The 71,764-nt window shown below is 43.0% G+C and overlaps 3 protein-coding genes across 5 annotated transcripts in view; 1 reads left to right on the top strand and 2 right to left on the bottom strand.

Moving 5' to 3' along the window:
* fgf13b (fibroblast growth factor 13b) overlaps positions 1–7,731 on the top strand; it is a 17,373-nt gene extending 9,642 nt beyond the window's left edge. For both annotated transcript variants that reach the window (XM_030100407.1, XM_030100406.1), the window contains exons 3-5: positions 1,815–1,918; positions 3,193–3,391; positions 6,874–7,731. In XM_030100407.1, coding sequence (XP_029956267.1) covers positions 1,815–1,918; positions 3,193–3,391; positions 6,874–7,013 — 443 coding nt within the window. In that variant the 3' untranslated portion in view covers positions 7,014–7,731. The remainder of the gene's footprint in view (positions 1–1,814; positions 1,919–3,192; positions 3,392–6,873) is intronic.
* A 1,805-nt stretch (positions 7,732–9,536) lies between these two features.
* On the bottom strand, positions 9,537–24,966 carry afap1l1b (actin filament associated protein 1-like 1b). The gene is made up of 19 exons (XM_030101575.1): positions 24,817–24,966; positions 18,387–18,515; positions 17,287–17,367; positions 17,107–17,192; positions 16,909–17,017; positions 16,178–16,267; positions 15,840–16,051; positions 15,456–15,635; positions 15,240–15,332; positions 14,619–14,721; positions 12,793–12,948; positions 12,349–12,563; positions 12,078–12,223; positions 11,880–11,961; positions 11,248–11,356; positions 10,936–11,091; positions 10,667–10,833; positions 9,824–9,949; positions 9,537–9,691 (listed from the first exon to the last, which is right to left on the bottom strand). Exons 1-19 carry the CDS (start codon positions 24,836–24,838, stop codon positions 9,665–9,667), a joined length of 2,289 nt encoding a protein of 762 aa, XP_029957435.1. The 5' UTR covers positions 24,839–24,966; the 3' UTR covers positions 9,537–9,664.
* Positions 24,967–27,166: 2,200 nt separating this feature from the next.
* On the bottom strand, positions 27,167–69,399 carry LOC115395482 (actin-binding LIM protein 3-like). 2 transcript variants are annotated; one of them, XM_030101050.1, is made up of 23 exons: positions 69,086–69,399; positions 65,863–66,027; positions 51,251–51,434; positions 50,489–50,601; positions 48,389–48,515; positions 48,080–48,173; positions 47,616–47,703; positions 43,607–43,665; positions 42,774–42,854; positions 42,503–42,664; positions 42,391–42,420; positions 41,709–41,820; positions 41,453–41,554; positions 39,414–39,464; positions 37,186–37,302; positions 36,951–37,015; positions 36,700–36,841; positions 31,983–32,012; positions 30,172–30,230; positions 28,994–29,063; positions 28,782–28,789; positions 27,791–27,871; positions 27,167–27,282 (listed from the first exon to the last, which is right to left on the bottom strand). In XM_030101050.1, the coding sequence occupies exons 1-23, from the start codon at positions 69,102–69,104 to the stop codon at positions 27,169–27,171; spliced, it is 2,073 nt and encodes a 690-aa protein (XP_029956910.1). In that variant the 5' UTR covers positions 69,105–69,399; the 3' UTR covers positions 27,167–27,168. The 2 variants fall into 2 exon arrangements, with proteins under 2 accessions (XP_029956910.1, XP_029956911.1); XM_030101051.1 differs by lacking the exon at positions 41,453–41,554 and having other exon boundaries at positions 37,186–37,323; positions 69,086–69,104.
* Between the last annotated feature and the right edge of the window lie 2,365 nt (positions 69,400–71,764).

Genomic DNA, 71,764 nt, shown 5'->3' with positions numbered 1-71,764 from the left:
GGAATTGTAATTCAGTCAGTCTCTTCACAACATGTCAAGTGTTCATTTAATTAGTAAGACTTTCCCTCCAAATGTCATCTGACAACATGGCAATCTATCTCATTTAAGGGCTCCCTTGTTAAAGAAATTGATGAAATACAACATGGATCCTCAGCAATCTTCACTTCCCAGAGAAAAAAGGAAAAGAAAAAAAAAAAGTAGACTGGGCTGAACCTGTGAGCAGATCCTTTTTCGCCCCCTCTATCTCGTCCTCGCTCTTTCTCACTCACAGCCTACAATGTGTGATTGATACCGCTAATTCAGCCGTGTTGTTGAGGTTCAGACCACAATCCCTCGCCTTCGGTGTCTCACATCCATCTCTGATACTTCGGAGGCCGCCGGAGTACGGAGAGGAGGACGGGACCACAAAGGCAGACTGTTCTTTAATTCGACGATTACGTGACGTATACATCATGTTTAACGCCTGCCCACATAAAATCAGCCAGGCATGACTGAGTTGGGACGGATAATCCATGTAATCCACATCTTCGTGTAACCGCAGTCATTATTAAGAACATGGTTGGTTAAATGATTATAATTAAACATGGGCTGGTCTCATCAAACTGCCAGGAGTAATTATGTCCCTGAATACAAGCAACTTGTACTGTAGAAACATATAAATAACGCTTCTGTCTGCCCACAGAAGAAAAACACAGGAGGAGAACAGTACAAAACATGAACAATTACATTTTAATCAAATTCCATTTTTAAATTCATGCTTTTTTTTTTGCCACTGTAGATTTTATGTTCTTTTAACATCGGAGAAAATTAGCATTGCTGCACAGATTTCTTAAAGGAATGAGTCGTATTGAAAAATCGTCAGAGGCACTTGAATCTTACAGTCCTGTGATGCTCGGCTCACTCTGCATGCTACAATAACTTTGCCATTAAAGTGTTCAGTGAATGATAAAATAGTCAGTTCAGGGACTGGTTTAGTGAAGTTTCAGTGAACTCTGTTTAAAATGATGAATTGAAATATCTGTGCCCAGTCAGGCGAGTTTTAAAATGATCTTGCAGGAAAGCGTCTTTGAATTAGTCAAGACATCTCATTTTCACATACGTTCAGTTTATTATCTGTTTGCAGTTTAAATTGATTGTGACATGAACCAAGTCCGAAAATGAATGAATGTGAGAATCAAGACGTTCTTCTCACTGTAGTTTGTAAAACTGTGAGATGATCTGCTTCCCTCTGATTTATGTGCTTGTAAAGTGAACATTTATGAGTTTTGAGCTTTAAAAAAATACCAAACAAAAAAAGCACTTGAAGGCATCATTTACTGTGTGGGAAATTGCAATCGGCACTTCTCGCCACCTTCTGACATTTTCCAGACAAAGTGATGGAGCAGGAAAACCAGCTGACATTTTAGTTGATACTGAATTTGCTCATTAATTGCGACTTCAATGGGAACATTTTCATTTGTGTCGTTGTGGCGGTGCCTGCAAACCCTGCTCAGTGTTCTTTTTTTTTTTCTCTTGAAACGTGTCCTTGCTCTACTACCAAATGTTTACCAAACCTTGCTTTGCTGCATGCTTTTTGATAATTCTTGCTCTTTTCATCCCACGCTTAATACTGGGAGCTAAATCGTCGGTGTAATTCAGCTTCCTCTGCGCCTGGCTGACCTTCTGAAATAGCTGCTCTGTGGCAAAATGGAGGTGTCACCGTGTCATTGATATTGATGAGGATTTTCTCTGTTTCTCGTTTTGCTCAGTGCGCTAATGTGTTTATTGTGTGTGTGTGTGTGTGTGTGTGTGTGTGTGTGTGTGTGTGCACGTAGCTGTGTTCAACCTGATCCCAGTGGGCCTCCGGGTGGTGGCCATCCAGGGCGTGCAGACCAAACTCTACCTGGCGATGAACAACGAAGGCTTTCTCTACACCTCTGTAAGCCATCATCACTGCCGCTATCATCATCCTCCTCATCCTCATCCTCATCATCATCACTAGAGGCTGAAACCTCGATGTGGGGTCAGGTTGAGTAATAAAGCAGAAGCTTTGAGTGTGAGCTTTCCTATTATCATCCTATCATCGCTTCAATACTTTAACCGTGGCGTTTCCTTGTGAGTCAGCAGCCACAGGCGGCGTGAGCCTCTCCTGTCCGTCTCCTGATATTGTGACTTTTCTCAGGATTGATTTCAGATCATCTCCCAGCCTCTTTTTCGTTTATCTCCTTTCAGTCACCCTTTGATTGGAAGATTGCTTGTCGTCCGCCCCCGAGGCGCAGCTCTTGGAAGTTGTTTTCGTGTCTTTTCAACCAGATGTAAACATATGTCCGTACCGCTGTGCGTTCATTTTCCTCAGCCGGGTCGGGAGGCAGCGCCGGCTGCGGCGTAGTGCATTAAGTGCATCACTTTAGCTCTTGAGCACCGGTGGTGGGTGGTGTAGAGGCAATAACAAAAAAAGAATCAACAAAAATACCACGCAATCTAAACAAAGCTGCGAGTCCACGAGATGAGAGCGGGCAGAGGAAATGGAAAGAAAAAAAAAAGCAAAAAAACGTTGCACACTTTGATGCAATAACGGCCATGCTGCTGCGCCGGTGCAGGCACGTATACCACGACAATATCTGGTCCATCATGTCCAGACCTGAATGCCGTGTGTTGTTATTCCGAGGTGGCTGGCTTCAGTCATAACACTGATATCGCTCCTTCCATCTCCCCTCTTGATATTAAATACAGAATATAATCAAAGTATTTATGAACACATACACAACAAAGCAGTCTGGTCCGGGTTTCCTGACTTTATCTATGCAACGATCAGGTCTCCTCAAACTTAGTCAAAACCCATACAAGGTTTATGGGCGACGGAGAGAAAAGAGCATCTTTTCTGTATCTTTCCGTCTCCCCCGGCAACCTGGGCACCATCTTTCTCTCAGTGGGCTGGTTGGTATTCAAGGGAGTAGCCGGTTGCTATGGAGATCCAGGAATAAGGAAATGCAAATGTCAGCTGTCCTAAGTTGGTGCAGTTTGTTCTGGGAGAGTACAGAAAGGCCGAGATAATGAATCAGAGAGCAGACCCCGCTGACGGGTGAACCCTCTGATATCAAGGGATGACGGAGGACTAGTTAACTTCAGTGACTCCGCGCCTCACCTCTCCGTCACCTCGCCATCAGCTTTCTTTTGTGGTTTGTTTGAATATTTCTCAACCCTCTCCTGCAGGAACATTTCACCCCGGAGTGTAAATTCAAGGAGTCGGTGTTTGAGAACTACTATGTCACCTACTCGTCCATGCTGTACCGGCAGCAGGCCTCGGGCCGGGCCTGGTACCTGGGACTCAACAAGGAGGGGGGGATCATGAAGGGGAACCACGTCAAGAAGAACAAGGCCGCCGCACACTTCATACCGAAACCACTCAAAGGTAGGAACTGCTCCATGTTCTGACATAGCTTTACGATAAACGCAGTGCAGTGACAGTATTGCAAGAAATGGAAATAAATCTCCTTCCAGTTTTGTTAGTTATGTGCATCACCTGTCATCAAGACATATGAGCTCTAAGTACGCACGGGCACGGTCCATTCCACTTGAATAATGTCCGCTCTCCTCAAGTAATTTAAAATCTCACAATAGCATCAGAAGGTACACATTGTCCTCTGCAGGATTGCACTGACACGTGTGGAGAAAGCTACTAAATGAGGCTCCCAAATCTGCTCTCGTAGTGGCGAGGAATACAATCCAAATTGTGCAGAATTCCTCCTGTTGGGTTCTCAGCTGATAGGTTGAGTTTTCATTCTTGTCCAGTCATCTAGAGTAGGTGGAATTGGACTTAACCATCTTTTTAAATGCCAATTACTTGCAGCAACTTTAACTTTAACTCCACAAGGCATTAAAATTAAAGCCCTTACTTTGGAGAAGGTTAACCATAAAAAAAAGTAAACAATAAATCATGGCAGTCTGCTGTTATTAATGCAACCTGATCCATGAAGGTCTCTGCGAGCTGCTTTGACTATTCACTGCCATTCTGGATTATTGCTTTTACAGCAAAACAAAGGTCAAAACTCTACGGTTGTGTTGAAACTGATTTCTGTGACTGTCAGGCTTCAAGCTGCCTGCAATAACAAATCAGCACAAAGGCAGGTGACATGGTCTGGAAGCACAGAACAAACAAACAGCATGAAAGCAGTTTCAGATGTGATCATGATGTGCTGAAGAGGCCTGAACATGCCACGTGGAATGATGCTGTTCAGCATGGCGATGGGAATATTTTTGATAAATACAAACACTTATGTGCACGGTGTTCATGTCTTTGTGCTTTGAGATTTGTTTTTTTTTTAGAAATAATGGCGCCCCGGCTCTTGACCCTAATTTACACCAGCTGTGACTGGACTCTTGTTTTTGTCTTTTTTTCCCCATGGCATGAATGTCTGCAGCTCACACCAGCAGTATTTTAGAGACAAATCAGTATTTTGACTTGTTCTTGTTGTTGTTGTTGTGCTTCTGATTTCCGTCCTGTAGCCACGAGGTTTGAAATAATTAGACCCTTAAATTTCATCAGTTTTTTCAAAATCAGTAAATCACACAATGTTTTGTGAACTGGTTATGATTAATCGGACTTCTCATTCATATTTGAAATTGTTTTATTTTAAATTTGCAGATAAAAGCACTAAATTAACTTCCGTGCAACAAATTCAGTTTTAAACATCGAACATTTCCCAGCATGCCATTTTTCAAGTGTTTTCTGAGAAGAAATTGTTTTTATTAAGGCGACTATATTATTTGTTTGAAATTCAGTGTGCAGTTTAGAACAGACTGTTCAAGTAATAATGCAATAATACATGTATTGTGGAGAAATTAGAAAACAGGCGAGTTAGTAAGATGTTGAGTGTAAACAAACATCGTCAGGATATCATGAAATTCAACATAACACTAAGCACACAAAGAAATCCTGATACAATAAGAGACTGTCAAACCCACTGACTCATGTGAATTACATGGAAATTTAGCATTTAGTTGAAAGCTATTGACAGCTTCAGTCACTGGATCAGTTTAACTGGATAATAGTTTGAAAACTGGCTCAGCACAATAAGTCAGAGATAAAAGCCAAAATAATTTCTGCTGTATTTTATGCAAGCAGTGACCTTGTGTCTCATTTGCCTCCGAGTGCACAAAGAAACCGTGAATAATGCTCAGTGTTATTTACATTTGCAAGTGGAAGCTAGTTAACCTGTACAGATATGTGATCGACCTTCATAAGACATTAATTTGTGATCTGTTCCAAGACACACAATGCATTTCTGTTTAAATAAATAAATAGAATACAGTTTTATCATTCAAGTTGATAAATGTGAATGAAATACTCATGAGGAAACGTTAAGATCATGTGTTTTATCAGTGAGTTTAAATGCTCTACAGCTGTATATAAATTGGTACATTTATGCATGCATTGTGGATATAACTGCAGGTATTTGTAAACATGTAAATGCATTTGAAATGAATCATATCATCGTTTTGGTTCGTGGAAGTTACCAAAGAAGAAAGATGACTGGACGAAGACATGAAACAAAAATTAGTTGGAAGAACAAATTAGTATTTCCCAGCATGACTTCTTCTGGCATTTCAAAGTGTTTTAAGCAAAAGTAAGATTGTATAGCCAGCAATGACAAATGCAAAGCAGTAAAAAAAATAAGTATCATAACTGTGGGCAATGAATAAGAAATAATGAAAAAAAAAGCTTCCATTTTGTGCATCACCAGTCATCAACAGTTTTTGTTTGGGACGCTCAATAAGTTCAATCAGTTTTGAAGCGCAGGAAGATCATTATTAAATCAAAAACTGCAGGTTTAAAATATAGCAGATCAGTCCAGATTGAGTTTCGTCCTTGGCGTGAGAGTTGGCAGCGCTGTGTGAAATGCTTCACTATTGCTCTTATCCATTATAGACCTTTGTGTCAACACGCTGAGCCAAACCCATAAATACTCCGATCAATTGTATCGTATTGGCCGTTTGTATTGAAGTAGATTGTAAAATAAACATGCAATAATGGCCCGCTGGAGAAGGCTTCAGGGATTCTGGTGCCTGCTTCGTCGTATATTTGAAGGAAAGAGGAAGAAACAAGAGAACAGTAATCAATATATCAAAATTAAGAATGGATTAAGTGACGACACGTATTGGAAAGCCACATTTTACCGTGGCTTTTCAGGGCAGTTTAACATCTGTCAGCTTGTCGCTTTTCTGTTTTTTTCAAACCTGCAGCTCGATCATTTGTTCGACTGGGAGGTGAGCACTCCTGCTCTTGTGGGGCCGCGGCCCTCTGTGGTTTTGATGTTTCCCCGCTTGAGCCCACCTGATTATAATGAGCGGCTCGTTATCGGGCTTTCTGCATGATGACACATTCATTAAATCCAAACGTGTTGAAGCAGGGAGATACTGCAGACATGCAGGACCGGGGTCCTCCAGGACCACAGTTGCACACCTCCCGAGTTTCACTCCTACTGATTTTCAATAAAAGAGCTCTGAAAAAAAAAGAAAAGAAAAAGCCCACCACACATCAGCCAGCCGGCTACAAACACAAAATAGGATAAAGAGCCAGATATTTCCCTCAGGGATCGGCGAAGAGCACAACAAAGCTGGGAGCAGAGTGAATATTGGACTTAAATTCATCAGATGGTCACAAACACAACTCCAAATAAATGCTAATGTCGCTCCGTTGTTTTCTCGGTGTGGAGTGGAGAAAGTTGCGAGTGCAGCAGCTGACTTTTGCTGCCAGTTGTTGCAGGTTTAAGGACAGAAATGCAAAAATGGATTCTGGATGAGATCATATTCTCTTTGTTCAGTCTTTATTTCATGGCTGCAGATGACTGTTCGCTGAGTCCTGACTTGTTGATGGGTGCGGTGTGTTTGCAGTGGCCATGTACAGGGAGCCTTCACTCCACGACTTGACAGAACTCTCACGTTCAGGCAGCGGCACGCCCACCAAGAGTCGCAGCGCGTCGGCCCTACTCAACGGCGGAGGGAAGTCACCCAGCAACAATGACTTATCCTAGCCCCCCGACCCCTCACACCACACACACACACACACACACACACACACACACACACAAGGGCGCACACGCACGCACACACTTACACACTCACACACACACACCCGCCCACACTCACAGATCTCAGGCCCACATGCCCACACTTCAGGCTGGTGAGGGGTTTGGACGAGGCGAGGATGTACCGGAGGAAGACGGGAGTGTGTTCTTCCACTTAACGGAGCCCACTGTGACTGACTGTGTATGTAAATAAATCAAGGACAATCAATCTGTCTGGCTCTGCTGCTCGGGTCTGCAGAGGGGACAGGACCTGTGAATCTCTTCCCTTGGCTACTCTTCCTGCTGTATCGTAACCAGACAGAACGAGCGAGGAAGGAGAGAGAAAAGAGAGAGAGAGAGAGAGAGAGAGAGAGAGAGAGAGAGAGATGGGGGTTGAATCAGGCAGTCAGTCACACAGTCAGATTTACAGACTGTTACAGAGAACCAAAGAGTCCAAGTGTTAAAAAAATGAGGTTGTTGCTACGGAGCGGGCGAGTGGCAGGAGTCACAGAGGGTCACAAAGGAAGGGAGCAAGTCTTTATCTACTCTACGATACGCTATGTTTACACAGAGCTCATGGGGTTAAGTCATATTTTTAAAAATGACGAACGTATTCCTTGTACACTTATGAGGACCGATCATTTGTTTGCATGCAGGTGCGCCTGTGTGTGCGTGCGTGCGTGCGTGCGTGTGTGTGTGTGTGTGTGTGTGTGTGTGTGTGTGTGTATGCGAGCAAGACTGAGAACATGCTGTGCTTGCTTGTCGGTTTGTGTGTGTGTGTGTGTGTGTGTGTGTGTGTGTGTGTGTGTGTGGGCAAGTGAGAGCAAGTGTGTGCGCACGCATGTGTCTGGGGGGGATTTTACCTTTTTAAGATCTGTTGTATATCAGACAAACCTCCTGAGGGCTTTAGCAGGTTAATATAAGGTTTACTGTATATGCTTCCATGCTTACTTCTTACAAGCAATGCTGTTGTTTATCTTTCTGTTTGTTGTTGTTGTCCCCTTGCTGTTTGTTTGTTTGTTGTTGCATGGAAGCTTGTGGACCTCTGCTCAGTAGCAGCATGCCGAAGGTCCTTTTTTTTCCCCCCGGTCTTACGTGTTCCTGACCTAAAGAGAACACTAGTGAGCCAATAGTGTCATACCAGAACACTAGTGAACCAATGTGAGGGTGTTTGAACACTACTGGACCAATAGTATTGCACCAGAACATGAGTGGACCAATGGTGTTGGGCCAGAACTTTGGTGAACCAATGGGAGCACAGATTAACTTAATATTTTGGTTCCTGCTGTGGACAAACTAGAAATGCACTAAATAAACTATTTCTAAAGAAACTAATTGGTTGGATTGTCTTTTTTTGTTTTAATTCAAACTTATTTGAAAACACTCACAGTCACACCGAGCAATTTAAAGAATTAACCTCAAACACATGTTTTCTGACTGTGTGGAAACTTCAACGCACATTTACATATGTGGCCGATAAATGAAGCGGAGGAGCAATTTATAGCTGGCAGAAATAACAGAACCACTCCAGAAATAACTCAGAAAGCCTAATAATAGCTAATAAAAGAGTGTAGAGGAAATGGATATTTGTTTGATGTTACCGTTTGTTTCCTGATTGGACAAAGCCCAGGGTTTGACAGAAGTGCCGTGTTTCAATTTCAACACTAGATGGAGCTTGATCTTCAGAGCGCTGATTCATCTCTTTGTTTGATGAGATTTGAGCCATAAACTAAAGATGCTAAAACTTAGTGAGATTAAAAACAATCCAGTACACAGAGTTCTTAACAACCATTTACTTCAATGTGTGTGTGTGTGTTTGTTCAAATCTGAAAAGTGGGGCAGGCAAACACAGTCAATTCTCTACAGATGGTTCTTTGAAGAAGGGTATTAAAGTTAGTTTACGAGACATTTCTGTAATAATAAAATACAACAATATAAAGTGCAAAAGTCAGATATGAAAAAATACCCATGTAAGGTTTAAACCAATCGTTTCACATTGTAACAATAAACATTGACTCATTGGTTTCAGGTACAGTGTCATACTCAATATGCGTTCCTCAACATTTAAATATACGGTACGAAACAGATTCCTCACTTATGATAATTTAGCGTTATAACAAGGATTTCGCTCCATTAGTTTCTCATTTTCCATTTCCAAGTTTTGCATTTAAAAAAAAAAAGCGATAAAACCGGTGGGTGTAGGTAGGACGGCTTGTCTGTAACTCTGAGCTGGCAGTGCTGCACTTCAATGAAGCAATGAGATTTTTCACTTCCTGCAGCCCTGTGCAAATGTAAACACACATAAAAACTCAATAAAACATGCATGGAACATGTTCATAGAGAGGCAAAGGAATACTGTGCTGGTATCAGTCCACCCTGTCATATTTACAGTGGTTCAGGCAGCATCCTGCAGCCTGTGCTCAGAAAAAAAATCAATTTTTGAAGAGGGGAGAATGTGTGAGTGTCCTCCTCCTCCTCCTCCTCCTCCTCCTCTTCTCCTCAGTGCCTGTTACTCTGCTCTTCTTACATTCTTCTTTTACACATCCTTCAGTCACAGCTAGGGTTCTTTTTTTTTTTTCCTCTTGGTGAATCCATCTGTCATTCTTCTCACGTTCAGTCTAGGTCCCCTTCTTTGACTCCCACTCCTGCCAACCGAGAGAAAGCGCAAAGTGAGAAAAAAACATTTCTCTGTCCGTGCATGCAAACAACACACGCCCAGCAGGTGAGAACTTCACACTTTTTAAGCTTCTCAAAATGTGCGGCGAAACACTTCTTACCTTTGCCTTCTGCATGACGTTCCCCTTGGAGGAGGCGTAAAGCGACGGGGGACGCTTACGGAGCTCGGCCGCTGAGTTAACAGGCAGGGTCTCGTTGTACACCTTTTCAACCTTGCTGCCTTGTGCCTGCAGTCACAGACACAAAAACACACACAAAATAAGAAATAAAAACACGGAGCAAAAAGTCAGATTTCACAGAAATATTCGCATCGCTGGATTATTTCCTGGACAGCGGCGAAGACTTCCTGGAAGCAGCTGCAGTGAAGCTGTTTGACAAACCAGATCTGACTCCTGGAGGTCAAAGCCCGAGGCGAGAAGCAGCTCTCAGCAACTCCAACAAGAGTGTCTCTCTCAACAAGCAATGAAACAGCTTTACAGAGATTACACACTGAAAACCAGTGAGGCAATTTTTATACTCTAATGCAAACAAACAGTGTGATATGTTTAATTATCTAAAGCTGTCGTCTTTCCAGTGTGAGTTCAGGATTCTCCCCTCTTCACGTGGATCAGGCTGAACAGAGCTGAGTAATGTGACATTTTACTGTAACTGTGCAGATAAGTTTTATTAATAGCATCTCCATCAGCTCGGCGTCGCTTCTCTCTGATGACCGATAATGGTGTGAAAGATGTTTAAAAAAAAATGTCTGAGGTCACTTTGTATCGAGCTTAATGCAATACTAAGAATAAAACCACATTGTATCTTAAACTGAACACTGAAGTCTAACAGAAGTTTACAGAAACTCCCAAAATGACTATCTGCTGCTGTGTTGGTATCTGGTCAGCAGTTACACACAGAGCAGCTTCCCTGCATTGCAGGTGTGTGTGTTTGCAGTGGCGTCCCACCTTGACGCTGATCTTGGTGTCAGTGGGAGGACCCAGCGCTCCTCGGGCCAGGGACTTCTTCAGGTTCTCCTTGACTTCTGTCAGTTTGAGCTCCAGCTCCACTCTCTCCTCCTCCTTCTGTTTACACAGCGACTCCAGCTCGGCGAGCCGCTTTTCCACCCCATGACCTGCACACACACACACACACACACACACACAATCAGAACAATTACAAAGCATAATTCCGTGCAGCGTTGTGTGTATGTGTGTGTGTGTCTGATGGGTCTGACCTGTGCTACTCTTCACCTCCTTCTTCTCCCTGCGGAGGGCGATCAGCTCATTCCTGAGTTCCTCCTTTTGCTTCTCCAGCTCCTCCTTCTGTCTCAGGTACCTCCTGGCGTCCTCCTCTGCACGCGTCTTTCCGTATCGGCCGTACTGATTCACATCTGAAAGAAGAGGAACCAGAAAACAACCGTGGCACGACGAACATCCACCTCCAACAACTCTGACCTCGAATCACAATCATGGACTGTAGTTAGAAATCCTCCCATGTAATTATAATGCAGCCAGAGTGATGAGAGTCTGAATGGAGGGAAACTCACTGGAGGCGTGTCTCTTGACGGCGGCCTGTTGCTCGGTTTTTTCAGAGTCCCTGCTGGAGAAGGAGGCGTGTCGCCTCACCTGTCCGGGTCTGCTCTCCATCTCACAATCCTGCAGCCGAGAAGCAGTTCAAATACATTTAATTTTTAATTTTGTGCAATTGTGCTGAGCGATTTCTAATATGTTTTTTCCCTCAAATAGATAAGAAAAGACGAAACTTACTTTCTGAGTATTGAGTTTAGCACACTGTTTTTCTATTTAATGTATTTTAATAATAATTGTGTTGTATTTTCCACTGGAAATAGGACTCACAGTGAGTAGTATCACAGTATCCACTATTTGAAGGTTTGATTTTTTGTTATAGGCCACAAACATGCCTGCAGACAAGTTTTAACAGAAATTGATCATTGATTGTAACATATTTTCTATCATTTTTCTACTTTGATACTTCCATGTATGTGTTTTATTACCCAAAGTCCAAGGGAAAAAAAACAAGGATGCTAAAAATAGAAAACTATAACAACCAATAAGTGAACTTCTTTTAGTTTTTCAAAGTGCAATTTGAATCCGTTGAGTGTTACAGGGAAAAAAGGGGTGATTGAATTCAAGACTTTCCATGTACTCATTCCCTCACCTCAATGCTTTCATAGACCTCATCATACATCCTGGAGTCTATTGAGGCGCTGCTGGAGGACGCCGCAGTGCTGGTCGCCCATCTGAGAGGAAACCAGAGGCAGATACAAAGAAAAGGAGAGTTATGTATATTTTAGGCCTAAAGTTGGGAAAAAGAGACGAGTGCATGCGCATGAGCGTCCCATGGGAAGTGACTCACATGAAGGAGTGTCTGGCGGCGTGCCGTATGTCGGTGAGGGTGTCCACGTCGATGTAGTCATAGTGCAGCTCTTCTGGGAGAGTGGCGCTGCCGGTCTCTGCAAACAAAACACCCAGCCAGCGGCCAAGATCCTCGGAGCAGCTGGCCTGATTGACACACACAAACAAACGCACACACATTTCAGCTTGATTTCGGAGAAGGGTGGCGTGACCTCGCCGCGCACTCTCTGCCAACGGAGTCATAAAAAATGAAAACGTGTAGTCTGCTGCACCTCTAAGGCTGCGAGTTCGCTGCTTCCCTGCAGGATGCGGAAGGAGAAGGGATGTTTGGGTCCGAGGCCTCCTGGCATCACCTCCGCCCCTTTGAGCGGCACCACAATGACTGGAGGACGCTGGTCCCCGGGGTCCTTCTGCAAATGCAGGCTTCCACCTCGAACCACGCACCAGCGCTCCTTCCAAGACCCGCTGAGACACACACTGAGGTATCCTGCGGAGAAGGCGTGGAAAGCAGGCATGTTCAGTGCCAGAAATAACTCTGATATTTCACACTAATCGTTGTCTTTAATCCATGTATATAAAGTGTAAGAAAAAAGGAGGAACATTTCAGTCTTTTAAGTTTATTAATAAGTTGCTGAGTGTCTTCGCACGTCTTCCCTGCGCCTGCTCGGTTTCTTCTAGTCGCTACAACTGGCCAGGAAACAACATGGCGTCCTCACCGCAGCGGGGGTTGTCGTGGTGGCCTGACGACGAGGGCAACTCTCCCGGTAAGGGGGGCTTCCGTTTGGAGAAGGTAATGATTCGATTGATCTTCTTCCCTGCCGCTCGGCTCATGGACCCGGTCAGCTCTGAGAAGGCGCCGCGCTTCCCTCTGTCTGCAAGCAAACACACGCCGCAGTGAACCCCCACAACCCAAAAAACAGAGGATGAGGCTTCAACTAGAATCAGTAACTTCTGTATCGATAAAAAACTATAAAAGAATCTGCACGATTTTATCCTTCGGAGATGTTTTTTCACATTTTTAGTCAAAATTGGGTTTTCTGGTTCAGTCTGAATCTCTTTTCTACAGCGGCGATGGTCTGAAGGTAGGTGGCGCAGAGCTGTTTCCATCCCTCTTCCTCTGATGTCAGCGGGACACAATCACAGGAAGACGACAGGAAGGATGTCATATCTGCTTGTGCCTCACTTCCTGTCTCTCCCTCTCTCTCATGCCTCTTTAGGTTCAGAGTCACTTGGTGAGTAAACAGGTAGTTACAACACACATGATCTGACCGTGTTTTTCACCTCTCGCCATGGATCTGCCAGCTTTTCTTTACGCAAATAGAACCTGTGTGTGTGTGTGTGTGTGTGTGTGTGTGTGTGTGTGTGTGTGTGTGTGTGTGTGTGTGTGTGTGTGGGCGTGCGTGCGTGTGTGTACGTGCTCTGGGAGCATTATAGGAGCTCCAGCTGAAGACCCTCGGAGTCAGGATGTTTTTAGAAAGTGAGAACATTACAACCAGGATTCACTTCCCTCTGAGGACAATTGAGACTCTGTTTCTGCACAGTTCTTCTATTTTTGTTGGATTTTGTGGAATCATTTTCAGGTAGCTGTCTCTGGGTGTTATGAATTAAAGTTTTATAAGTCTGTGTGTGTAATGGACACCATGCAGCTGCCTGCCAGTTACTGTTTTTATGTTATGTTACAAATTAATATTCACTAGATATAAACTGTTACTAGTTTCAAAAAGCAGCTGTTGACATTTTATTTGGATTAGCATGAGCGTTTTCTTTTTTTTCCTCATTTGTCTGTTTTTCTCATTAAACTTTAGTCTATTTTTAATTATCTTCCTAATTAAATCTTATTCATTAATTGATTTTTTCAACAGCTTCTGCATGGTTCTTCTTGTTTGGTTTAATAGTTGTAATCGTTTTTCCTGTTTTTTGTTTTTTCTTTTAATATTGAAGTTTATTGATGATTACTTTCAGGGACAGGTAACTTAACCATCCCCTGGAGCCCATTTACATTTATAGAAATCGTCATGTGACCTGAGATGGGATAAATCAATGGATGTATGATTGTATTGAAATAAACATGATCTAGGCTGAGTTACTTTGCCCAAATTCCCCTTACCATGCGAGCAAACAGCAGAGCGCTGAATGCATGTTACCACTGTGGTAATAATTAAGTTAATTTAAGCCTCAGTCTTAACAACAGGGGAGAGGAAGGTGATCAGTGCCGCAGGTCTTCAAAAAAAACAAAAAAAAAACAAGCCGAAGCCCCTCCAAAACGTCATCTTCTGTCTGAAAATCCACATCAGAAAATATAACTATGATATTTTCCTCCCGTCTTCCTGTGAGCAGACCATATTTTAAAAGCTTTAAGCCCTGTGCCGTCGATATTAAGGCCAAATCTAAAGTCACAGCTCACAGTAGGCAGCCCTCGTAGTACTTCTCTCAGATGGAACATGTGAGAGATGTGAGTTGTATCTCTCATCTCGCCCCGATAAAGCAACCGCAATAAAGAAATTACAACTAAATCAATAACTGCTTTTAAGGTTACACCTACTGAGTGTGTCTGTGGCGTCTCGCCCCGCTCCGTGCGCGGTGGACTGACTCTCGGCCGTTGGCCCGCTGTCCGAGTCTGACGCCTGTCTGTCGGACTGCAGCACCTGGAAAACAGAACGTACAGTTTTCACTGAGAGTGAAGTGAAGAGACGCAAATCAACACAAAACGTCTGTCCAGCTTTTTGAAATAAAGCGAACTTGGCGAAAATCCCTAAAGTTTTAGGGAATACTTTCTGGCCCGTGAAGCCGCAGCAGGGTGTAGCGGCCTTGTCCTCATGGATCCAACGCGCTCGGGACATGAAGTTCTTTGAAAACGAGCCAGCTCAGCAACCACGATAATGTCACCTCACTCGCTGCTGGCAAATTAGCGGCCGAGGAATACTTGTGTCATGCGTGGGCTGAAAGAGGCGACGTCAGCACCAATGAAACGCAGAGAGCCCCGCATGGGTTCAGAAAGGTATAAATCACACGAGCGAGGTCCAGTAAAGTGAAGTCAGACGTGGCTCGAGGAAGCTGTTAACACGGCACCGGCAGTTCAGAGAGAACTTTCAAGAGCTGAGCGTGTAATTGTAATGACATCCACAGGCTGACGTTCACAGACGTGCAGAAACCCGTTAGGCACCTTGTCGAGCTCCAGCTTCCTCTGTATAATGGGAGAAGTGGAACCCTCCAGCAATTCGCTGCTGCTGCACTGGCTGCCAACGTCGTGGATCACCTTGACCCAGAAAAGAAAAAGAGAAAGACACCTTTCACTTCCAGACACATCCTTATTGCCGTATGATTTCCCCGTGTCTTCCCGTCTCACCACCAGCCTCCAGACACAAGCGAGTCAAAGCACCTTGAGCCAGCGCTGGGCCTGTTCTTTGCTCTGAACTGCCAGGACCAGAGCTTCGCCTCCGGGCAGCGAGAAGCGCAGCTCGTGTCTCTTTTTGCGGCCTTCCTTCGGGACGTAGATGACGTTGCAGAGATTCAGCGGCAGCTCCGTGTGGGGAGAAGTCTCTTTGATGCTCTTATAACACTAGAAAAGACAGATGTGGAGAGTAAAGTAACGCAATAAGAGGTACGGCGTTTAGAGACTCACTTTATATCGCAGGAATCCTGTCTGGTGCTGATTCACATACATGTGTTCATGTAATGAGATGTGAATGAAAACATATGTTTGGTTGTATTTAAGATGAATAAAAATGAATTCCAGCACCGATGTAATGTTTCGTCTACAAACCTGCAGTTTACTGTCACGGACGACGACCAGTTGTTTGGCCCACTGGCCAAAGCGTTTCTTCCTCAGCAGGAAGGCGCAGATGCGGCAGTCTCTGACCGGCCCGTCCGGGCTCTCCTCTGCCGTCCACCTCTGAGGGGGATCCCGCCCCTTGGCCTCCTCATCCTCCTCCTCGTATGATTCGTAGGAGCTGCTCAGAGCGTCCGAGTCATTATCTGAGTAAAGACAGCGACACGAATGAAGAATTCACAAGGCATTTCTGATTCACAAGCGAAACATGTTTCCGTTTGTGGCCGTGCGATCGAGTTGAAAGCAGAGGGAGGAGTACGGCACTGACTCACAGGAGTTTTTGGGAGGCCCGTTGAGTCTGGTGGTGGGGTAGTTATTGTCGGCGTCTTCATAGTAGGCGTCCTCCACGGAGTTCCTAGAAGCTACGCGAGTAAGCCAAGAACGAGTGAGATCGAATATTTCTGGAGTTTTTTCTCAGTGGATTTCACAAATGAAATGGTAAATGCATTCACCTGTATAGCAGTTTATATAGCTGCAATATTTCTGTAATTAATTAAACTACTGCTACTAAACTTTTACTCTTTGTCTCTGAAAGATTGATGATATATTATATTGTACTGTTGTTCTAAACTGCATGCTTGTGTGGTTTCTTTAATCATTCATTTGATATAACAGTCAAATTGAGAATTAAGTCAGTGGTGTCCATCTGTCCTAAATACATTGCATTTTTGATCTATAAAGTCAAAAGCACTTACTGTAAAAACAATTTCAAGACATATAGTTGATAGAATCATAAGTCAATGTATTGATTGACTGAAAAGCTGCTGGTTCAATTCCCTGATTGAAACCCAGTCCAAGTGTCAGAGTCCTTAAGCAAGACCCCGAACCCCACATTACTGCTCCCAGTGGATGGACTGAGCGCGTTGCAGGGCAGCCACCTCCGCTGGGATGCGAGTGTGATTAACCGTGTAAAGCGCTGTGGGGACTGCTCAAGCGGTGGAAAAGCGCTATATAAGTGAAATCCATTTACCATTTACCATTACTGAGTGCATATATTACTGACTGGTGGTGAAGTACTGCGTCGTGGATCCGGGATCCAGAGGAACCGCCTCTTCATAGTAGTCATCAGGAAGCGGGGTGGTGGGCAGAGGTGGGGGGGTGTCAGTCGGCGTCTGAAGAAGCGGGGCGGGGAAAAGATGAGCGCTGTACGTTCAAGAGATGAAAATATAATCGAAGGTAGATAGTGCTGTCTCTCGTTTACAGATTTATTGCGCTGAGGCTTCTCCTCTTCATCGATGTGCTCTTTCTGGTCCAGTGGAGATGCACTGAGCATGTGCAAATCACAGTCTGTTTTATGAACAGAATATTTTAATATAATACACAATCCTGGTCAACTACATAGAATGAAATGATTTTTTTTTTTTTTAAAGTCCACACATACCAAAATCCTCAAACAGGGACTCTACAAAACTGGTGCCGTTGCCGTAGAGACAGCTGTTCATGTAGACATCTGATCCATTGACTGTGAAAAAAACAAACAAATTAGTAGTCACAAGCAGGATGAGAGTCAGGGTTAAGATTCTGACCTGTACTAAAGCAGGATTAGCAGTGGCGCACAGAGACATGACAAACAGACGCATCATTGTGTAACAACTCTGAATTATCTGCACTTCACCTTAAGACACGATCATATCCAACAACAGCGACGCGCAAATTGGATTTAAATAACAGACATGAGGCATCGGGAACCTCATAAGCTTTCTCTTTGAGAACAGGCTATATGCATGAAATGTGACAATGAATAATTGTGTAATAGTGAGAACAGGCTGATCTTGGTCCATTCTAATGCTCGCCTTTCTCTGACCTTGTCTCATTATCCTCTTTACACTTTGCTTTTCATGATCCTCTTACATTAATCCTTTTATCCTCAACAACTTCCTGTATTCTCTCAGATAAACACAGATCGACTGTGAAGACTGCGGTAAGATTTGATGCCGCACAGGCTACAGTTTGTTGTTTACTTGTATTTTGTACAATCCGGAGCTGCTGCAGTGTGGTTGTCTGATGGTTAGGGCTTCCCCGTTGCAAACAGATAAGCAATAAAGGAATATTTCTGCTGCGGTCATAATGTCTTCGGCTGAATCTCTGCAGGTGTCAAACTGAATTAACATGAAGCGGAGTAAAGCTGAGAAGCTGCAAGCGTGCCTTGGTAACTTCCTGTCCACTGATCTCACAGATGCATGGTTGCAGTTTATTTAAATTCATTTTGCACCTCTTCGCGGGAATGATAGCCCTTTGAGGTGGAAATCTTACAGCGGCTGTGAATGAACCTGTTCAGGTAAAGCCTGATTAACATTCAGTGAAATAGTAAGGAAACGTTTTGAGTTTGTTTTGTCAGCTGTAAAAACACCTTCAGCAGGAGAGCAATTATGCATCATGATCAGCTGTTATTGTATTTGCACCTCAGGGGACTAATACGGGAATCAAAACAGGCTGGAGTTGTTCGCTCTGCATGTCTATATGCGGGGTTTTCTGCTTTACCTGACAGCTGCAGTGACTCCAGGATGTTACGTATGGAGGCCATTTTTTCAGCGGTGGCGGGACTGACGGTCTCGTGGTCCAGCAGCTTCAGCAGAGAGCTCAGCTCTGTCACCAGTCGCTCCATCACGACTGGAAAAACACACACACACACACACACAAAACCGATAGTGTTATTTGGAAGATTACAGAAGCAACCTCACACAGTACTGAAATGGTTTATACATCAGATGAGCCTCTCCCGCCTGATAACAGACACGAGGTGTGCTACGCCCTGGATGGGTCATCAGTCCATCACACAGCCAACACACACAGAAACTTACACACATTCACTCCTACGGGTGATTTACAGTCAACCATTAACCTCTCAGTCTCTCCCCTGATTGTGAAACTTCCATCTGACTCCTGCAGACTCCTAACACGGCGAGTATCTGTGCGCCCTTCCAACAATCCAACAGATGCACGCACAGCCACAGGAAAAGTGAGTGTCAAGCACAAGAGCAACAGCTGACACTGGAGAGATGTTTAGCATGCACTCATGTGGCTCAATTCATTTTGTTGACCTCAGAGCAGCCGGCCTGTTTACTGCTTGAATTCTTCTGTCTAAAGTCAAAACACCATCGCATATTCACTCCGACTGTCCTCACTGACATTTTGTGTTTTCTTAAAAATTTTACTGTTTTCATGTTCAACTCTGACATCCTGTGTCTCAGCCTGTGTGTGTGAGCGCATGCTTGTGTATGTCTGTGTGTGTGTGTGTGTGTGTGTGTGAGAGTTTTGTTGCCCTTGACATTGTTCCAAATGCCCTGACACACTCTCACACATCCTGTCTGCTCAGCGCCGGCAAAGAGAGGCGGGAGTGGGGGGAGAGAGCTGCAGAGAGAAGGAGTTGAGGAGAGGAGGGCAGGAAGCTGACTTCCCAAAAGGAAATGAAGCCGGAGAAAAGAAGAAAATCTAAAGTTTCACTGGAGATAGGACGGTTACCAAACCCTTTTTAAGCAGAGAACCGTTCTCCAAAATGCCGCGAGTTATCAATTATTATCTACTTACTGAAATACTTTTCATGGCAATAAACAAGTCAGAAATACCAGCTGGAATTCAAAAGTAGCAAATTATGTAATTCTGTTTCTTTGAAAGGTTTTATTGTCTCGTAATGACCCACATGTTCTTTATGTGGTTTTCCTCTCCCTGCCAACATAATACTTTGGGGAAAAATGTAATAGTTTTTTTCCATTAAAATCAGCAAATTTACTACTGAATTCCGCCCAAATGGCAAAATAGGAAATTTAAAGACACTTTGGGGGCGAAGCCAGAAAATCACCATGGGTTATGAAGAAATCTTCTCCAGGAACAAATTTGGACAAACATTCTATTTTTTTCCAGCTTGTTTTCATCCTATTATCGTATTAGGAAAAATGACTCCAATGTGCCATGGTTAGGAAATGTCACTTCCTTTACGACGGACGACTCTTGAGACGCTTAAGAAAACACTCATGAAGCGGCAAGTTTGCAAAATTATGAATGAAGATCAGCAGCAGCAGAAATACAGAAGCAGCGCTACAGTTCAGGAATAAGGGTTTATTTAAAAAAAAGGATCAAAACGGCCTCTTTCACAGAGTGAGGACAGGGAGAGCGAGAGAAAAGCCCTCTCTCTGCTCCACAAGTCTCTTCCGCACCCCCTCCTCACTCGGACAATACGCTATTGTCTCTGTGAGGGCCAAAATTAGATGACCACAATGCTCCGCAAGACCAGAGCAAACAATTGTACCGTCCGAGTTAGAAACGCCGACAACAAAACAAAACAGGAACACACACACACACACACACACACACACACACACACACACACACACACACACACACACACACACACACACAAAGGGGTGTGGTGCAACACAGCTGCATCGTCTCGATCCGTGGGCACTCATCAGGGTTAAAGGATATATCTCAAGCAGCTGTGTGTGTATGTGTGTGTGAGTGTGTGTGTGTGTGTGTGTGTGTGTCGCAGCTGTGGTTTCCTGTCTCAGCCGTCGACAGAAGCGATCTCCACTCTCTCCTCCATCCTACGGAGGGCCTCGCCTCTCCAGCCTCTTTCCTGTCTTCCTGCTTTCCCCCTCCTCCATTCCTCAACATCCCACTTTTATCACTGCAAACTCTCCTCCAATGTCATGCTCGCATGCTTGTGTTTTGAATTCCCTTTTGCTCCAAGATCTGCTTTTCAGTTGATGGGAACTCAAATTACAGATCTCTTGTACTTTACTGGTGACAACTGAGACTAAAAACAAACAACAAAAGACTCTTTGTAGTCTCAGTGTAAATAAAGGCAGCAACAGTGGGGTTGATGGGAGTTCCAGAGATGGCCTTTGGTCTATTTTCTGATTCCTGAAGTCTAACTTTACTTTACACAGCGGAGCCCATCAATGCATTTGCTGTCTCTTTCTCTCGTTCCACTTTGGATCTGTCTTCGGGGACCGGAGGGTTCAGAGGCTGAGAATCAGCTGTTCTGGCGGCTTGTGGTCCGTCTCACCCACAGAGGGATCTTTGTAACCCCTCATTCCACACACACACGCACGCACGCACACACACACACACTGCTAGTCATACCTCAGAAGACTTTACACACATACATTATGAGTACTTGATTTTTATCTCTTCATTTCAGACAAATCCGCATAGTTTCGAGAGATTAACATATTTAGGTCCCCACAATGTAAGTAAAACATGCTGGCACACTTACATATGTGTTTTTGTGCCTTTTGGGGACATTGCATTGATTTAATAAAGACTATTCTAACATAACTACAACTTTTACCTTCACGTTTATGAAATTTTAAAACATGTCATAATCTTAAAAACACATTTTCACTTATTCTATTGGGAGTTTCAGTATTTAATACACAAGAAAACACATTTAACTGATAAACGCTATAAAGAATGTGCTGTGCGTGCGTGCTTTGACATACATTTTTGTGTGTTTTCTGTGGCCGGTCGTCATGATGATAATCAGTCATGAGACGTGGGCCATGCGACTCCCATTTGAACTGGTTCAGCATGTTGGGTTGCAGCGCAGAACAAAACAACTGCTGCTCCTCACTGTTTATCTGCCAGCACAAAAACATTTCATGGCCAGCGGAGAGAAGGAGGAGAGACACTTTTCAATCCCGTCCGTTATACTTTCAAACTCATCAATCAATAGAAGTCTAGGCAAACCAGCATAAATGACTGAAACTAATTCTTTGCTGCTCAAGAGAGTTCTGATTATTGCTTCATAAACAAACGACTGTAGAAAGAACAATGTCTCAAGAAATTCCAATGTGTAGAAAGATGTTTTTTTTCCAACGACATCCAGCTTTCCTCACTCTTACAAAGTATGAGTTCTGTCCAGTTCTGCTAATCTCCCTTCCAGTTCATTCTTCCTCCCCGTGCCTCAACCCTCTCACATCCTCTCTCTTTAACCCCTTTCCCTCACCCATCTTCTCCCGCGGCTTCTCCAGACACCCATTCTCTTCAGACAGGGGTCAGAGTTCAAGTCTCTGCTGCTGCGGCAGCTCCCACTGAGACAAAAGTCTTCTTCAGGGACCCAGCATCCACTAATTCATATTTTTTTCATGACAACAGTGGATAGTGTCACTGTTCGCCCGGGGGTAAGAGTTCACTCAAGCGCTTTAAAAAGTACAGAGCTAAGCTGGCAAGATGCTTAAAAAGAAACAGCTGGGGGAAAACAGTCCAAGAATTCTCTTTTCCACATTCCTTTAGTATCTTATCACTTTCCACTGATAGTGAACGGTAGGCATACACACAAAGGAAGAATGTTGTGACAGTGGCTTCGATGCGGCCCAGCAGGGGTTTGATGTCTAACCCAGATTGCTGCAGTGTTGTGGTTTCTTCAGGAACGCAGCCACAGGTAAGAGAAAACCACCATGTGGAGCCACAGGCTCAAATGATGTAACTCAACAAGGAAACCCCAAATCAAAACGTTTTGGTGAGAAGATTGTCAGTTTTCTTTAACTTGACAACTCGCTTGATGAAACAATCACTATTTTTTTCTCTCATAAAAATGTGCACAAAGCAATGCACACACACACACACACACACACACACACACACACACACACACACACATTGTTTATCTTAAATATATATCATGGTCTGGTTTAATGGGTCTACTCCTCCACCCCACTCACACACACATCCACCCAAAGATTGCTGTAGCTTTTCCAGGGACTGAAACATTGGCGACGAGGTCAAGACACGCTCCGAGGCTCTTCCTGCCGGGCATGGGACCGCCGTCACCACATCCACTCCGTCTCCACCTCCGACCGAAGTGAAAACCCCCCCTTCTTTTCTAGATTACTGTTGCAGAAGTTGGAACTCCAGTAGATTTGCCCACTTCTAACTGCGGAAATGCTTTTGTTGTTGAAAGTGGTTATTTTACTGTGTGAACTGTTGCTTGAAATTAAATGGTGAAAATCTTTGGCTCTTTCTGACTGTGCAAGATAATGGAGAGAGGTGATTTGTGGGTTGATGGCTGGGATAAATAGTAAAAGAGAAGGGAAGGGAAGGGAAAAAGGAAATGTAAAGGAACCAAGGTTGAGGTCAAAGCCAGTTAATTATCCAACAGAGAGAGCTGGTATGCCAGGGCGTGAGCCTACAAAAGCAATTAATTATTTCAGCTTTCACAAACTGGGTTTCATTCAACTGGAAACGAAATCAGATTCCTCTGAACTGAAGTTTTTTTAAAACCAGTTGATTACATGAAAATGTTTTCTTTTCACTTTGTCTACAGTTTCCTAACAATCATTGCAGCAGCTGAAAAACTCCCAAAACCTCAACTTGATCTACTCTTTTTTCCCCAGAGTGAGAACATTTACCGTTACGACGCAAAGCCGCACAGACAGTTTGATTATGCATGGCCTACTTGTGTCAACATCTTTCACTACTGTTATGTCCAGACATAATCTGACATGTCATGGCTGCAAAAGCACGAGTAAATAATGCAATTCATGAAATTCATTAATCTGCCACCCCACCCTGAAAGTGGGTGGGGTGGCAGATTAATGAATTGAAAGTTGACTCAGAGCAGGAAGGTACATGTCTGAAGCTTCAGTTATGCTGCAGCTTTTCGGTGCAGATTCATCAAATTGTAACTGTGTCTGCTTAAGCTCCCCACACAATCCAAATACATGCATGTGTGGGTAATTAGTGACTAGACATTGGATGAAAGTGTGGGTCTGTGTGATTCCCTGTGTAAGACTAGTGACACATCCAGGAAGTACCCTGCCTTTCACCCATAATTAGATGAGATAGACTGTGTCTCTTACAGTGAAAAAATGTTTGCTATAAAAACCTCTATAACAGAATGTATATAGAATTTTCATCTGTTATTTTTAAAGGTACAGTGCTCAAAGTTAATTCTAGGGTGAAGCTATTGTTTGTATATACTGTATGTGTGCAGAGTTACACCAAAAGTGTCTCAAAGTAAAACCTGTTTGAATTAATCCTGACGAGAACAACTGAGCCAGGGGTTGATGCAATTCTAAACTATTTCATATTTGAAACATATGGATTTCATATGTTGTAATGGCAGGGACTGCATGTGAGGGTAATGGTGAGCATGTTCACCCCAAGTCTGATTCTGTTTGGGTTCAATTTTGTGCAGTTTGCTTGTTGAGAATGTGCATGCATGGCTTTCATCCAGGCAACACAGTTTCCTCCCATGGTCCAAAGGCATGCAGTCTAAGTTAATCGGTAAATCTAAAATGGTCAATAACAGCACAAACAATGTGTGTGCTATTATTTTTTGGAATGCACATTTAGAATTTAAAATTGTGCCTTAACATCAAAATGAGTTATTTATAAGGACTAAAGCTCGTCGATTAACCTCAGATAACCACATGTGATCCTGGTTTGGCTCCCTGCTCCATCACCTGGTGCTGCATAATGCAGCTTCCTGTCCCGCAGGCTTCCACACAGGCCGTCCATTCACCGCCGCTGCCGCGGCGCAGCTTCCAACAGGGCGCTTCTGTGTTGGCATCGGGTTGCGTCAGATGACGTCACTCTACCTGAGGACACCTCCGTCCACTCAGAGCGCGCACGAGCCGGATGACATCACGTTCACGTTACGCGGAGGAAGCGCGAGGCGGTTTATTTACTACAAACTGGAATATTTATTCAACAACATCCACTATTTCACTTATTTACACTTATTGGTTTTTTGTTTCAAATGTTGCAATTTCACGTTTCTATTAATCAATCCGATGTGTTAGAAATTAGATTTTTTTGTTTGTTTGTTTTGTTTTGTTTGACCGATTTCTCCACGTGTTTGTTTCCATTTTCATCCACACTGAAGTTCTTGCTCTGAAGCTCTACTTCCACATCTTCTCTCGGTTACTGTACTCAGAATGTTTGTCATGAAAGCGGGGCTGTAACTCACCACTCTGCCGCTTAGAGTCCATGCTGCTCTGGAGCGTCCAGTCCTTCGCCAAACTCGCTGTTTCCGGCTTTAGTCCTCTCTGCTCGTTCTCTCGTGAAAGTTGTGAACATGAGAGAGTTGCTGTCCACAGACCCGGCGGAGCTGCGAGTCTCCCTCCGTGCGGCCAAGTGAGTCAGAGTGGCCGCTGGACCGGCGGCCGCTTCATCCTCCGGAGCTCCGCAGGGTCCTAGCGGGAGTTGAGTTCGAGACAAGCTGTAAGGCTCTGAGCCAAAGAAGTCACATAAAAACGGCCGCAAAAATCCCACTGAGGAAGATGTCACGCATGGAAACCTCCGAGTTTAATAGTGGTATATAAAAACCAGAAGAGGAATATATGAAGCAGTTCCCATTAACCATTTTTGTCACATCTGCTTTGCACTTTGGATTTGGGTTTTTGCTTTTTGTTTTTCACTGGATGCTCTTTGTGCTATTGTAAAGATTCGACTTCGACAAAATTGAAGAAGTTATGCGAATAACACTGTTGTAAATGTTAAATGTATGGGCTATTGAAGTTTTAATTAAACCATTACATCACACTGCAACTCAAACTTTTGTACAAGTCCATCATCCAACGTTCGATGTCAACCAAAAAGAAGAAGGAAAAAAAAAAAGAAACACCTCAACTTATGAAAAGTTTATTTCATGTATTTTATGGCATGTGACATAAAATTATGAGGAATAAAACACTATTGAAGTTGATGTATAATAATCACTCGGAGATATGACATTTTATAGTTTGAATTAAACTTAAATGACATTTAAACAATTTTGATTGATGATGTTAAAAAAATGAAATAGCGACTGTACTACTGTGCTGGTTTCAAGATATACCTGCTTAAAAACAGTTTTTACATGCACTCTACATATTATGTAGAATGACAGAACTCCACATGCTCACGTTCTCTTTACACAGCCAGTGACCCAATGACCCCTCAAACGATGAGTTCACATTTCAGACTGACGAGCAGCTGATTTTTACCTTAAAAAGAAAGAAAACACAGATTCAACCAGAAAAAGCAGTGAGTTGTTTATTCAGAAAATTGCAGTGTCAGACAAGAGGCTGCACATCATAAACGTTAACTTAAAGAAAACAAAACAACTTAGTTGGTTGCTTCAAATGCATTAAGTGTGATTTATCAGTGCAACCCGTCAACATACATGCGCACACACACACACACTGCTACAACACACACTTTGCATGGTTTCAGTCTCAAAATTAAATTAAAAACATTGTTACATCTTTTACATTCAGCTAGAAACTCTGCAGAGTAACATCTCATTCACCTCTAAACTTTCTCTTTGACACACCTGTCCCTTCACACACTTCTGCATTATTATTTTCTTCCTTAATTTCAGATTTCCTCCCAGTTCTTCTATTTACTCCGCTGGATTCTGACTCAACTTCCATGGAAAGCCTTTTTTAGGCAAATGCAGAAATTTTACACACACACACACACACACACACACAAACACACATGAAATGTTGTGACGTTTCTTAAGTGCAGCTCGAAGTACTTGCATACGCAGACAAAAACCCTCTTCAATAAAACAAGTAAAAGATAAACATCTTATTTTGGGTGTGTAGTAGAAAAACCATGTTTGTGAACTTCGTATCTCTGAGCTCAGTAACGACACTCTTCATTCACCTCGTATTTCCAAACACACACAATCAGACTGTTCATTTTCCTTCATAACAAAGAAGAGTTAACACTGATATGGCTTCAAAAAAATCTGACATCAAAACAATAAATATCAAAAAACAAAAAAACAAAGCTTGACAAGAGCAAAAGAAAACCTTTGGTTTTCAGTGTTTGCACAATTTAAAATCACCGTGTGTGTCTCTGCTGCCGCGAGTCACACTGTATTTATTCACCTGTTGTTTCAGGTCACTGAGAAACAGTGTCGAGTGAAAACTGCTGTTTCCTGCACTTTTGGCATCATTCTGCAATTCTATGGTTTCCACTGATTTTGATAGAAATACTGGAGCTGTTCATCATGTTAGTACTGCCATCTGCTGTTCGGAAAGAGAAACGCAGCCGACTCCCACATGTACCTGCGGCTCGGTGGCCTCAGGTCAGCTCTCTGCTCCTCTTCCTCCTCCCGACTGACTGAGTTTGAATGTATTGCTTAAGAAAAGTGGCGGGCCAACTGTTCTGCGCCGCCACCGTGAGGGAAGAACAACTTCTGCTGTATTCGGCTACTCTGCCACAGACAAGCAGCATCGGTGAACCTAAGAGGAAGCGGCGGCTCAGCGGTTTTGATGGTGGAGGAGGGAGGACCTGCTCTGGAAGAGACCAACCAGGACGCTTCTCCTCAGAAGAGTCGGACCTGCTTCTTCAGCTCGTTCTTCTTCCACTGAGCCAGCCGGTCGAACGCCGACATGGACATGCTGAAGACTCTGTAAAACTCCTCAGGTGAGAGGTGACGCTGTGAGGGAGGAGAGGAGGGAGAAAAACAGCTGAGGAAACTAAACCGTTGCTGAAATACGTTGAAACGGTGAAAGCATGGTTCAGTGGGATTTTAAATCAAATCATTTGGTCTCCTACAGACGCAACAGAAGACACAGATTATCACAGATAACTCATTTATTGAGGAATTTTCTCTATCAACAAAAGTTATGCTGTTCTACACTGATGATCAGTTTCTTTGTTCAACAATTCACATGGTACAGACCGGTAAAGCTCACGGGCTTCCAGTAAACAGAATTTCAACAGCACTGCAGCAAAACTAACAGTTTCTGGTGTGCAGTAGATAGATGGATCATCTTGAACTGATAAAACATCTGCTCAGCTTTCAATGTGTGTAACACCTGCATGAAGCTTTCTGTCGCAATCTTTTCTGTTTCTTTCCCCCCCCCCCCCCCCCCCCCCCCCCTTTTCAGACTGATGTGCAAATGCAGAGAGTGAAGTGGATTTAGTGTCTTGTTAGAGCTTACCTCCAGTCTGGCTCGATCCACATCGCTGGGGAGACGCTGCTGCCCTCGCACTGACACCACTAAAGCTTCATATGGGTAAATCTGTCAGAGACAGAGGATATCAGGAACACATCCAAGTGTGACTGACATGGGAATGTTGTTTAAATAGAAATGTTAACAGCTGTTATTCTTCTATGCAGCACAATAGTCAATCTATGGATTTAAGAAATCAAAAAACCTTTCATCTTAATGCTAAAACTACCGAAAGAGAGAGTATGAAATCAGAAGCATCAGCAGGTTAGAGAAAACAAGAGATTCTAAATGAAAAAATTCTCATTTATAAATTTCACAGTGCATCATAATGAAATTATACATTTAAAAATGCAGTATTACAGACAAATCCAATTCCCATCTTCCCTTCCTCGGCCAGCCAATTCCAGCCACTTAAAATACAGTGAAATTCAACAATAACAGTGGCAGCAGCAGCAGGAGAATAAAGTAAGCAAAACCATAAGAGGCAATGTTAGAAGAGAGGAAATATTGTGGATTTCAAACAGGAAAAAGTAACATCGGCTGAAATCTGAGTCGCTGAAGCGCAAAGTGCTAAAATGCTTCACATAATTTGATAAAATGCAAGGATGAGATGTTGGTGCATGTCGCCAGGATTAACAGAATTTTTGCTTTAGTAACATCAAAAGAACAATTAAAACTATATTCCTGCATCTAAATAACAAAGTTAAAAAAAACCCTGTAAAGCAAATGATGATGATGATGATGAATCTGATGAGCAGTTTGTGAAAAAGAAAAAAAAAAGTTGGTTTATTCATCATGAATATTCCTGTTAAAAAGACGATTCACGGTGTTAGGAAGTGTGTCTCTGAGCCTGCTGTATGTATCTGTGTCTAGCATTCACTATAAACACAGACAACACCTCATTCCCATCTGTTAGTCATTGATCCAGACCTTCGCTCCTCAGAAACAGTGCTCTGTAGTTCTGCCAGCCATGTCTTACCTTGTATTCTGAAACAAAAGGAGAAAAAAAAAAGATCAAATGTTTGCAGGTTTTCACCGAGATGCTTATTTCATCCATTTACACACACACACACACACACACACACACACACACACACACACACACACACTGAAAAAAACATCTATAGAGGAGGCAAATAAACAATGAAACCCCAGGAACTGTTGAGGAAGCAGATTTGTAAATAGGCTCACCTCTGATCTGCCAGTTAACGGCATTGCTGCTGTCATACTGGTAATAATCTGCTCCTGCACTGCCGGGCTGCTGGAGAACAAGAGCAGTTCAGAAACACACACATCCTTTTCATCTTCCTTAAGAACAGCAAACAGAACTTCTAAATCAGTGAAGTGTGTTGTCCAATAATCCATCCCACTGATATATTGAAGACATTTAGCTTTTTCTTTTTCTTCTTCTTCCTTTTTTTTTTACTCGGCCTTTAAAGGAAAACTGATACAGATGAGTTTCAGGTTCAGTGGCAGATGAAGGACTTGGTCATATGTTACAGCTTAGTGATTGGCTGCATCCATCTTAACTGGGCTCTGGCTCTCTCTTTTACCCTTCTCATCACTTCAGAGGATATTATACATGCATTTCTGAGAGATTTATTGGAACTGTAAATTTTATTTGCTGATATGTTCTCTTATGGTTCATTCTCCATGTGTGAAGCTGGCAGCTCAGTCTCCTTAAGGCGCTTTTCTACTTTCTCCTTTTCTTTTTCCGTTGTTTTAAAGGTCAGAAAAGGGAAAATATAATATAAGTAAGGGATAAAGGAGGCAGATTACTTGTAAATTAGCAACCATGTGTTTGAAAACAAACCAGCGGTTCATGCAAGACAGTTCATATCCATGAAATTGCTTTGTAGAGATATTTCTCAAGACACTACTAACAGTAACAGTTATCTCGATTCCAGTAAACTCTGCAGTTCTGTGCCAATAATAAACAGATTTTCATTCTTGCTATTGACATTTGTTTTGAGTTTCTGGAGCCCCTACATGTGAGCATGGACCCTCCCTGCAGACTGGAATGCATTTTTTCCAGACTTCAATAATCCTGTTTTGGTATAATAACACATAATTATCCCACAAATGCATGTTTGCTACAACTTGAGATCGTCCAAGAATGAAATATTCTGCCTTGTTAAAAGATTTAATGCTGGAATTGGTGCAACAAATAATGTAAGCCGAGCAGGATGAATTCTTGTGGCACCTTTTGAAGCAGACAGGTCTTATATAACACCTGATGTAATACTCCTGATGCTCAATGCCATACGTGGCATTATAGACACTAGTGGTTTGTCTCCAGAAGGGAAGAGAATCTGCCTTTACAAGTTATTTCACTTATTACAAGCAGGAAAGAAACTATGGCTGCTTACCCTGTTTATTCCATTTTTGCCGTAGCCCGGCAATGAGGACGATTTGGCAATGTACGAATCTGGAAGAACAAAGACAACAAAACAAAACCATGAGCAAACAAACTGCAGCAGACACATTTAGACTGCAAGAAGGAGCAACGCTTTTTTAGTAACGGCTATTCTGCGTATATTTTGTTCAAATATCTATTTAGGGAACATATTGTGCGTTAGAACATTGGCAGAATGAACTTATTTGCATACATTCAAACAAGAGACAAAATCGCCAACAAATTTCTTCTCAATCCAAGAACAGTGTGTGTCTAGATATTAGGAAGAGTTATGGCTTCTTCAAATATGCTGATAACTTTTTAACCACCAAGGACAGATCGTCCAGTCCAAAAAAACATGCATTAACTTTTTGGTACATTTATTAGAACTAATCATGGGAGCTGTTGAGGAATCAATCATATTCACACAGTATTTGACGACGACATTCACATTTCATACAGCCTGACAGCGTCTCATTGACGCGTTTCTGAAAGACTGTGACTAACAAAAGAATCAGATGCACTCCGACCTACAGTTTATAATAATATTACAACAAAGCAACAGCTTCAATAATTCAATTTTTAAAGCCGGAGGGCTCATTGCCATTTACTCTTTCTTCATTTTAAATTTCAAGGCTGTTGCCTGGTCACTAAAGGGCTGATTCTTTGCTCAAAGCAATATACTGAGAACAAATACTCGTGCACTGCTGCAGAGACGGCAGCAGAGAGCAGCAGAGGAACACTGATCCTCTCACAGCAGCTCCGTCCACTTCCACTCGCTGCCTCTTCACTATATTTCTCTCTTCTTCCTCCTCTTCATCTTTGACTCTTCCTCGGTAATTTGCTCTGTCGTCTTTTCATCAACCATCTGCTCTCCCCCACTTTTCTCTTCCCCTCTCTTCATCTTTCTTTCTGCTGCTCACTCTTGTGTTGAGAGGCATTAAATTACACGGCGATGTCAGGGATCCGGCGAGAAACACCATGATGCAGCAGAAAAGCGGCCGGCGTGTGGAGCGGCCGTGCGACGCGTGTGTGTGAGACGCCGCACCATAATGAGTTTGTCATCTACTACTCCCTCGGGAAATGAGACGCCGTCTCCGTGATTAGTTCAAGTGTTGGTCAGAGAATAAAACCTTGTTTCATTAGGCCGTGCCAGACAATGTGAAATCCACTGACATAAGCGGCTCACTTAATTTTATCGCACAAGTGTTTCCCTACAATCACCACTGTGTTCTTCATCCCTGCAGATGGGATCTCTGCAGAAGGTTCAAGGCTTTCAGTAATTACTTCTGTTTTAAGGCCAAACTATTTAATTAGAAACTAATTCAACAGTGAGATTAGGACTTTATGTGGATAAAATACAAACATGAGTGTTGAATAAGGTTGTAAAGTTGAGGAGTATAACACAAAGCTCATAATAAAGAGAGTGTGGATCATAAAATCACTCAAATGTAACAGATTCCTACAGGTGAGAATCTTCTGCAGTGTGTAAAAACAGGTTATGAAACAGATCCCTGAAGAGTTTGGATCGGTGACCCTGGATGAGTGCTGCTTCTGAAATACCAGAAACACAGGCTTAAGCTACAGAACCATTCATCCTCCCACTTGTAAAGCAAAAAACCGTGTGTTTGTGTGTGTGTGTGAATGTGAGCGAACAACAATCCCCCACTTGAAGCCCTGCTGCTGTCACTGCTGAACCGGCAGGATGAGGGAGATAAGGGGGAAGGCCGCCCCCCCCCCCCCGGGATGAAGACGGAGATGAAAACACGGTGAAGGAGCACTCACCGCTGTCTGCGCTGTAGACCGACCGGGGAGCTGCAGACAGAGAGAAAGGCGAGATGCTGTTATACTCCTGACCAGATCTGGTAACTTTTGCATGAAGTCCTGTTCTGTCTGTGGGTTTGTTAAAAACTGAATTTCTCTCACTCAGTACACCCGACTACTGCTTTTGCACACAGTGCACATCATTTTCATCCATACAAACTATACATCTGGTGTTAAACAGCAGAATTCTGTGACAGAAAGTGTCTTTGTTTTGTTGAGTTTAACAGAATCTAATGAGAAACTTTATTTGCTTCAGATATAAATGACGAAAGACGTATAAGTTTGATCAGTTTTAAACTTTGTGACTTGTATCTTCGATGCACAAATGATTGAACAGGGTGGATTGGAGGTTAGCTCTTGTGCTTCACAAGCAGCCTCCAGTTCTCCCTGCGGCGGTGTGGCTTTTCTCTGGCTGCTCAGATTTCCTATCGTGGTCTAAAAACATCAGTTTGAGGTTAAAAGGTGACTCTAAATTACCCATAAGGTGTGAATGTGAGTGTGTGTGGTTGTGTGTGTCTCTGTGTTTGCCCTGCAGATGTGTCCACACACACACACACACACACACACACACACACACACACACACACACACACACACACACACACACAGTCAGCTGGGATGGGCTCCAGCCCCCCTGCAATCCTAAGTATGATAACGCAGTATGGAGGGATGAAAATCACCACAGTGAACTCCTGAGCGTTGACATTTTCCATTTCTGACTGTGTATCCAGTGTCTTATGAAAGGTGAATCACTTTCCCACCCTATTGCTTCAGTTGTCACTTGTCTTGTGCCCAGAAACTGTTTTCTTTTTCCAAATAATTAATATCAGAAAAACCTTTTCCCATGAAGTCACAGTAAAGTAGAAAATCTATAATCTACCACTGACGGCTAAATTAATCCACTGACAATAAATCCACTCCAAAAGTTGTATCACTCTCAGAGGTCACAGATTTAACATCTTGAAAACATTAGCAGTAAATATGTTGTGCTGAGATACTAGAATAAATAAACTTATTAGATAAGTTGCATTCTGAAGGAGAAACTTTGTGCATTCAAGCATGTGAGATAAAAAAAAAAAAAGAATATTTAATCCCATTCTTTTTCATTATTGTCTTTTAAGACTTCATGATATTGAACTAAAATGTTCCTTTAACAATGCTGCAGTATTTGTCAGGAGAAGCTCTTCTTTTTTAGCGTTAATCATCGAATGATTTGCTGGTTTTCAGATCCGCTTTTATCTGTGCATATGGATCCATTAGCATCTATCACTATATGCGGCTCGAGACACCGCGCTACGTGTGGTCAGTAAATCTACGCCACAGTAAAGGTATGAGTTTTCAGAGGAAGGGTAATAAAAAAAAGGCAGCTGGCGTGGGACATCTATAAAACATTAGGCGTGTGAGGATATGTCCCCAGCAGCATCAACATGCAAGCACACATAATCACCATCAAGACCGACGCGTCATATGAAATATGGAGCAGCACAGGTGCAGCCATGCGGCGCACGGGTTCCTACTTGGACCATGCATGTTAAAAATGCATATGTTTACGGCACACCCACTGCACTTTGTAATTTTAATGGCCTGCTCTGCACTCTGAGACGCGCACGGTTATTTTTAGTTTGACACTGTCAATAAATTAGGAACCGGAATTTGAACATAAGATATGAATTAACACAATGCTCCTCTCCCCACCAGTCGACTAGCACGCTAACATTAACGAAGCAGCCTCGGAAAAGAAAGTGCAGCTCAGACAAATGTAGACAAGTTCACTCTTAATCCGGAATATACACAACTGATTGGAAACAGATGCAGATCAGCCGCAGGTCAGAGTAATTTTACTGTAAAAAGACCGTCTGAATCGGATTATTCTGCTTAATCTATAGTAAGTCAAGAGGACTGAGCTGGTCTTTGCTGATCTGATGCTGGTTTAGCTGGCGAAGGAGCAGGTTAAAGCTGGGCCGGTCACACGGCCACGTAATAAAACTGCTCAGAGCATTTCTATGTACAGCTGGTGGCGAAATACGTTGGTATTTACCAGCAAAACACAACAATTGTGTGAATAACCAGCATGTTATGGTTGTTGCACTGTTAGCATCCAAGAGGACGTGAGAATGGGTGATTTTGCTGATAATGTCGCCTGCCGTCAGGTTGTTGTATCATTAAAAATGCACTATGTAGTCCTTTCCGTTTAGCTGATCGGAGTAGCACTACAGAGAATTTAAGGCTGAATAAATAAGGAATGGATTTTGCTTATATGGCACATATTTACCGCTTCAGCGGTATCAAAGCACTTTGCATTCGCCAGTTCACGTGTACACTCACACACCATTGCCGTGCAGGGTGCTGCACCTCCACCGGGAGCAATTTGGGATTCAGTGCTCCTTTTATGAGACTGTTTTATTACATTAATATTGAATTCTCCAGTGTCTGGATGCAGACTGAACTAAAGGGGCATCTTCTTCTCGGAAGACTCTCGTAACGGTCAACAGTCATGCGCACGAGCACAGCAGAGTCTGCTGGTGTTAACTCATCTAAGGCTGCATAATTTGGGAGTCTTTCAGGATGTTTTCAAATACTCATCACTCACAATTTCGTATTGTACTTTTGGAAGAGAAAAGTTTTTTTTGTTTTTCACTGCAGCATTTTGTTGCAGCCTGGCATGAATACTTCATAAATCAAAATTTTTTTTAAATCTATTTATTTGATTGAAAAGTACACATAATGTCTTCTTTGTAACTTTTAGACTTTGTAAATGTGACTCTGAGCCTCATATGACTCCCTGGTGGGCCGGTTTTGGCCCGTGGGCCGTACTTTAGACACCGCTGTGATAACTGATGGGCACATCAACACTGCAAAGCTCAGAGCACGCTGCCAGCATAGCTTTAAAAAAAAAAAGCAGCTCATCAATTTAGTGAAATTAAGTCTCCAAGTGTAAATTATCACATAGAAGTTCATGCCACGAACTGGAAATGGTCCCATTTTGGAATGAACCTGTTCTGAAGAGCAGCTGAGCGTATGCCTGTCGGGGCGTTAGTAATCAGTATGATGAGAGCAGACACCACCGGCCCTCAGTGAATACACAGCACACGCCACACACACATTATCTGCACGGCTCTCCGCCTGACCTCCCCGTGCACGGAGCTCATTTCCCTCTCTCTCTACGGCTCCCTGACCCTGATTTACCTCCAGGCTTCGTGTCATACATCTTCCCCGAACAGCTCCAAATTGCTTTTGCTTCAAACTCGCTCTCCCTTCCTTATATCTAATTCACTCTCTATAGCGTTCGCCCTCGCCGTCTCTTCCGTTAGAACACCCTTTCTTTTATTCCCGCCCGACCTAGACCTGTACACACGCGCTCTCTTTGAGTCTCTCCGTCTTTGTCTCGCCTTTACACACACTGAATGCAATGAGGGATGGGATCAATGGAAGAGTTAATACACGAGTGGAAAACTACACTCAATGAGACTCGGTCGGCATCACAATGAGACCAAGGTTCATTCTGTGATGAAAGGAAATATATTCATTCCTTAACACCCAATCTTCAGTCGCAGTAGCCTAATAATCCTACTTTTACCATGATTTCATGTTGGAACTCGCAAAATTGGAACTGGTTGCTTTGATTCCATATATTCAGTCTTTAGTGTTTTAGGCACTTCCACATTAAAAAAAAAAAAAAATGCATGTTAGGCAATAGGTGACCCTAAATTGCCTGGAAGTGGAGGATCGGTGGCCAGTCCAAGGTGTAAACTCAGCTGAGCTGGCTCCGGCCTCGGTGACGCTGACTTTGACAAAGTGGATATAAAAGATGGATGAAAAATTTACTGTGACCAAGGTAAAAGTCCAAATTTATGATGATTGCTGCATAAAATACAGTAAAGCATCAGAAAACGACGGAGACATTTCACTCTGAGTCACAGTTCAGTAAAGTGATTTTCCTGCCCTGCATATTTCAGATGCTTCCCTCCTCGAGCGTTCATGACTCAAACAAACACATTCTTTTCAACCTCTGCTGAAGACTGAATGAGAAACTGATTTTGAATCCGATGCGAAGGAGCTGGGAGGCACGTAGAAACTGTGCTGTTGAAGTAAACCGGGACTAAGAGGCGTCACTACGCATGGAAAAACACGAGGGGATCTCCGATGTGTGCGTCATCTGGGAACCATGCACGCTTGTGGATGAGAGAATAAGAGAATAAGATGAGACGCTGATATGTAAGAGCTTAAAAAGTCGACTGCTACAGTGAGAGACAGAGGATCCTCTGGAGGCCCTGAACATCAGATCCTGCTTTCATGTGCCGCCACTGTGATATTTCAGACTGATCTGAGCGACGTAACGACCAACAGACAGACCGACTTATCGACCGGCGCTAGTGCCATGCTGATAGATTTGCCATAAAAACAGTCTCAGATCGCTTAAAAGCCATAATGTGCTCTGAGGAGAACTTTGTTTCTACTTCAATATACAAGCAGGAAAAATCTGGTTTGAGTTCCAGCTGTTTTTTTTTTTCTTCTTAACGAGAAATCTGACAGAAATACTGAACATGTTCAATAGCAATATACTGACTGATGATATTCACATAACTGAACAACACACGGCTCTCACACTGGGGCTAGAACTGACCTCCACGACCAAACGGCAGACTGAAGTGAAAAACTAAACACTCAGGAGACTCACAACCATTCAGAGAGCCGTATCCCAGGTTGTTGAGCGCCTCCTTGCTGCTGCAGCGAGAGCTGCGTCTGCTGCCCCACTGGTCGTTGTCGTGGCAGCGCGAGCGCGCCTTCATCTCCTCCTTCAGGATCAGCCTGCCGATGCCCTGCATGGAGGGATGGGGGGAAGAAAGTCGAACGCGGTTGAGAGGAAGGAAAGTTGCTTTTAATTAACAGGCTCATTAAATATGAAGGAGAATGTCTTCTTTTTCTTACCCTGTTTATATTGTGATTCCAGCCGTCCTCCTCCCCTCCCGACGAAAACCTCCTCACCCTGGAGACTGGTTAGAGAGACGGAGGGACACAGAGGAAAAGAGGACTCTTTGATTTCCCTTCAAGGAACGAGACATGAAACCATCCTCGCCTCTCTTGGTGATCTTCTTCACTCTGATAGTATGAACAGCTTCAGAGACGGAGTACAACAGGCCGTTCAGCCTGCGCTGCTCGCTACCTTTAGGGGAGCCAGTGTATGGATAGTAGTTGGACTCCGGGTGATAGATGCTGTTGCAGTTGGAGGTGGAGAGGTGGCTGGAATTGACGAGGTTCTCGTTGGTCTTACTCTGAAGAGCTGTTGGAGAGGCAGACATGTCTGAGGGAAAGATAAAGAGAAAAAAAGCAGGAAGAATTTTAATTAAAGACACTCTTTCAACCGTTTTAATATGATGGCAAAGCATGTTTTCAAGGACTTGTATATACGAATGAAATGCTAACAGTCTCTTTTGATGGAAACAGCTCACTTTTTTTGTGAGCTTTCAATCTGTAAAAGTCTCTGCGACCACGCGGAGTGTGATTCATTTTGTTTGTTTATGTGTGTGTGCAGGATAAATGAGACGAACAAAGTCATGCACATACTCACAGAGAGGGGAGAGCACAGCAGGGGAGGAGAGGGAGGGAGGAGAAGAGGGGAGGTGCGTCAAAATGAAGGGAAAAGAGAAGGGAAAGGAGGTCAGAGAAAATGTGTTGGGCTGCGATACAAAACGTGCAAGCAAGGTTGTGGATATGTTCCACTAGCGATGGCGAAGGAAAGTGAAATATGAAAAAAAAAAAAAAAACACTTTATCAAAATGTGTGTGTTCACACAGAAATATCATGAGGATGAGAATTTACAATAATAAATGTTTTTCTGGATTTTAGTAGACTGTGAAAACAGTGATGGTGGTGTTAATGTTAAAGGTCGGAAAACTGATGCTGTTAGCATGAATACATGAACGTGACTTCTATTGTGTGGACAGTCCAAGTTTAGACTGGACACAATTTCCTGAAATCTGTGTCTGGTTTGTCATATTTCTTCAATGGCAATGTGATTATTAGAGTAATTTGTCCTGCTTTCCCAATACTGGAGGAACTTTAAAAATGAAAGCATAAAACTACCAACAAAAAGCCAAAATAAGTCACAATCATCAAAGACTTCAAATATGTGAATGTAAAATATATTTTTGATGAGAAAGAAAATATTTCTTATCCTCTTTATGTGTCAGTGAAGAAAACTGTAATGTCCTCTCTCTTTCAGTCCAGTAATAGTATGTTGAAGGATAAGAGATGTGAAAATTTACAATATTTTTCCAGCGTCTTCTACTCTTAAATGCTCAATAACTCTATAACTATATTATTTAGTTTAGTTTAGTTTAGTTTAGTTTAGTTTAGTTTAGATTTCATCCAACAAGCTGAATCATGTTCTGGTGTATATGTTTCGATTTGTTGTCGATGTATGTCCATTTTTTGACAATTTTCCCAAGAGGACCATGAAGTTCTCGTTGACCTTTGACCCTTTGATTTTACTTTGGAAACAGCTGTTTAAAAATAAAATCATTAACAGTGATGAGCTGCCGCATCAATACACAATATGTCTCTTTTAACTCTCTTTTTTCTGTAGAAATCATACATTATGCTGGCAGAGAATTAAAGACTTACAACTAAACATGAATCTGTTTTTGTCCTGCTGCGTGAACAGTTTTAATCTCTCCGTCGTCTCCTCCGGTGTTACAACTAAACAGCTCCATACAGACACATAAAGCTGCATCAACAACATACATTATATTGTACTAATATATAAACGATCATGAGTTTCAGCCTCAACATGAAAACTGCATGATTCCTGCTGTAAATCTGAGTTTGAATCCCGCCTCGCAGCGGGCCTGCTCAGACTGAAGAGAGAGGTTTGTCAGCACTTTGTGGAGCGGTGTAAATCATGCAAAGGTCTTTCTGAAGAACTGTAACTCTGTGGGGTCTGCGGTCTGAGAGCGCTGATGGATCGCCGACACTCAGTATTTGGCACAGCCTCCCTCAGTTTTACCTCACCTCTTGAATCATCTGCTGAATCTGTAATCTCGTTTTTGATGCGGCGATCAAAGCTCACATCCACCTCGACTGGATATAACTCTTTAGCTCTTGGAGCCAAGTTACCTTATAGTAACTTTATTAAAGTGTCATATTGTGACTGATGCTGTGATGATTAAGACACATCGATCCAAGCTGTTCTCTGCTCTTCAAGTCTCGAGTCAAGGCGGCTTCAAACACTGACTGTGACTCAAAACATCCACTTTTATATTCAAAGTCAACGCGCAATTTTATTTCCTAAGGGCCACAAAAATTATGTCCAACACAATATCTAAAAAAAAATGGATTTGGTTCCCCTCAGTTTGTCGAACAAAGCCTCCAAAACTCCACAAATCTACCAACCTTGTCTCTTGTAGATGGGAGGTTTCCTGTAAATGTTGGTTTCCTCAGCAGCTGGAAACAAAGACAAATAGGGTTTTAGAGAAGACAGGGGGAAAGAAATGATCTGGGTCTCCTCATTCAGCCCACCCTACCTGTGTACATTCACAGTCTTATGAGCCATAAAGGGAGCAGCACATGTAATAAACCAGTGTAAAGGAGGAGGAGCTGTGCAGCCAGACAACCTGACTGACATGCAGAGAGGCTGATTAATACAGACTCACAGGCTTAATACAGGAGAGAGAAGCAGATGGCCAAACAATAGAGACGAGGGAGGAGGACGGGATGAGACAGGAAGGGAGCATTTTGTGTCCCTCATTGGTGGAGATTTCAGAGCTCTGAGCACGACAAGATTAAAAATAGTTTGAATGTGCAAAAAAAAAAAAAATCTTTCTTTCTAGTCAACAGATACTCCGCAGAGTGAGCTACCATTCCGACCAAGTTGACGGTTTGACTCCCAATGGGCCAGCCGGTCTAAATTTGTATGCACTTCTGATACTGGGAGGCACTTTGGATAAAAGCATCCCCCAAATACATTTTGCTCAGTCCTGAAAAGCATAGAGGGACAGCTGCTGTCCGGGCTGGCAAGGAGAGCCGGCTCAAAAAAAGGAAAAAGAAAAAGATGGCGTGAGGATGCATGCAGTGAGAAATGGACCGAGGACAGGCGGAGGGAAGTGATGGAGGGGAATCAAATGCCCAGCGTGCAGCGAAGAGAGGAGGTCTTTTAAAGCGAAGGCAACAAAGACAGAGTGAAACATTCAGGAGGCGGCGAGAAGAGGCATTAAACTGATGGAACGGCGCGCTGATGGACTGTTTAAATAAAATGAACGGATGGATAAAAGTGCTCAAATATTAGACAAGAGCTGCGGATCAGTGTAATGTATCAGACACGCTTTTCACCGGATGAGACTAAAGAGAGAATAACTCCACTTTATGGGGGTTAAAGTACAAATAAATTATGTGCGAAGACAAAAACGATGAAGTATTTCAATACTGAGTGTATTTATTGCTTCCATTGTGTGAGGAACTTAAAATCACTCAGATTTTTTCTCTGTATATTTCTGTATTCATTTGAAAAATATTACATTGAGCGACTGATCGGAATTTTCACATCAAATTTTTTTACAATAAAGTTGATTTACTGTCTTTTCTAAAATTATTCCTAAACGATCTGATCATAAAATTTCCTTTTAGGAGGACGGAAAACGACAAAAATCAGAAAACTGTTATATTTGTCAAACGGAAACTAGCCGATACTTGACTGTTTAAGTGAGAAAATCTAAACAAGTTTTTATTTTATTGTCAAAGAATTGCTATAAAAATGGTTAGCTGTTCGTTGCACTATGTAGGAGACAGCAGATTAAACCATAGATAATGGCAGCTTCAAAATTTACACCAAAAATAATGTTTAAAAGTAATGAGTGGAAGTCAAAGCTATTAAACATTAAATTAATACACCCATTATCATAATTATTTTAATGATCACACACTTAAACACAACACTTATAGACTATGGGGACTAAAAGAACACAGAATGAGAAAGACTTTGCTTTTAATGGCCTAGAAAACTAAACTTTCCTGTAATAATGAGAGACACATAATTCCTACCAGGCGTTTTGGGGCTCGGGGGGCATGATGTGTTTTAAGCTCTGCTGTGAGGGACATTCATCCTGATGGCTAAAGTCTGTGTGAAGCAACTTCAAATTTCATATTCTACAAACAGCTTTTTTTTTTAAATTGATGAAGTTATGAAACAAGACATTTAAATTTCCAGAAATGTGTCATGACTGTACAACAACTTTCTTTCACTGATATTTTTTTTTTTATGTAAAACATGCAGCTTTTTCCTCCTTCAGACCTTGGTGGTTGACGGTTAGATGGGGTTCACAATCTACACTGGTGATCTACAGAGAACCGGGAACATTTGAATTGTGGGTCAGTCTTGGACTACGGGAGGCACGGCTGGGTTAGTAAACCGGTCAGGGGTCTTGGCTGCGGCCTACCTGGCACATGGAAATGCCTGGGGACTTGAATGAAGGTGGTGGTGGGTGAAGCGCACCGCTCTGGCTGACTGTAATAGGGTGAACTCCTGCCACTCTCACTGCCTGCACTCAGCCCAGCCAATCACAGTGAGAGAAACCCAAGCATGAATGACCCATGCCGTCAAACAGAAAGACAGACAATCCGAAGAAAGACAGACCCACTGACGTGTGTGTGTGTGTGTGTGTGTGTGATAGCTTGAGTGAGTGGGCGCATTACCAGGGAGATAATAATGCAGTGGGGAGCCACCGTGGCGACTGTGTGCAGGGGAGTCAGTGAAGGCTGAGCTGGAGGAACGCCTCGTTCTCAACTCCATGCCATCCAACAAATCCTGAAAGAAACACAAGTGTGTGTGTGTGTGTGTGTGTGTGTGTGAGAGAGAAAGGTAGTAGAGTGATGTGCATTAGTGTTGCCTTTGAATTACTCCACAAGGTCCTTCTAAAAACACATTTTAATCATGTTAACAGCCCTCACTCCGCGCCTATGGGGCGCTCTAAGCAGCCTTGCTGTCTTTGAAATGTAATCATTATATTTCCCAGGCTCGTTTTATTAGAGATCAATTTATTGGAACATCCATTTGAAGAGATTTGCAGCTTCCTGCAGATTAGAAACACATTAGTCATAAGTTTTTCTGGCTTGATGTAGATCTCGTCCTGATGTGACACCATCAATCTAAAGTTTGTACAAACTCGCTGTATTAAGGTGCTGATCTATTACACTCAATTTTACAGTTTCTGCCAGAAAAATGTCAAGTTTTAACAGGGAATTGTCCTTCACTTGTTCCGTTATGAGACATCTCCAGCAAAGAATCTTTTAATGTTTCAATATTTTACATCGTTTCGCAATCTAAAAAAGATTTGCTCATTAATAGTGATCTAAATGAAGGTGTGTGAGGACCTACCTGGGAGTACGGTGACAAGGAGCTCAACGACTACAAAGGAAAAAGATTAAAAGTTATTTCAAAGCTTCCTTTTCCATTCTTATTCTTGAAGTCACTCCAAGTGTGTGTGTACCTGTCCACAGCTGTATCTCTCCAGCATGTCATCGGAGAGGTGTGTGTGCGCGTGGTCGGCCTGATAAGGGATGATGTCGGGCCGCTGGATTTCATATACGGCTTTCACCCTGGGCAGAGCCGCCAGCTGCTTGTAGTCCAAAACATCGGCGTCAGCCTTCGACTGGAAGAGACAGACAGGTGGGACGAGACGGAGACAGCCGGAGTCGTCGGTGGAAGTCATATTCTGACAGTCACTGCAAAATCGAAGGCAGACAGGACGCAGGACTCACGCAGATGAGGCGGTGAGGGGAGCCGAGCAGCGGCGAGGAGCCGGGAGGAGATATGGACGCCGTCTCAGAGGTACGCCTGAGCTGGGGGGACAAACGTCGGGCGTCACGGTGAGACATTAGTGTCAAACACAAACTACAAGAGAGAGTGACGTTCATAAAGATTGGATTTGGCAGCTGCTGTACGTCGGCGTATCTTTACTTCATTACCTGTCGGGACGGAGCCGTCAGGGTAGAAATCTGCTGAGCAACAGCTACTTATTCACAAAACATGCTCATTAGCACGAAAGGAAGAGAGAACTCGCTAAATAATTTAATTACCAGGGGTGAAAGTAAAATATTCCAAACATTTAAGAACGGCAGTATTTGTACTTCTGTGAGTAAACGTGTTTATGTCCTCAGTTTAGATTCATATACATTTTCCTATCAAATGATCTTTTATTTGCATTGAAAATTGCTTCTTTATGTCGACAGTTGTTTACAAACCAATTGCCTCAGTATAATTTCAATGTATATTTCATTATTTACACGTTGAAACATCAGGCTGACCTTGTCTTTATTGTCTTTTTGAAGCTAATTCGAATAAACTTCTATTTTTCTTGTCAAAACAGTCACAGTTTTCCTGATAAATGTCTTTTTTTTGCAGACTGAAAAACCGATATGTTCCTAAAAGAGTTGAGTTTTAGCCGATTTGGCTGAGTTATGGAGAAAAACAGACTCCGGCTTCAAAGTCACGGATGAGACGTTTCACACACTGCGAGAAATAAAGCGCCGCAAAGAGAGAAACTGTATTTAGGGCAGAAGGGGGCAGAACAGGTATTTTGAGTATCGCTCACCCTCAGTTTCCTCTCCAGTCGAGCTGCTTCTTTACACATGGGGTGCCAAACCTCTGAACCTAAACACACACACACACAGACACACACACAGAGAGACACATACACACACACAATTTTATCTTGGTTTGCTTTGTTTATTGTGTGTGGGCAGAAGCCATACAGTTTTATGGGTTCCCGTGAAGAACAGATCAGTCCTTCTCAAGTGAATAAACATCAACCAACAACACACACACACACACACACACACACACACACACACACATGGGATGGAGAGTGCACGGCTGCAGAGGCAGTTTGTCTGGGTAGTGAACAGAAGATGCAGCTCTTCTGGTTTCTCCACACAGATCAGCAGAGCGAGAGACAAAAGGGGGGAGAATATTTAGTCCTGCTGCCGTCGTGGCTGCAAGGATGGTAAAGTCAGCTCGTGGGCCACTCTGTCCAAACTCAAACATCTCAACAGCTAGAGGAAGAACTTCCGTGCAATTTAGAGGTATTCATGACATAATAGACTAACAAAAACAAGCAAAGTCTGACATTTCAAAAATACTATGTGACCTTATGGAAAATGAGATTACATGACCTGATAGATGACAGTGAGGAAAAAATGATGACAAAATATACCAGAAAGAAAAAAAAAAATGAAAGACAGAAAAACAAGGTAAGTTAGAAGGAAGTAAAAAATGGTGGACTATAAAAGCAGAGAGCACAGAAGGAATAAACGAGGGCTGTTAGATCTTATTCATAACAATAAAACACTAATGTCGGGATGTTATATGCATGGGGATCTGATAGCAGTAATGATGGTAATACATCCACCTCCAACACACCCACATGCACGAATACACACATGTACACACACACACACACACACACACACACACACACACACACACGCTGACGTCGTATCATTTTCTCCGGCCTTGGGGCAAAGCGGGGCAGCAGAATGGACTCAGTTAGCTGATCATGACTCTAATATACAACCACTATCAACACTATAAATCTGACTAGCACACACACACCACACACACACACACACACACACACACACACACACACACACCCACACACACACAGACCCAGACCCAACAACTAGACACACTCGCACACAAAATCGATACTCCAGACAGAAACCATGCGTGGTGATTCAGTGCGCCCCCGTCCCGCCCACGCTCCTCAACTCTGCCATCAAACAGACGCACGGCCTCCTGAAGATGTGCAGAGAGAACCAACTCAGTCCCAAAAAACCGAGCAATGAATCAGTCCTGAAGAAATTAGCAAGAATAACAAAAACCTGATCGTTAGAATTGAAGCCTTCTCTGTTACGGTCTTGATGCAGAACTGTTTCAATACTGAGTATTTTATAAAGCATCACATGGATGGAAGAACATCCTTTTTTTTTTTTTTTCTATTTTAAAAGATACTTCATCTTTCTTTTCACAACCCAAAGTTCCCCAACCTGTCAGGGTTGTACCCTATATTTGCCCACAATACACTAGAGATGCCATATAAATAAATAAAACAGTTAATTAACAGCACACTTTTCAAGTTGTAGGTTGGATCCTACGCTTGTAGTTTAGCTCCAGTTTAAGAGAAACGCATGCAAGCACGCACACACACACTACTTCTTATTCCAGACATGCATCCCGTGATTGATTGCTGGCGTGTGTGAATGTGTTGTGAGCGTAAACGTTGGCGTGCGCGTGCGTCCTAATTGAGTGCGTCTCGTGAGGGTGATTGCTCAGCCCTCCTACATGTCTCAAGTCATCAAAAGGAGTGAATGTAACCTTGGGGTAACTCACTGGAGCTCAACACACACACACACACACACACACACACACACACACACACACACACACACACACACACACACACACTGGTGCACACACATATATTCAAACGCAGTCACGCAAAAGCACAAACATACATTCAAGCAGATACACAGTAAAGGATGTGTGCATTCCCAGGCACAGATTAAAAAGCACACACACTCACACACACATACATCCAGAGTCTCACAAGTACTGTATGCAAATGCTTAGTTTTACTGGCCTCTCTGAGCGCGAGAGCAGCAGCATGTCAATGAGGTGAAACAGGAGGCGTCAACCTGTGTGGCGGCTCCAGCACTGTGTGTGTGTGTGTGTGTGTGTGTGTGTGTGTGTGTGTGTGTGTGTGTGTGTGTGTGTGTGTGTGTGTGTGTGTGTGTCGACCTCATGTTCCGGTACAGCGGCTCCACTCCCAACCTGCACTCAACTCTCCCCGGTCAGCCCACCTCAAATATACAAAAGACTTGCAGGTGTATACAACATATTTCCCACAGCAGGATCAAATTAATTATTTTCAAATATTTCTTTTTCTCTTGAAAACATTTCTATAGGCTGCATTATGTAGGTTCAGGTTTTTCTATAATTCTAAAATAGACACACAACCTTTAACGCCATCTACTAGATATTTTGCGATCAGAAATTGTTTATTGTTCACCTTAAAACACTTATAAAGCGCTTCATGATAAGTTTTATTCTATTTAAAATAACCCCAAAACACAATCTAACCTTCAAATCTGTAAATACAGAAAGAAGTTGTCCTCAGATCTTCAAGATGTTTCTTTTAGTGGTGAAAATAAACTTGAGTGTTGTATATTTTATTAACTCTTCATGAATTAAATGTCCTCGTGGCTGCACTCTCCATGAATCGGTTTGACACTAATGATATAAGAGGCACGTAAAAGCAAATGCTGCTGCGCTGTGACTATTAAACCACCTGTATTCTGACATTTGGTCTCATTGTTTAATGCCATTTTACAGCTTGTCATAAACAGACATATCTTTCCTGTAATATCACTAACATGCAAGATAGTTACTTATGAACTTATGAGCCCAAACAGACTGAGACAAGCTGGATGCATCACAACACACTACAAAACGGTTTTATCTGCTTCGAGCCACACACTAACATATTGCAACCAAAATAACATAGAAACACAAGTCACATGTGGTCAAAGAGACCTGGAATGAACTCGAATTATCGTATCTGACATCCATGACTCAGCTTATTGAGCTGAATTATTATTATCTGATCTGTGAAACAGAAGCTTCCGCCTGATTGAATCTTAACCTCGTCCTCATTCAAAATAAGTCTATCAGTGACAGAGCGGGATAAAAGGAGAGGACGTGGAGGCTGAGAGGCCACTGACTCCAGCCTCTGAGTGTGGCAGGTGGGGGAAGGTGTGTGTCTTCACCGCCGAGTCTAGTAACGAGTGGGCGATCAATACCCTATATAACAGCGCTTTGTTAAAAGCAGCCTTTCACCAGGCCGTTCTCTGTCTTATTGCCACACACAGACATGCACACACACACACACACACAACACCCTACAGATGCCTTCCATGCACCTTTCTTCAAAAACCTGATCTGAGGTCTTAACCTTCCTGAAGGGTTTCAGGAGCAGCTGGAAAGTGTCCTCCATTCCTCAGCCGTCCTCCCTCCCAAGGTCTAAAACTGAAATCGGTTTGCACAAACAGACATAAGTACACACAGCCGTGCGACGTCCAGGAACGCTGTCTCGACTTAAACACCACAACTGCTGCTTGAATGAATCCAAACTTAAAGAGCACTCAGCCTTCACGCTGCAGTTTAATGATTTATATCTGAAGTCTCGCAGAAGAGACGACAGCAACGGAATATGAGCGAGTCAACAGATCTGTGTCCTCACAACATTATCAAGACCAGCTCAAACTCACATGGTTTCCACGGATGCAGCATCACACACGAGCCATCTGGGCACTTGCAGGAACTAATTCAATAAATGCGACCAGTCTATTTTTATTTCTGTGCGCACGCAGAAGCACCTCAGTACTTCTGCAAACAAGTATTAGGACTGAAATACATTTCCAGGAAGCAATTTATTCATAATTCAATCACATATATTGCCTTGTTTGCATTACCATTAATCGGTTCGTGCTTTATAAAGCAAACCTGCCAGGTTATATAGTTGCCATTGTACTGTTCCTCACCTGTAAGGTACATTTCCTCTCCTTCCAGGAACATCATGTGACAGCGGGCACACCTGGCACAGCTGGGGTGGTAGTGTTTCCCTCCAGCCTAAGGAAAGGAGAGGAAATAAGTGAGCCGCGCTCAGTCGACACAAATGGGAAAATAGGAACAAAGGGGCGATAAGAAAGAGAAAAAACAAAGCAGAGTGAATAATGGGGAGAGACGCGATAAGAAGCAGAAAAAAGGGAATGAATAGGGTAGAGGAGATGGCACAGCGGGGCTTTGTTGGGTTTCCAGAGCTGCTTCGTCATCAGTCGACACTTCAGTCATTTAAAGAGGGACAGCTGCAGCTTCTCTCCACACTTTTTTATTTTTCCAGTTCAACCCACACAAGACTGAAAAAAACCCCTGCACATCACGACTGTGCTTCCCATCTGTATAAAGCATACAAACATGTTCACACAAACACAGCAGGCACACTCACCTCCAGGACTCTGCCGCTGATGTACCTGCTGCAGCTCTCGCACCTGATGCCAAACTGAGTGTGGTAGTCGGCCTCGCAGTACGGTATCCCATCTCTGCCAAGAACACAAACAAAGCAATGTCACTCCACTGTTCAGCTCTGCGCTGATCGTATGAATATTCATCCTGTGACGCCTTTTGCTTTTAATGTCTGGCTGTCTTGAGTTGAGCTTCAACACATCGCTTAACAACAGCGAAGATGTTTCCAGGCAGGTGTGTTTGTTGACTCTGGGAGGACACTTTCAAGCATTGTGGGACAAACGCTACCTACTTGCTGATGTACTCTCCGGTGAGCGCCCGGCCGCACGTCCGACATTTGAAACAACTGACGTGCCACTGCCTCTCCAGAGCCAGCAGAGACTGACCCTGCTTGATCTCCTCTCCGCAGCCGGAACAGTCTGGAAGGGGGGGGAAAGGAGGAGCGAGAAGGAGGTGCAGTTAGGAACACTTTCAGCGTTTTATATATTTATCATCCTCCCCTTTCTGTGTGCTTTGGCTCTCCGCTCTGCCAGCCTCTTATCACTTCTCTCCTGTAGTGACAGTCGCACTGTTCCTGCCAGATGGAGGCTCCAGAACCAGGCTACCACACCACCTGAAGCAGCCAGCCGCCGTCTGTGTTTGTGTGTGTTTGCAGGTGCGTAGCTGCAGGGAACATGGATGTTTCTGCAGCCGTCAGCGGGCGGTCGGCACAGTTCTTAATCCGTACGAGAACTGAAGTTATTTAACAAGGTTCATAAATCTCGAGCCTGTAAGTAGCTTCACTTCAGTACACAAAATCGCGGATAATGATAAATAAAAAGAGTAAAGTGATTTCCACTCCGGAAGCTGGTTTTAGTTCCGTGTGGAGTTTTGCACAAGAGATTATTTCCACGTACAACCTAAAGACATGCATGGAAGATTATCTTAATGCCAGATTGCTGTTAATTTGGTGCAAAATAATAAGAACAGGTCCCAGTTTCACTTGTGTCCCGTTTACAAGAAGCACACAAATCTATGGCAGAGCTTCTACCAGCCTATGGAGGCGCTCTTCTTCCAAAAGTCAAATAACTGCACAACTCTGAACAACGAACTGAGACTGAGCTCTTTAGGCCATCATCCTGCCCGTGTGCACAACTGAACATTCCTTAGTCACATCCTGCTCAGCACCGACTTATTTTGCATCTGTCAGTTTGACACTTTATTATAATTCAACAACTGCCTGTCATTTTAGTGACTTTATTCATCTGATGTATCACTATTATTACTATTATTTTCCCTCTGAGGGATCAATAAAATATACTTTACTTTATCTTGCCTTTAAGTGATGTAGAAGCAGGGAGACTAGCGTTACAGCAGCTAGCGTTCTTTGCAGCCAGACCCACAATCCAGAGTGAATGTTTTGACTCTAAATAAATTGGAATATTGCCATTTGCTCGATGTTAGCGAGAACAGGCCCCAGCTCTGCCTGCCTCTTGCTTGGATTCAGTCGATGATGGACGGGAACTGTAGGAGCAGGAGGACGCTTCAGGGCCCAGTTCTACCTTCAGGTCTTCGGATTGCACCTCACAATCTAAAACCCGCCTGGTGACTGTAGCGAGCCTGTAGGTGTCTGTAAACGTCAGTCTCAGCACTAAGATACATTTGCTCTCACTACACCAACTTGTATGAAGCAGTAACAGAAAATTCATAATGCAGCTGTTTACAGCTCTTTTTCTTTATGGGAAAAAAACTTGAAACTACAATGAATATTCTTTAAAAAAGTGTGGCATGTGGAGATGAAGTCGTGCCAAAAAGCTCTGTTGTCGCTCTGAAAATGTATTAATGAACAACAAAGATCGCCATCAAGTACAAGGACTCAACCTTAAATGTTGCATCTTACTGACAAAAACACTCGCTGCAAACATGAATTAACCTCCTGATGACAATAGTTTGGAGTAAATGTACTATTTACTTTGGTTGAGTTAGGATTGATAAAACCTATGGTGTTGAGCTTTTGTTAGAAATAATTTGCATTTAGATTAGATTTTGTATCATCACTAGGAATGAATGGATAAGACCAAGGAGGAATGTAACAAAGTACAAAAAAGAAATGCAGGGACAGAGACGGATAAATAAAGCTGGATGTTGGACAAGAGAACAAAGAGTGCAGAAGCAGGTGAAACATGCTACACACAACACAAATCAACAACACATATATAAAGAGAAGAGATAAAACAAAGAGCGGTTTTAAAAAAAAACAAAAAGAGGGAATCCAGCTGGCATTTTTCATTCATGCATCTTTTTCTTTTTTTTTTTTTGGACAAATAACACAACTGGCTGTGGATTATCGCACCAAAAGCCTGGCGTGCCACCCGTGCGTGTGCATATATTTGAGCGTGTGTTTGTTTCTTACAGCTCGGCCCGTGGACCTTGACGGGCTTGTCGCTGTTCAGAGAGTGTGAGCACTGCTGACACACACACTTTTTTCCACAGAAGGTCACCCTGTCTCCGATTGGGAACGGACTCCTGAGGACACATGATGCAAAGAGAGAATGTCAGTAATGCCATACAGATGGAATTTCTCCTTCAGTCAAACCTTCCAGTCAGACGGTTTTTATCTGCCTGGAAAGGTTAATGTGCCGAGATCTTAGCAGAAGGAATCCTTTCAACACATACCTGAGGGATGAGATGAAATTAATTCATAACTGTGCAAGTTTGGTTTGACTGCAGCAATCACAACAGTTTTTAATGCAACAATTTGTCCTGAATTGTCTCCAGAAGTCAGTGAAGGCAGGAAAGTAAACAGGAACTCACTGCCCTGCTGCACTCACACATTACATTTTAATTGTAATCGGCCACCTGCGGGGAGTGAAAAGACTCGCAAAGTCAATAAAAAGGGAGAATGTGGCGCTCCGCGAGATTCCCATTTGTTGCTGTATTTATAGTGACAAGTTACAGATGAAGCAGCGCCGGGAGGGTCCCTGAGGCTGAGATACAGCTGTAAGCAAAGGCACTAGACTCCACATCTACACTACATCCACTCATACCATTATTTACATTTTCCAATATTTTCACTCTTAAAGTTACTGATAAATTTACACCAGGTGGCCACTGACTGATTTATTTTTGATTGCTTGCTTTGAATGTTGCGCACAGACAAACACTCGTCTCTTACTTGCAGATGCTGCAGACGAAACAGTGTGGGTGGTACGTCCTTCCCAGAGCGGACACAACCTCTCCAGTGATGTACTGATCGCAGCTGTCACACTGGGTCCCGTACAGCCGCTGGTAGTCCTCCGTGCAGATGTACTCGCCGGAGTGGTGGAAGAAGCCCGAGTGCACCAGGTCACAGCCGCACACTGAAGAGAGAGGAACAATCCAACTCCAACACCTGATTTCTCTAAAGCAAGGGAAACGCCGCACGTTTAGTTTAGGTAAGAGGTGAAGTTTTTCTATTTATAATTTCAATCTATTCACTGATCACCAAACAGGAATGTGTCTAATGGCCTGCAACTCAGTATAATTCACCATGACGAGTAGAATCACACACACATCGTCCATCCGTCAAATATCTTCTGTAATGCTTCCATTCAGGGTCGCGGGCCGCTGGAGTCGATCATAAATGACTCGAGGTGACGGGAAAGTACACCCTGGACAGGTCACAACTCTGTCACAGGTCAAACACGGAGAAGGACAATCACTCACTCACGGACACACCAACACACACACATACAGGCAATTCAGATTCACTGACTGACCTCTGCTTTTGGACTGTGGGAGGAGAACATACAAACTACACACAGAAAGGCCTCAAACCCAAACCTGAGGCAAGACTGAACCGCTACACCACTGTGTCAGTTTCCGACCTGCAGTGTATGATCTGTGTGATATTCCACAAGCTGCTTCTGTAATTAAAAACCTTTAATCATCGGACTGCAATGACTGAAACGCTAACGTTAATCCACTTATCTGAAGGTTTCACCCTCTGGTTTGGGAGCAGCTACAGCAACATGAACCACGAGCAGCTTGTTGTGAGGACCTGGGTCTGTTTATGCACGAACAAAAAAGCAACCCTACATAATGAAGCTCATTAAATTCCTTTGTGACACATATTTTATAGACGCATTAATCTGGTCGTGTGCGGCAACGCCACAATGATGGTTAAGGTTGGAGCAATTAAAGGCCAAAGAATAAGAACTGTGCCCTAAAGTCACAGCGACACGATTGGGTGTGTGTATTCGGGATTTGCAGAGTGCAATCTGTTATCCTTTCTGACCTCTAAACGGTTAATACTCTAATCTGGTTTTGTGGATTAGAGCAGAAACCGTCTAATCTTAATTCATAGAGTATGTTTTGGACGTCAGTCCATATGCTGAACTCATGTGGACGAGGTTTTAATCATTTAAGACATTTAGACTCTCTTTCATTATGTAACATAGTCGGGGAGTCAGCTGATTAGCTCCTCGCTCGTTCAGCATCACAACAGCAAACAACAATTTTCAGCAAGAAAAAGAACGAGAGAGGAACAACAGACCGTCTGACTGATCTCCAGTCAGCGTAGGATTACGTGGAGCAACGAGACCTAAAATCCACCAACCGAAAGGTGGAAAGTTCAGCCTTCATCTTCCTGCCAATGACTTAAAAAAAAAAACAACCTCACATTGAAGAAAAAAATGTATTATACTGAAAGCTAAACAATGTATTGCATTTCAAAGACAGGAAATATGGTTCATTCATTCTCCTGACATGATGTGGTACACCTTATTTGATTGTGCCTGTTTCAGACAATACAGAGAACTGGAATAGTTGACTGGTCATCCAACAGTTTCACAGCCAATTTATTCGATAGGGGTCTGAAAAGTTTTCATGCAAGCGAATCTGGGACATTACCGCGACTGGACGTTGGGACAATGAAGCTTCGGATGACTCCTGAGAACCGTTTATAAAATGTCTTCACTGGCAAAGTTGTTAACTTTGTTACCTGTGTTTGTTACTTCACTTCTATTTGATCTGAGTACTTTTCTATTCAGTCTTTATCTGATTACCTTGTGTTGTAAATGAACAATATTCAATCAAGCAACCAAAATCTTTTTTCTACAAAATGTTTAAAACAATTAAAATGGAATTAGAATAGATTTGAAATGCAAATGCTTAGGAAAGGCATCCTTGTCCCTGTCACCTAAATAAAGGAAAGACATCAGTAAAATTCCGTTGTTGTAAGGCTCTGTGCTCACACATTACACTGCAGTTTATAGCACGATGCTACTTTACATTACCACAGCTGAATCCTCTTCAAATTGAATTTTAAATGTGCAATAAAGAGTTTTTTTTTTTTGCTTGTGTCTGCTTTATTAATTCACTTTTATGCGCTTTCAGACTCGTCGGCTGCATGTGCGAGAAAAGAAACACATGAGCGCACGTGGTCACACACACTGCGTCTTCTATATGCACTGACAGCATGATGTATGGCTTTTATTTAGCAAATGCAAAGTCCTTCAGCCAGATGATGGCCCGTGGTCCGGCTGTGCAGAAGGTGAGGAGGCCTCGGCTCAGCAGGTTGGAGGAGCTCCGCCGTGATTTGCTCCGGTTGGCAGAGAGCCGGGTCCCTCGGCTCCCACCGGCTGTGTCTCACAGTATTTAGAACAATACCAGCCAATTACAGCACCACACCAAGCTCCATCTTTCTGTCCTCTGTGTCTCCAAAATGAAACGAATCGCTGGTTCTCTTCAGCCAATCAGCTCCACACACGACCTGCCACTGCGACGCAGTCTGCAAAGCGTCCGGCCCAGTCGACGGAGAAACACACTGCGGTGCACTGAGCGGCACCATGACACAACCCCGGACGTACCGTAGGTTAGACGTCTGAAAGGCAGCCAACGGATCAGGATATCTGACAGTGAACCGAATGTCTGGTATCTAATTAAGCTAATGGCTCTAAACCCAGCAGAGTGAATGGATCCGATCTGATCCCAGCCGGTGTGTTAAGTGGCTCAGACAAAGACAGAGAGAGCGTTAGAGAATAGGACTTTAAAGTAAATGTGGAGAGGGCGTAAAGACAAGTAAACTGTGCTCATTGAGACGGAATTCTTTTGACAGGATCCTGGGACCGAATCCAAAGACCATTCATTCATATCACGATAACTTTCAGTTCTCCTCTACGTCGTCGCCTCATAATGTTGTGCAGACTGCATATTCCCTCTGCCATTGCTGTTCGCTGCACATTTCACCACCTTATTGCCTGTAGTTAAATTATATGCTACGACTGTTGACCATAAAAATGCCCCAATAATCGGAAATACTTGAGGTAAACTGTTGGACACAATCTGCCTGATTATGTAAAGCAAACATAAACGCAGGCTGTTATAAACCCGACTGAGAAACAAGGCATGACAAAAATAAGATTTATTGACTTTATTGGTCACCGAGTTATCGAAAAGACTTTCTCCACTTATATAAGACTGCAAAAATAAACTGAAAAACCTGCTTGTGTATGTATTCCACCAGGTTTTCAGCAATTTGACAGAGGCTGGGAGAAGCGACAGCTCCGAGCGGTCTGAACTGCCCTCTGGCAGCAAGACAAATCCTCCTGAAAGCAGAGGCTGGTGTTCAGAGAAGAGGAGATGTCAGGAGTCCGCCGTGTTGTTTTTTTGTTGCTTGTTTCTGTTTCTACAGACTCAGACTCATACTCCCGTCACAGTCATTGCTGGGCAGATTTGCAAGTCTGCAAAACTTTAATCACGCTCTGTAAGATCAGTCAGGACAACGTCAGAATGATTTTATGTTGCTGTTGTTTTTGCATCTTTCTTTTCTTGTCTTTACAATTATCCCACCGCAATCTCCAAAATGTTAGAACATTCTATAAAATTTAAATAAAAAACAACTAGAAACATCTCATTCGTGCAGAGGCTCAACAGTCCTGGATCTTCTTATCAGAACTTTATGATAATTCAAAAGTGTCTTCGGCTGCGCAGCCTTGCTGTTGTTAATATTATCATTCTGTGAAATACACCTGTTTCTGTCCTTTGTTCTCATTGCAAAATGCTCCAGTTGCCTCTTCAGGAAGTTTTTCTTCTGTTTTCTGCATTTTTTTTCTTTGGCTTTGCGAACTTTTTAGGAGTGCATTGCTGCTGTCACATCCCAAACAGTCCTCATGCTTTTTGTTTTCTCTTCAACACTGAACATCATTCCAATACGCTATACTGAATAAAATATAGGTTCATGAAAATTCATAAACACTGAATCTTTTTAAGCCCTTCGACACAGCGTCGCAGCGTTTTCGGAGTTGGATCGTGGAGGATTGTTTCCGGCAGCAGGATGCAGATCTTCACCTTGAGCAGCGCGAGTTTAAGACCAGAAACGTTCTTTACCAGATGTGGCTGTCTTATTTCTAGCAATAAAATCTTTCTTCACCCAACTCCGCAAGGAAAACCTCTCAAGGCCAATGCGGACTCGAACTGTGAGCCGATCTGTGAGGCGACAGCGCTGACCACTGCAGCGCCCAAATCCAGTTCCAACATGAACAGTCGAGTCCTTCCTGCAGCCGGTAAACACCGGGGCATCATCTCCAACATGATAATGGTGCTTCTTGTTTCCCTCCGTCCTCCACATGAAGCGAAGCTGCTGTCGTACAACTTCTAAATGTCAGCGTGACCTTTATCAGTCTGCTGAGCCCCGGCTCCTCTGACGCACGCTCACAAATAAATTACTCTCAGGTAAAGCACAACAACGCACGCGTCTCAAAAACGTACGCGCAATGTACCCGCCCGCCATCCTTATTTCTTGATGTCGTCTTATTTCTTCAGCAGACAGCGCGTATTAAAATGAGGATTCACCCAAACAGAGCTGAGGAGCGAGGCTCGTCTCGTTTCCCACCGGGCCGAGGGGATTCACACGTTCATCTCCGTCTAAACGAAAAGCTGTTAAAACGAGGCGGGGGGAGCTGCTCAGACTTGGCCTCTCTAGGGGGAAACCTCTCTGGTATATTTGGATTTCAGGTCATGTTTTCAAAAACTGTCCGTCTTCAATAAAGACCAAAATATAACTACACTTCCTTTAATGTCTCAATCAGGAAGATTAAATTGAAATATTAATAATTCACTGCTTTATAGTGATCTCCTGACAGGTTTCTCGTGGTCTGTTATGAATGTCACTGCTGCATAACTTTAAGAGGCCAAAGATAAAGCATGTAATCCGTCTCTATCTTCTATATCTGCTTTATCCATGGACACTTCAAATTTATTCTTTTTTCTTTGATACTTAAAAAGCTATTACATAATTATCGCGATAATAGGAAACATCACTGTTTTTTACACAATGACAAGTTTAGCCTATTTTAATATTGTCTTTATTCAAAATATGATTTAATTTTGATCTGTTTACATATCCCGACACATTTTAACATTCTGTCTCTAAATAAGATAGAGTTGTGTTTTTAAGTCAGACACTTAAAAGGCACAAACATATAAAATATAAGGAGTTAATCTTCCATTCAAGCCAATCAGACATGGATTTAGTAACAAACTAAGAAGGTTGCAAACACTAGAGCAAATTAGGTCTATATATCTACAACGCATCGTCATGACTGATGTCCAAACATTATTTCTAAGTGAAATGTCATCTTGCACAAAGAGCCTTTACACTTTCACATTTACAGCTCAATTACAACATGTAAATTGAGAAATAAATCTTACTTATTGTTTCCAAATGTATTCTGGATAAGATGCATGGCTGGGGATGGGGGAGCACCCAGCCATTTTTCTTTTTTAGACTACAGCAGACACGGGTGACTCGCAGCCTAAGGGTCACATCTGGAAGCTTATTATCAAACTGTAAGAATTATTGTGAGGATGACAGCATTTTTAAACACTTTAAAGCTCAGTTTCAATTGAAAATGCCCCAAATTACAGTTTCACCGAGTTCATTTTAAGACAAAAATCATTAAGACCTTCAATTACCGATAGTAATTCTCATTAAATTACCTGCCATAAAATGTGTGCTCATTGACAGTTAGGCCCTCTGACAGTCGGGAGGACATTTTCAGAGCCCTTCACAACGATTAAAGTTGCTCAGCTTTGCTCAACCTCATCTTTCCAATGTGCCACAATTAAAAGTGCTGTGAAAAAATGAAAAGCCATGTCAGTTATGTAACACCACTTTTTTTGCTTGTTTGCTGGTTTTCTGTTCTTTTGAGCTGGACTTCAGCCATCTGGTGTTTTTATCTTTTTTTAAAAATATCACTCATAATGAGAACATTTTATCAAATCTTGCTCCGCACTGAAAGGAAAATCGATTTTTTTTTTTTTTTTAATCTGAAAAAGGCCCGTCTGTATCACGTACTTTGTAGCGGAGGAGGCTGTGCCCGGGCATAAATAACTCCATTAAACAAAAAATTTCATTTGACACATTTACAGTGTAATTATAATGGAGAAGAAAATGTCACAACATCCATCTCCCGGAATATAAATGAGCATGTTCCTGCCTGCCGCCATCCATTACTCTCCCTCTATCACACGACATTTCATTCTTTCATGGACACTCCGGACAAATCTTGCTGACTGAAGCTCAATGTTCAAATAGGTCAAAGGCTTGTCAGATGCTTTCTTGCCCGACTTGTCAAGCACGTCTTCCGGACCATGCCACCTCACCCTAACCTTCCTCAGCCTCACCTGTTGTCTCCAAACTGGAGATTTCCTACATGTAGCCTCAACTCTACATGCTGAATCGACACAAACCGGCTCCTCCAGGAGCTAAATTGAACCTGGCAGATGCTGCAGACTCCTGTGTGCAGAGGTTTTAGTCTTTATTATGCATATAAATATTCAACTTGGAGTGATGATTAAAGCATGTTTTGCTTTCTTGGATGTTTTCATGAAGGTTCAAAAGAGTTTTTAAGTACATTTTCTATAAATGCAATTCTGTGATGGAGAATTTCAGTTAAATAACCTACTTGAAACTGTTTCCCATCCTGGAGACAAAAAAGCAACAGAGTCAGAGTACCTCCAACCATCTGGACGGTCATTCAGACCTGATTCAATCTGTTACCGCAGCATCGCTGAGCCCACAAATCCCAGGACCAGCCTGCACAAGAACCTCTGAGGGATTCACTCTGGCCATCGCATTGGTAGTCAGATCACTGACTAACCCTAACTTCAAAATAAAACACAGAAGCAAATATTAATAAATGTATTATTTGTTGTGGATCGATTTTTGTGCTGTTTTCAATTCACGAAGTTGCAATTTCCCAAACTGTACTTGTTTTATTATTTGTTTCTCACGTGTTTTTCTTCAACAGCTGCAAAGCCAGTAAAGAAACCTATGAGCTGGATGAACAAAGATCGAGGACACAATGATTTATTTAGTAAACAAACTGACAAGTATAAGATGGGCCATGTTTTTGCTGCTGATGCTGATCCAGGAAATATATGAGCTTCATCCAAAAGGTGGGAAACACTTTTCCGTCTTATATTCTCATTGAGACTCTTTTATGGTCTTCCTGGTGTGTGTGGAGCTTTTTATCCTTTCAAACGCGGTGGTGAATGGAGATACCAGGGAGACACGGGGTTAGGACATCATCCAGATGGAGTGTTTCTCGTCGCATTGAGCTGTCAGAGACTCTATACAACAGCCTCCACCATGACTCAGTGATACTATAAGAAACAGATTCCACAAAACAGCTGCTCTACACTTTTTACAGACCCATTTTGTTGAAAATGAAGGTGTTAGGATTTAGGCAGCTGCTGAGCGGTTTGTGCTTTAGTAAACAATGACAATACAATATGGGAAGTCTTTTTTTTTTTTTTTACAGATGTAACACCAGAAATTTCAAGAAAAAGTGCTTAAAAAACACTTCTATGTGCTTGTTGTTGTCTTTTCTTGTCATTATGTGGAGATGCATCTCTACTATCTTCCCTGCTTTGCAGGGATGTCACATAAAAACAAAAATACCACAAAGTCAACAACCACAACCGGAAGCTGGACTCACAGTTGCCGTTGCTGCGGCACGTACAGATAGAGACACTGGACATAATTTATCCAGCCCCATCCTGCCCACATTCATCCATCCAGTTTTAAAACATGCATTTGATTGTCATTAATGACTTTGTCTGTGTGTGTGTGTGTGTGTGTGTGTGTGTGTGTGTGTGTGTGTGTGTGTGTGTGTGTGTGTGTGTTAATATCATTTTGTGCAACTCTGTCTATCTTTGTTTTGTTCGTGGGGAGCAGTAGATTTTTTAATCAGCTCCAGCTGTCTTATTTACAAATACTTGGATTAGTCTCTTTAAACGCCGCTGAGACGTCAAGCTTTGTCATACTCTTCAAGTGATAATGAACTGTGTTTGAGACCGTCGTATCACTGGGAAGATTCAGGTCAGAGTTCATCATCACACTTCAGGCTTTGGCTTTACCCAAACTGGACCAGCAGCGTGCACTGGGGCGGTTTGCAGCCGAGTGTGAAGCGATGAATCAGCACCTCCAAACCCGAGACTATGGTCCTCAGCCGGAAGAAGGTGGTTTTCCCCCTCCAGGTCGGCGGAGAGACCCTGGCTCAAGTGGAGGAGTTTAAGTATCTTGTTCACGAGTGGGGGACGGATGGAGCGTGAGATCGACAGGCAGATGGGCGCAGCGTCTGCGGTGGTGCGGTCGTTATATCAGTCTGTCATGGTTAAAAGGCAGCTGAAGCTCTCGATTAACTGGTCACTCTACGCTCCCATCCTCACCTATGGTCATGAGCTTTGGGTCATGCCGGACACAAGTGGCTGAAATGAGCTTCCTTCGTAGGGTGGCTGGGCGCTGCCTTAGAGAGAGGGTGAGGAGGAACAATAAATGGGATTTTTTTTTTTAAAGTCCAAACTTGAAATTACCTGTTAACAGAGCTCTACAGTAGTGTTTACCAACAACATGCTCACCACAGACGGTCATTTTATTAACATTTCATAGAGGGCTGAATCTGTTTCAGCAGCAAAGACGTGGAGGCTAATGTTTTTTCTTTTTCTTTTCAAGGTTAAAAAAATAAAGCTCATTATGACGGAAGACAGTTCTAGTTATTAAATGTATTATTCATCACTTTTTCAGAGATACAACTAACAGATTTCATTGTTGGGACAACTAATCGAGACCAAAATGAAAGGGAGAATAGTAACTTTCTGAAAAACCAAAGAAAAAAAAGTGGGTTTGGGGGTGAAATAAATACAGCAAACACTAACTGATAAATAAGATAATGCTCTAATTTATCCCACACTCTACTCCCTCTCTCAGCCTCTGCTCCATTAGTTTTATTTTTCCCTCACCCGCCTCCTATCATCCTCCTTTGTGTTCATCAGGGGGTCGGTTCAACTGCAGTTCATCAGAAACACTGAAGTATTTAAATACTTCTACATCTGTTAACAGAGATTTGCAGCTCGTGAGACTGAAGTGTTTTAACTGTGAACACAGATATGTGCAAACACAGAGAATTGACACAGAGACAGCAGATAATGATTCCTTTGTTTACTGCCAGAAGTTGGTCGAGGCAAAGGGAAAACAGACTGAAGAACAAGAGACTTAATGAAGACGGATGCAAGAAACGAGGGATCCAAGAGGCCTGCCGGTACACATGTCCGCTGTCTCCTCTCTGTGTGTTTAGCTCGCTTTAACCCATAAAAAGAGGGCAAACAGTGGTGGACAAAAACACCGGCTTTCTGACCCACTGTTCAAATCCGAGGACACACACACACAAAAAGAAAGTTGCCACGCAGGGCTGATACAGCGGCTGGCGCTCCATCGTTTGTCCTTGAAGTCTCTTCTGAAGAAAGGCTGAGGCAATCCGCGACTGTCTGCGAGGCAGAGCGGACACTAATTCTGATAAAATGCGCAGGCTTTTCTCCCGCTATATCTCATAAAAACTCCTCTCATCCCAAAGTGGGTCATATTTTTACTGGAAACACGGGTGTTTTCCATCTTTTTTAAGGAGATGAGGCACCTGCTGCTGTCTGATCGATCTAAAATGAATTAGTGGGCTCAGGTTCTCCTTTGAGGTGCAAATTGCTACCTGAAAAAAAAGCTTCAAATGTTTGCACACACAGAATCAGACAAATTCTGCTTTTTGTCATTTTTTTTCCCGGTAATAACTGAAAGCATTCTTTACAAAAGAGATGCTGTAAGGTCAGATATGTGTATGTGTTAATATAGCAGTGTACAAGCAGAAAAGAGCAGACGGGAACAGACGAGGGGATTATTTCAGACATGAGGCTGAGAGGAGACATGGAGAGAAGTGAAGAAGGCAAGAGAGGAGTCAAGGGAGAGATTAGAGGAAGCAGAATTGAGAAAGAGCATCACATGTGAGGAGAGAGGGAAACAGGCAGTGAAGTGAGGGAGTTGAGGATGTGGAGGATGAGACACGGGGGCCCAGGGGAGGGATCAATGAGGCCATCGATCCGTCCGTCCAGCACACATCTGCCGCCCTGTCACTGTCTCCCCTCATCTGTTTGCATCATCAACACAGGACGGATTTGCGAGACGGAGCTCGTTTGCATTTGCACGAGCGTGATGAGGACGGACGGGCGGATCAAAGCGAAGGTAACGGGGAGAAAGGAGCAAAGAGGAGAGCTCATCAGTCTGGGATCTGACTGAAATGGACGTCAGCGGCAACAGAACGGAGGCAAAACACGTCTGTATGAGGGATCAAAGCTGTTCCGATTCATCCCACAGGATGAGTGTGTGTCCAGCATGTCAGCAAATATTCAGGAGAATTCATTCAGGAGAGGCTTTTCAATCAAAACCAATTTCAGACCTATTGTGATTTAAGATTAAAACTGCAGATTGACAGAGTCTACAATGTCTGAAAACTTCATGACAGTCTAAAAAGTCATGAGATTTTTTTTTTTTTTTTACTCAGCGCAGCAGCTAAATGTAGGTCAGCAAACAGTTTTTGGAAATCCGCTTGTAACAGGTGACACTCCCGCTCATGGGTTCTGTGGCAGACAGCTTCCTCAGCCATCACCTTATTAATTGAACCAATCACCATCAAAATCAACACTGACACAGACACACACACCCCTGCTACCACTCCCAGGCCTGCAGCTCAGCCTCCTGCCACGGGCTCATCTGCTATATGTCAGCCTCTCTGAGTGTGTGTGTGTGTGTTATTCTCCTTTTATGGAGACAGAGGTGATCAGTCCCACATGAGCCTCAGCTGTGCCGCAATCACCTCCCTCCCACGACTTTATCATAACAGAGACGACGATGAATTCAATTCTTCCTAAAACATTTCTTCAGAAGATTCCAGCTCACTGTGGGTTAAAACAGATTAGACTCTGAACATGTCAAGAGACCATCACAGAGTAAAGACACACACACACTCATATTTAAACCTATTTAGTCACCAATATGAAGGAAATGCGTGTTTTGTGTTGAAAATCTAATTAAGTAACACACAAGGCTAAAATGCAAAACTGTACATGAGACCTTCATCAAAATCATACTGGAAGAAAATGTAATGTGTCTGAAATTTGCATTATAATAAGCAGCCATTAAAAAGTTGCAGGCTTTTCAGAATATTTAAATGTGACATTATCAACAATAACCCTCATCCTAAAAACAAACAGATCATTAACATCACTTATTAGTCAAACAAAAACTGAGCAACGCCGTTGCTCTGCTCTGCTTACTGGGAAAAACGCTCTCTCCCAAACAGCCACAGTAACAGACGAACGCACTGTTTACCAAACAGAGATGCATTGTGGCTCTCTGACATTCACGGCTCCGAAACATCATGAGACAAGCGGCCGACAGCCAGAGTGGGAGGAAAGAAGAAGAGCAGATAATGACCATGGGAAGAAAAAAGCCCCCACAGACATCTGTGTACTAAAAGCTGACAATCTGGTTCTTGTGGACTCCGTCAGCTGATGTCTGCGCTCCGTCTTTGGTCCATTAGTAACAGTCATTAAGCTCATTCTGCAAGATCAACTTTCTGAAATATTAAATACTTTGAAATCAAACATTCAGTGATAATTCAGGAAGAAGTAAACATCAACTGAGCAAACGATCAGTGAATTGGACGACTGACGATTCCACCGCGTAAGCAGCCGGTTAGACCGCGAGCTGCAAACCTGCTGACTGCACCGCGACGCTCGCTGCTGACTCTTCAGGCCCCGGTTTGCGTCGGTCCCACCTGCTCACCGGTGGAACTCAACCGTGCAAAGACGCGCATGCAGCAAAGACTCCTGCACGGTATATGCGCGCACGCGACGACACACTCACACCACATACGGACAGCAGAAACAGAGAACAGAGGTGACTGTAGACGTTATTAAGCCATTTACTGTTTAAATGTACGCTGGACCGAGTTCTTCCTGTTGGGGTCTTAAGATATACATGTTTTCTATTCGTATGCCTTTAGAATGCTTCATTAATGGATTTTAAGTTTCCGATTTCTGTCACTCTTTGTTTGTCCTGTGATGAACCGACCAGCACCCTGCAGCCCTCAGCTGGATCAATTTTTTTTTTACCAAATGGATGAATGGATCGTTTCTGAGATCAGCAGGCCAAATGCTGTTTGAAGTTTAGCTGCTCGAACAGACCCTGCCTGTCAACCAGTACCATAAAAGTGACACAATGTGGTTTTATGCCGAGTCGTTGCTGTACTGGAGCTGCTTCACAACTGAGCAAACCATTAAAAGACTTGATAATTACAATTTATTTGAACGACTAAAAGCCAAAATAAACACATCTTCAAAACCTCAACATATTGTGTAACTCAGAGGAATGAGTATGTAAATAACAGGAAAAACAAGATTTTCATGACTTAAGTGCCAATCGACAGGTTATATGTATATGTGTATTTTAATTTATCCACACAAACACATTCACACCAAACACACACATGCATAAAATCCCGCAGTATATTAATACTTACAACAAAAGAAGACAAAGCACTGAGGTATGTCACTCCCCGATTTAAGACATTATGCAATAGGTGACAGCAGGTAACGTAAAATCAGTAGGAGCAGAACGCTATCAAGGGACGGGATCACAGCAAACTACAGACCCTTTCCAAAAAATTTTTATATCGTGGGAAACTTTATTTATTCCCATAATTCCATTCAAAAAGTTAAACTTTCATAGATTATAGATTCAGGGCCCACGATTTCAGCAATTTCAAGTATTTATTTGTTTATTTTCACATAATTTGGGCTTCCAGCTCATAAAACCCACGAACACAGGAATTCAACAAATTAGAATTCCGTGGAGAAATCAGCCCAAATCTTGCAGGGCGTGAATGCTTCAGTGTCACACACTAATCATCTATTAAACTCAAAGCAGCTACCCAGGTTTCCCCAGGTGTCATTAACTTGCTTCAGTTTGGTTCAATTATCTCAGTTCGTTTCAATACGGGGAAAACTGCAAACTTGACAATTGGCCATGATTTGGGTGCAATGTCCAGTGCAGGTGTCGGTCAACTCTGCTTTCACTTCATGATTCCTTCTTCCAGATTTCGTCTTCCAGCAGGACCTGGCCCCTGCCTGTCAGGACCCTCTGGGTCCCGCCCCCTGGCTGGGTCTCCCATCCCCCTCTGTGTCCTCGTCTTTCCCTGTGCGCTTCGTCAATCCTACCTGTGTCTGTCTGCCTCACCTCATGTCACCTCAATCTCTCAATTATCCCATCTACCTATTGTGTCTGGTCTCCCGATCTAAGCCTATTTAGCGGCGTCTCTCTCTTTGTTCCGTGCTGACCTGTCGTACTTGATTCCCTTGTGTGCTCCAGGTCTAACATGCAAAACGCCATATTTTGCTCGCTAGTAATTTCTGTCTTTTTTTCTGCAAAAACTGAGAAGTAAATGATGATTTCTTCACAGCATTCTAATGCTTTGAATTCATGTTTTCATGGGTTTCATGAGCTCGAAGCCCAAATTAGGTAAAAATAAATACTTGAAATCATTGAAAATGTGGGCCCTGAATCTATGATCTATGAAAATTGAACTTTTTGAATGGAATTAAGGAAATAAATAAACTTCTCCATGATATTCCAATTTTTTTGGAAAGGGTCAGTATCAAGGAGAGAAATAAACAAGAGAATTATCCACATCTTAATTACATAAAAAATGATGGCAGTGATAACCACTTCAGATGAAAAACAATCACTGCTATTACAAAATGTGGATATCTACACAACACCCGTATACTTAGTGTCACACACTGTCACAGATAAAGAAAACTGACAAGTCACCGAAGGAAAACACAAGTTATTCTTACTTTCCCCAAAGAGCCGACGGTTTCAACACTGAAAACAGCCTAATGCGTGATCAGGAACTGCTCCTCCACTCCCATCATTGAGCTGCAGTGGCTGTTCACAAACTTCAAGATCAAACATCTTTTCACCTTTGCTCACTGTTGCACCTTTCCTTTGGTCTCGGGTGACAGCGCTCTTTTCTAATTAGAGACGCCTCGACATCCCAGATTTCTTTTTTCAGGATGTGACAGAGGCTGTAACTGGCTCAGTCCAGGTCAGCTTCCTTTTTCAGTGAGAACAAAAGCTATCAGTGAAATCAATGTTTGCTGGTTCCTTGTTGTCTGGATACTGGTAATTATTAAATATTTAATTATGCAGATTGATGTGGGTGGTAAACCACACAGAGACCGGTCCATAACGCTGAAGAAAGCAAACCAATACGAAGCATGAGAGAGGACAACGAACGCCGATGTGGGCGTGTGTGTGCGCGCACTGGAAGAAATGTTAATATTTACTGACTGCCTGACAGCGTGTCTCCGTGTGTGTGTGTGTGTGTGTCAGTGTGCGTCCTTCTTTACATTTACCTTGGCAGGTGAAGCAGTTTACGTGGAAGTGGGTGCTTTTAACGCGCACCACCTCGCCGCGGCACACCTCCCCGCAGCGCTCGCACACAATGGGCGAATTTCCCCGGCTGGAGAGCGGAGAGCCGCTGTTGTTGTTCCCTCCGTAGAGACCCGCCTGGTACTGAACTGCCGGCAGAGGAGAGCATAAAAAAAAAAACATGTCACTTGTTGTCATCCTCGGCGCGCCTCTTTTGTCTCCCATCAAACTGATTTCAAACGTCCCATCAAAGTGCGATAAAGAAGAAAACAAGCGAGAGATTTTCCTGTCAAGCGTGGCAGCTTATGCTGGTGTCAGTACAGCTCTCATTCACCGCCAGCAGACCTGCACCAAAGCACAGCGTATGCATGTGAAACCCAACATGCATGTTTTGGAAGGTGCTATGCTTGTGCAAGTTGTTTCTTAATCGTGGGAAGACAAAAAGTACACTTTAGGTGGTGAAAAAGGTGGAACGCAGGACATTATCAGTCAGTGATTCTCAACTGTGGGTCAGTGGTCTGATTTTAGTGTATCGTGGGTATTTTCCAGGGCCAAGAACAAGGCAATAGTCATGTCTTGTAGTTTGAATTGACAACTGCCACTTCACAGTCTGTCTACATGTGCTATTTGAGGTAACAAAACAATGTTTAATTTATAATAAATGGAAGAAAATGGGTGAAAATGCCAGTGTATGTTTTGGATATCTCAGAGGGAAAACAATTAAATTATTGATAAATTTAATGCACATTCCAATTAAGTCCTGCATTCATTTGAGTCTTGACCGGCACCAAACATCAGAGAACTGAAAGAGACGGTCAGCGGGGATCTCAATGGGATTACACCTCTTTTATCCTCACTTATGAAACTGGTCAAATCCCCCTCTCAGCGAAACGAGCCTTTTCTTCATGCTGTCGAAACACGTGCACACGCACACTCCGTCTCTGCCATCGCAGGACAACACAGCAGAAGAGCGGAGGACTGAATGGATCTCCTGACTCGCCGGCGCACCATCAGATTTTGATTTCCAAGTACTGTCAGATGTACTCGGCACACAGTGCACCAGACTGAGCAATCCTACTGTACTCCGCTGAAATCAATTACATTACAGTTAATGCTGCTGCATCCTGGAGCATTATGCAATCGCAGCAAACACAACAAGCTGGCAGGTTAAGCTGATGACAGCAGGGGGAGAGATGCAGAGAGAGTCCAGGATCTATAAATGTTTTCAGAAGAAAAAAAAAAAAAGGAAAACTGGGACAAAAATGTTTCCCAACTAATTGTATCATCGTGTGTGTGTGTGCGTGTGTGTGTGTGCATGCACCGCAGAAGCTGGCACTGGCTCTGTAGCCAGATGGCGGCACAAGGACTGGGACAACAGACACCAAGATCTGAACCACCTGTGTGTGGATGGTGTACTGAATGTGTGTGTGTTTAGTGATGTAGATGTACCAGTTTGAGGAATATACTGTACATATACTGTATGTACTGTAAATGATTCACCATCATAGTTGATTTGCCGTCACTTATAGATTCTCTTTAGAGTTCAGAATCAGTGGCACAGTGGCACAGTGGTCAGCACCGGTGCGTCACAACCACAGGTACAAGGTGTCTTTCTCCTGAGCTTGCGTGGAGGTTTTCCCAGGTAATCTGTCTTCCTCTAACAATACATCAACACACTCATTTGGTTAATGAGTCGCTGTGTGTGTGATAGTGGACTGCCCACTGGGCTTTATTGACCGGGATCCAGCTAACACAACACGAGGCTGGGGAGAAGATGGACTGAAGAAACTTGTCGTCTTGACATCTTGTCATGGCTCAAGTGGCTTTTTAATCAAATAATGTTTCTTCGTCCAGAAACTAGAAAGTTTGCATGTTCTCTCCGTGAGTACAGGTTTTCTCTACAGGCCTCCTGATTCTCCTGTTGATGCCCCGAGCCGCCTTACCCTGCGACGAAGGGTCCGACCCCATTGCTCAGAGCCCACTGAGCCCCTTGACTGAATCTGTGCATCAGATGTCACACGTTCTGCTTTTTACTCTTTATTACCTTATTCAGTAAGAAAAACAAGACGGAACGAGCTTGGTGAATTTCAGCTTTGCGTCACATTTCTCCACAAGTCTCCCTTAAATGGCTTCAAAGTCAGATAAGCCACTCATTCTGCTCTGTTTGACAGCATTTTGACGTGCTTTGACTTCAAGCCCTGACCTCAGGTAGGTAATGCTTCTCTGCTATGTGAGAGACATTTTGGGGAGGTTTCAGTTGCTCAGCCAGAACTCCTCTGATACACTGACAAGGCTGTAATTGCGTGAGCGGAGCCCCATCAGAGCCTTATAAGCTTAAATATCTCCCTGAGGTAGAAGGGAGGCTATAAAACTGAAAGGCAGACGCTTGATGTTTTGTGCGAGAAGGCATGGTGCCATGTCGGCAGACCACTTTGCTGATGATTTTCTGGGAAACAGATTTTGGGAATTGGTGGTTTCATATTCATAAAAAAAAACCTCTGTCCCGTGGTTCTACGTTTAGATGCAGAGGCATTTTAATATGGGTGTGCCTCGGCACAGGGTCGACCAAAGATGTACTCTTTCGTCCTCTGAGGAGGATTAACAAGCTTCTTCTCTCCAATATATCTGCAGAGTCTTGACAGATTCTCCCGACTATCAATCCATCTCTTGAACCACTTTCCCTGACTTGCTGATCACAGCTGACAATGGGGGAAGGCGGATGAAACAATGCACAGGTCGCCAATTCATCACAGGAGAGAGACAGACAGTTACACCCATATACACCCAGGGAGAACATGAAACTCCACACAGAAAGACGCTGAAATGACAAAAGTCTCTTGAAAAAATCCTGAATAAAACACATTTTTGAGCATTTTACCAATAAAGTATAATTTGATCAGGTTATTGTGAGAATGAATCAATGCGTGATCAGAATTACAAAGATATGTGACATCAGTATAATAATAATTACGATAATTTAAAATATTGCTGAAAGTTGACAGGTATCGACATCAGCCTGTTTTTCCTTCGTTCTGTGGTAAAAACCTCGTTGGCAGGATGAAATGTGGAGTCAATAAGTGAGTTAGTAATCAATAAACTCTTGGAGGGGCTGTTTATGTCTACTTCACCTTAAACCCTCCCAGGACGCTGCTGTATCGATCAGGGCCACACGCACACGTGCGCGCGCGCGCCATCCACGTTGCTTACCTTTTGTCGGTCCGCTCATGATACCGAGAGGAAGGAATCCCTGCAGCCCGAACGAAAAGTCCCTCTCCGTCAGTTCATTTCAGCCTCCGGCGGCGGGAAGAAGGCATCAAATATAAAAGTGTGTCCGGCCTCAAACTCTGCCTCCCTCACTCTGTCAGCCCGGAGAAGGGCTTTCCCTGCTCCGCCCGGCAAGAGGATTACCGTCCGGCGGCGGATCGCCGCGCCGCTCCTCCCTGCGTAAAAGCAGGAATTAAATGGAAACTGGCGCTTTGGTGCTGTTCCTCCTCGCACCGTGCGCTCCCTCTTCTCCCTCTCGGGAAGCTCTGGAGGGTCTCTGGTCTGCTGCGGACCCGTCCGTCCGTCCATCCATCCCGCCCTGGACGCTCAGTGCGCTCCGGAGGACGCGTGCGTGCCCGTGCGGTGTGCGCTCCGGTGTGAGGCTGCACGGAGCTGGAGGGAGGGAGGGAGGCTGGAGGCGGCGTGCTCAGGCTCTGCACTCTGGAGCCGGACAGTACGGAGCAAGAGCGCCCAGCAGTGTCTGAGCTGGAGAGGTGCAGGACGGATGTTCTCTGTCCGGAGCTTTTGGGCGATGGGCGCGATCTACCGATTGCGCTGCACAAATAATGGATCCTTACTAAAGGACAATCCATCTATGTAAAATTCATGGCCCTGGCCCTTCTGTAGGGCCCATAAAGTTTCAGAAATTTGGAACTGGATAAAAACTTTTGTGGATGAGGAGCAGATGTTTACTGCAGCTGTGTGTCAGGGGGCGCAGTGCAACCAGCAGCATGTGTGGAGAACTTTTGCATTTGAGTTACAGTGTTAGTGGATCACAGGAACATTAAAGCCAATATAAACCATGCAGTGCTTTAAAATTAAGAAATATCCCATTCAACCATATCCAATGATTGACACTGAATAGAATGAAATACTAATAAAACATTAAATAAGTAAATAGAATACAACAGTATAGAAGTAGGTATCATGATGTAAAGCTGAGTCAATGAAATTGTTCTTCAGCAAGATTTTTTTATAAGACGTCAATATTTGAAGTCTGCATGAATATATTGGCTAATTAGAAAATCAAGCATGATTCAAAATGTTGTAGCTTCAAGTGCAAATTAGCTTGGCTTGGCACATGCTTTTAAGTTTGTTTTAAGCATAAAGCTTGGCAGCTTATAGCACGAAATGAAAATATGTCATAATTTCACTGCCATCTAGTCCATCTATTATTGTTTAGTAATGATCTCATTGGTCCTGAATCCATCATACAGACGTATAGATATTTACACTCATACCAACAAACAATTTAGAGCCATCACTCCATCATAAATGCATGTATTTGGACTGTTAAATGAAACCCATACTGCTTCACATACAGGGAGAGCATGCAACCTCAGTAAAAAAAAAACAAACAAAAAAAAACAGTATTGAACCAGATCTGGTTGCCTGAGGCCAGAATTACACCACCACACAATTCAGAGGTGGTGTTAATCTCCTCTGCCCGACTCTCTGGTCCTTTATCTGACTGTGATGTATGAAACTGAAAATCCATTCCTCTGAAATATCGGTAGCCTGGAGGTGCCGTGTATCGATCAGTTAGATGGTCCTGATACTCCCAATGGGCCTTCACACGTGTAAAGCAACAAATCCCTGAATTGGTTGATCAGTGGCTCTCAGTGTAAGAGTGAACAACTTGCTTTTATACTTCATGTTGTTGTTTTTAATGTTTAACTTTCTGAATTATTCTTGTCTGTCTTATAATCTGATTTGTCTTTCTCTCCTTTAAAAGCTTCCTCTTTTACCTTTGAGTTTATGCTATTCAAACTTAATATGCTTTTTTTTTCCTTTTCAAATTGCGTGTCATTTTCAGCTGCTCTCATGTGTGAGCACAAGAAATCTGTAACTGCAGCAAACTACCAGCAGAGGGCAGTGTGTGTCTGAACAACAGTTGCTCTTTCTCAACGTGAAATCAAACAACACGCCATAGATATTCATAAATTATGTGTAAACATGTCAAATAATACATGTTAAAATCATTGTACATATGAAGGATGGGGGATGCAACATGGCAAGCAGACACCAGCTGAACTCAACCAGTATTTGGAAAGCAATCCTGTCCCTTGTCAGTGAAAATTAATTTCAGCTGGTTCAGTCCCAACTGATGATATGGTCCTCCAAGGCGTCACACAAGAAACATCTCATGATGGGTGAATGGAAAGACATTTATAACCTTACTGTTGCAGAACGCAGGGATGGTACTGGATACAGGAGGATTTCTGATGTTCCAGTGAGCACTGTTGTGGTCATAATCTGGAAGCGGAAAAAGCATTTCTCTATAAACTGACCACAATGCTCCTCATAACTCTGTATACGTTTTCTTTTCTATGACAATTTTCGTTTTTTGTTATTGCTTCTTTTGCATAATGTTCATCAAATTGCATTTAAATTGTACATGGAGTCAATGTTGTTGAACTGAATTATTGTGATTAAAGGAAAATACACACAATTTAATACTGAAAGATTCTGGTACTGCATGTCATGAAAGAGTTGTCAGTTATGTTTTATTGGAAAATTTTAGAAATTCAATATGTCATATTTTCGCTCTACATTTCGCTCTACTTTTCCTCTTCTCGCTGCTTCTCATTTACAACAACACAACATGTTTATACGATTAAC

This window comes from Salarias fasciatus, chromosome 10 (genome assembly GCF_902148845.1).
Source record: "Salarias fasciatus chromosome 10, fSalaFa1.1, whole genome shotgun sequence".
NCBI classification, from domain to species: domain Eukaryota; kingdom Metazoa; phylum Chordata; class Actinopteri; order Blenniiformes; family Blenniidae; genus Salarias; species Salarias fasciatus.
Note: the sequence above shows the minus strand (reverse complement) of the source record. Positions and strands in the feature narration are given on the sequence as shown.

What these genes read in the sequence shown, in the direction of transcription:
- LOC115395482 (XM_030101050.1), bottom strand. An exon ending in CCTTGTCACCGTACTCCCAG is followed by an intron (nt 41,821 to 42,390) that starts GTAGGTCCTCAC and finishes TGTTTCTTTCAG; the next exon opens with GATTTGTTGGATGGCATGGA. An exon ending in ATACACTGGCTCCCCTAAAG is followed by an intron (nt 37,016 to 37,185) that starts GTAGCGAGCAGC and finishes CTCTCTAACCAG; the next exon opens with TCTCCAGGGTGAGGAGGTTT.
- afap1l1b (XM_030101575.1), bottom strand. Translation starts at nt 24,838, where the DNA reads ATGGACTCTAAGCGGCAGAGTG. An exon ending in GGACTCTAAGCGGCAGAGTG is followed by an intron (nt 18,516 to 24,816) that starts GTGAGTTACAGC and finishes GTGTTTTTCCAG; the next exon opens with TCGTGATGGAGCGACTGGTG. An exon ending in CGGGCCTCCCAAAAACTCCT is followed by an intron (nt 16,052 to 16,177) that starts GTGAGTCAGTGC and finishes GTCTTTACTCAG; the next exon opens with ATAATGACTCGGACGCTCTG.